This window comes from Bubalus kerabau, chromosome 1 (genome assembly GCF_029407905.1).
Source record: "Bubalus kerabau isolate K-KA32 ecotype Philippines breed swamp buffalo chromosome 1, PCC_UOA_SB_1v2, whole genome shotgun sequence".
Classification (NCBI taxonomy): Eukaryota; Metazoa; Chordata; class Mammalia; order Artiodactyla; family Bovidae; genus Bubalus; species Bubalus kerabau.
In genome coordinates, this window is record NC_073624.1 from 21,753,165 (window position 1) to 21,825,253 (window position 72,089).

The 72,089-nt window shown below is 37.4% G+C and overlaps 3 protein-coding genes across 4 annotated transcripts in view; 1 reads left to right on the plus strand and 2 right to left on the minus strand.

The window, feature by feature from the left end:
* Positions 1–13,514: 13,514 nt before the first annotated feature.
* Positions 13,515–27,227, minus strand: LOC129644726 (C-type lectin domain family 2 member D11-like). Of its 2 annotated transcripts, XM_055570218.1 has the most exons (5): positions 26,169–27,227; positions 21,494–21,655; positions 18,615–18,790; positions 17,937–18,043; positions 13,515–16,468 (listed from the first exon to the last, which is right to left on the minus strand). In XM_055570218.1, exons 1-5 carry the CDS (start codon positions 26,218–26,220, stop codon positions 16,348–16,350), a joined length of 618 nt encoding a protein of 205 aa, XP_055426193.1. In that variant the 5' UTR covers positions 26,221–27,227; the 3' UTR covers positions 13,515–16,347. The 2 variants fall into 2 exon arrangements, with proteins under 2 accessions (XP_055426193.1, XP_055426200.1); XM_055570225.1 differs by lacking the exon at positions 21,494–21,655.
* Positions 27,228–35,384: 8,157 nt separating this feature from the next.
* LOC129627708 (C-type lectin domain family 2 member B-like) lies at positions 35,385–45,304 on the minus strand. Its single transcript, XM_055547453.1, has 5 exons — positions 45,286–45,304; positions 44,490–44,653; positions 40,211–40,314; positions 38,162–38,303; positions 35,385–37,006 (listed from the first exon to the last, which is right to left on the minus strand). Exons 1-4 carry the CDS (start codon positions 45,302–45,304, stop codon positions 38,195–38,197), a joined length of 396 nt encoding a protein of 131 aa, XP_055403428.1. The 3' UTR covers positions 35,385–37,006; positions 38,162–38,194.
* An 18,522-nt stretch (positions 45,305–63,826) lies between these two features.
* KLRF2 (killer cell lectin like receptor F2) overlaps positions 63,827–72,089 on the plus strand; it is a 15,906-nt gene continuing 7,643 nt past the window's right edge. The window contains exons 1-3 of the mRNA XM_055548412.1: positions 63,827–63,896; positions 67,364–67,462; positions 69,213–69,260. Of these exons, the coding sequence (XP_055404387.1) occupies positions 63,827–63,896; positions 67,364–67,462; positions 69,213–69,260 (217 nt within the window). The remainder of the gene's footprint in view (positions 63,897–67,363; positions 67,463–69,212; positions 69,261–72,089) is intronic.

Genomic DNA, 72,089 nt, shown 5'->3' on the forward strand with positions numbered 1-72,089 from the left:
TAAATATAATTGGGACTTCCTTGGTGGTTTAGTGATTAAGAATTCAGCTACCAGTGGAAGGAAAGCAGGTTCAGTCCCTGCTCAGGGCACTAAAATCCCACATGCTGTGGGGGCAACTAAACCCTCAGGCTGCAACTAAGAGAGTAGCCATGCCACAAAAAAAGACCCTGCATGCCACAACTAAGACCCACTTAGCAACAAAACTACCACCACCATAGAGCTTCTCCATCTTCGGCTGCAAATAATATAATTAATCTGATGGTGATATCCATCTATAGAGTTGGGCTGCCCAGGTGGCACTTTGTAAAGTGCCACCTGCCACTGCAGGAATTGTGGGTTCAATCTGTGAGTGGAGAAGATCTCCTGGAGAAGGTATCTCTTGACTTAGGCTAACACCTGTCTAGAGCTTAAACAAGGGGCTTCCTTGGTAGCTGAACTGGTGAAGACTTTGCATGCAATGCATGAGACCCTAGTTCGATTTCTGGGTCAGAAAGATCTCCTGGAGAAGGGATAGGGATAGGCTACCCACTCCATTATCCATGGGCTTCCTTGGCGGCTCAGACAGTAAAGAATCCTCTTTCAATGCAGGAGACCTGGGTTATATCCCTGGGTTCGGAAGATCCCTGAAGGAGGCCATGGCAACCCACTCCAGTGTTCTTGCCTGGAGAATCCTCATGGACAGAAGGGCCTGGCGGGCTGCGGTCCATAGCATCACAAAAGAGTCAGACATGACTGAAGGACTAAGCACAAAGTGTACACAAAGTTAGGGAAATATCAAGGCTGTCCAGGTCACCATACACACATACATCAATCTTGTTCAGAGGTACCCTGGCACAATAGGCAACACAGTAAATACTGTTTTCATCCACTCTAATTTAGACAAACTACCTACCCAGGAGCAGAGCTGTTGTTTGCACTACAATGGCCAGCCTTGAGCAAAATTTTTTATTTTAGCTTTTTTTTCCTCTGCAGAACTTGGTTTTGTAGGTATTACAGGAGCAAAATGTGGTGTGGTAGGTTGCAAAAGGAGCCTGGGTTTTGAGGTAGGAAACAAATGGTCAGTTTTGCTCCTTCAGTTCAGTTCAGTTCAGTCTCTCAGTTGTGTCCAACTCTTTGCAACCCCATGAATCGCAGCACGCCAGGCCTCCCTGTCCATCACCAACTCCTGGAGTTCACCCAGCCTCACGTCCATCGAGTCAGTGATGCCATCCAGCCATCTCATCCTCTCTCGTCCCCTTCTCCTCCTGCCCCAATCCCTCCCAGCATCAGGGTCTTTTCCAATGAGTCAACTCTTCACATGAGGTGGCTAAATACTGGAGTTTCAGCTTTAGCATCATTCCTTCCAAAGAAATTCCAGGGCTGATCTCCTTCAGAATGGACTGGTTGGATCTCCTTGCAGTCCAAGGGACTCTCAAGAGTCTTCTCCAACACCACAGTTCAAAAGCATCAATTCTTCGGCGCTCAGCCATTTTCACAGTCCAACTCTCACATCCATACATGGCCACAGGAAAAACCATAGCCTTGACTAGCCGGACCTTTGTTGGCAAAGTAATGTCTCTGCTTTTGAATATGCTATCTAGGTTGGTCATAACTTTCCTTGCAAGGAGTAAATGTCTTTTAATTTCATGGCTGCAGTCACCATCTGCAGTGATTTTGGAGCCCCCCAAAATAAAGCCTGACACTGTTTAAACTGTTTCCCCAACTATTTCCCATGAATTGATGGGACCAGATGCCATGATCCTCTTTTTCTGAATGTTGAGCTTTAAGCCAACTTTTTCATTCTCCACTTTCACTTTCATCAAGAGGCTTTTGAGTTCCTCTTCACTTTCTGCCATAAGGGTGGTGTCATCTGCATATCTGAGGTTATTGATATTTCTCCCAGCAATCTTGATTCCAGCTTGTGTTTCTTCCAGTCCAGCATTTCTCATGATGTACTCTGCATAGAAGTTAAATAAACAGGGTGACAATATATAGCCTTGACGTACTCCTTTTCCTATTTGGAACCAGTCTGTTGTTCCATGTCCAGTTCTAACTGTTGCTTCCTGACCTGCATACAAATTTCTCAAGAGGCAGATCAGGTGGTCTAGTATTCCCATCTCTTGCAGAATTTTCCACAGTTTATTGTGATCCACACAGTCAAAGGCTTTGGCGTAGTCAATAAAGCAGAAATAGATATTTTTCTGGAACTCTCTTGCTTTTTCCATGATCCAGCGGATGTTGGCAATTTGATCTCTGGTTCATCTGCCTTTTCTAAAGCCAGCTTGAACATCTTCACATATTGAACAGTTCACATATTGCTGAGGCCTGGCTTGGAGAATTTTGAGCATTACTTTTCTTGCTCCTTACTCATTCATAAATTCAAAAAAATCCAATGCCTGGATAAGGCAGATATTTATGTATCAAATGAAACAATGTGGATTGAAACATTTGCCAATAACTTGAGCTTACTGATTTCAGTATACAGAAGTTTTAAGGATATAAAAAAGAAAGATCAGAAGCGCCCCATTAGTAAATGAACTCAGATTCTTTTTTTTAAAAATTAAACAACAGAAAGTAACCCCAAAACAAAAACCAACCAGCCAACCAGACAAAAACAACAAAACCCCACAAAGCAAAAAATACTTGGGTTTTTGGAGCAGCTACGCAAGTTTCACTCTAGCAATCAATACTCCATTTCTTTATGTGTGTGCATGCATGGGTGCTCAGTTGTGTCCTACTTTTTGCCACCCCTTGCACTATAGCCCGCCCATCTCTGCTATCCATGGGGATTCTCCAGGGAACAAGAATGGAGCGGGTTGCCATGCTCTTCTCCAGGGCTTCTTTCCAAACCAAAGATCCGACTCACGTCTCTTATGTCTCCTAAATTGTCAGGCAGATTCTTTACCATTGGAACCACCTGGGAAGCCCTAGACATAGGGAGAAACTTATGTCCTTGAATTTCCATGTGGAAAAAAGCTGCATTCTAACCAGAAACTCTTATATTCCACAGCTACATAAGAGATAAGTAAATATATTCTGTTCTATCAATGAACTTTAGGAGGTTATTTATTGCAGCAGCTGTGTTACATACCTAGTTAGAGTGGCAACCACATGTTTTCATGGGTTTTTTGCATGCCTAATAATTTCTTATCCAATCACCAAACAGCTGCAGAATGTTCACTCCTGCTGTAGGTGCTGAGAAACAAAAGCTCTGCAAATTCTGATGAAGAGGGTGAAGCAGGCACCTGGGATGGCCCAGAAAGGTAGGTGTCTTCTCTGATGTCTAGTCAAGAGATGGATGTTTTAAAAGATCGTGGATTATAGTACCATGGAAACCCTGACAGAGTTAAGAGTAATGACAAATTGAAATTATAATGGAGTAATCACAGTTCAGCAAATAAAAATGGAGTTGGGAGGCCATTGAGGCCTCTGATTTCAGAACTCAAGAACCAGAACTTTCTTTGCATTGTACCACACCCAAGAACAGACACACATCTTCTTTTGTCAGCTCCTTTGGCCTTGTCGACTAAAAAGATGCACAATGGAAGAGTTATGAGTTAAGTTTTATTAGGGACAAAATGAGGACTGCAGCCCAGGAGACAGCACCTCAGATAGCTCCGAGAAGCTGCTCCAAAGCAGCAGTGAGGGGAGGTGAATATGTAAGATTTTGGTGAGTCCAACGCAATCAAGTGCTTACTTTATAAAAGATTTTCCACTAGTCCTGAGGAGCTGTCACCATGAAAGGATTTAGTGCTTTTGAGGATATTTGGAGATGCAAAGGTTGGGATCATGAAATCAGTTCCTGAAAATATCTAACTCTCTAAAGACTTGTTCCACCAGTTTCCGTGGAACCAGAGTACCTCACTTTCCACCGTCAATTTCCTTCAGGGGGTGTCGAAGTCAGCAGCTGCAGTAGCACTGCTGCTGCGAAGTCGCTTCACTCGTGTCCAGCTCTGTGCGACCCCATAGACGGCAGCCCACCAGGCTCCTCTGTCCCTGGGATTCTCCAGGCAAGAACACTGGAGTGGGTTGCCATTTCCTTCTCCAATGCATGAAAGGGAAAAGTGAAAGTGAAGTCGCTTAGTTGTGCCCAACTTAGCGACCCCGTGGACCGCAGCTTACCAGGCTCCTCCATCCATGAGATTTTCCAGACAAGAGTACTGGAGTGGGGTGTCATTGCCTTCTCCATAGCACAGGCAGATGGAAAATGCCCTTGTTGTTGTTGCTCAAGCGCTGGCAAATGCTCTTGGCAATTGCAGTTGACAGCCTAAAAGTACCCCTTCCCCCACTGCAATCTTTTGGTCTCAGGGTCCTGCCTCCTCCACCTTGTGGTTATACAACTAATTCTGCCTTAACAAGCACCCTCACTTCTCAACAGCTCCAATCACAATTTTGGACAAACGAAGTGAGTCCTAACCATGATTTCTTGCGCTTTTGTCTTTAATAAACTTCCCCATTTTTAGCCTGGCAGATCACAACTTGAGAAGTTCCTGAGTCTGTATCTGTAGGCTGAAACTCTAACAGTTCCCACAATAAATGCCTCTTTATCTCAGACACTAAGTCATGAAAATGGTGACACACTTAACCTGTATGACCTCAAGAAGGGAACTTCTTTTTAAAACATACTTATTCTGCCAGAGAAAGCTTGAGGACATTCTAATTAAGCTTAAAGACAAGTCTCCCCAAGAACATTGGGTGTTTGTGTTCTTGGAAAGGAGGGGGATTCAGGCCAGTCCCAGAGGGATCTCTAGTTTCCAATTAAGATGCCACTCCTGGGGGGCAGGGCAGACTGAGAAAAAAGTGGGGCAAGATCCTGAACCAGCTCACTAGGAACACCTGTCACCCTCTCCCAGCTTTTCCAAGCCCTTAATCCCCAGACTGATGCTGAAGCTGAAGCTCCAATACTTTGGCGACCTGATGCAAAGAACGGACTCACTGGAAAAGACCCTGATACTGAGAAAGATTGAAGGCAGGAGGAGAAGGGGATGACAGAGGATGAGATGGTTGGATGGCATAATCAACTCTATGAACATGAGTTTGAGCAAGCTCCAGGATTTGGTGATGGATAGATAGGGAAGCCTGAAGATCTCTTTTGTATAGTTCTTCTGTGTAATGTTGGTGATGGAGAGGGAGGCCTGGCGTGATTCATGGGGTTGCAAAGAGTCCGACATGACTGAGTGACTGAACTGAACTGAACTGAAAGGTGCTTGTTTAAAAAAGAATGGTTACCAGTTCAAAATGGTTATTAAGTTCCAGGTTGGGGAAGGGTGCACTTTGTAACAATGTCTGCAGTTGACAGTAGCTCGCAGATGTTGTTTAGGAAAAGGCTGGGGACTTCCCTGCCATTCTGGTTCAATGGTTAAGACTTGGAATTTCCAGGGCAGGGGCACAGGTTCTATCAGGATGCTTTGTGGCACATCCCCAAAAAAGACTGGAGGTGTTCTTGAGTTTGATGCAGTCCAGAAAGTTCAAGTTCACAGTGATGCAAGAATGCATCTGAAACCACATCCACGGATGGCTACCTGGCTCCATTTTGGATATATGAACCATAGCTACTCCATTTTGATTTTTAAATGATCTTAAATATATCATCACATGTCTCCATCACCCTTACTTGGGCTTTCATGAGGTGATCAGATTTCAAAGCCAAGGATCTGCCCCACAGTGATTGGTCCAGTTGGAACAGAGTTTATGAACATATTCTTAAAACAAAACAGTAACTGCAGAAATCAATCTTTGAGCAACAAATTGTTTTTTCTAGTGGATTCTTTTAATCCCTGAGATGATTTAGAAGTTTCACCAATTGTTGATAATGAAGAGGAGATGATTATTTAGAAGACAGTTTTTTGTTTTCTGTTTTTTTTTAAATAATATACTGATCAGATGATCCAAAAATCTCACTTTTGGCATTTACACAAATGAATTGAAAATGTATGCTTATGCGAAAGCTGAACAGGTGTGTTTATATCAGTTGCATTCATGACTGCCAAGACTTGGAAGTAACCGAGATTCCTGTCAATAAATAAATGGTGAAACACACTCTAGACTTTCCAGGCAGTGACATAATATTCTGGGGTTTTAAAAAGTTCTCAGGTCAAGAAAAGACATAAAATAACTTTTAATGTAGGTTACTAAGTGAAAGAAGGCAATCTGAAAAGGCAACATACTGTAAAATTCCAACAGCTTGACATTCAGGAAAAGGCAAAAGTATGCAGATGGTGAAAAGATCTGACTGAAGGACCAAGGTGGAGAAGTTGGAAGGGATGAACTGGTCGAGCCCAGAGGGTTATTAAAGCAGTAAAACTATGTGCTAAACTGCTTCAGTTGTGTCCTGACTCTTTGCAACCCTATGGACTGTAACCCTCCAGGCTCCTCTGTCCATGGAATTCTCCAGGCAGGAATACTGGGTTGTCATTTCCTTCTCCAGGGGATCTTCCTGACTAGGGATCTAACCCCTGTCTCTTAGGTCTCCTGCATTGGCAGGCAGGTTCTTAATCACTAGTGCCACCTGGGAAGCATAGTGAAACCATGCTATATGATAAATCCTTCAAGCTAGGCTTCAGCAGTACGTGAACTGAGAATTTCCAGATGTACAATCTGGGTTTAGAAAAGGCAGAGGAACCAGAGATCAAAGTGCCAACATAGAAAAAGCAAAGTTGGGTCATAGAAAAAGCAAAGGGGTTCAAAAGAAACATCTACTTCTCCTTCATTGACTATGCTAAAGCCTTTGACTGTGTGGATCACAACAAACTGTGGAAAATTCTTAAAGAGTTGGGAACACCAGATCACCTTACCTGCATCCTGAGAAGCCTGCATGCAGGACAAGAAGCAGCCATTAGAACCAGACATGGAACAATGGACTGGTTCAAGGTTGGGAAATGAGTATGTCAAGGCTGTATATTGTCACTATGCTTACTTAACTTATACTCAGAGTACATCATGTGACATCCTGGACTGTATAACTCACAAGCTGGAATCAAGATTGCTGGGAGAAATATCAACAACCTCAAATAGGCAGATGATACCACTTTAATGGCAGAAAGTGAAGAGGAACTAAAAGCTCTTGATGAAGGTGAAAGAGGAGAGTGAAAGCTGGCTTAAAACTCAACATTCAAAAAATGAAGATCATGGCATCCAGTCCCATCATGTCATGGTAAATAGATGGAGAAAAAGTGAAACAGTGACAGATTTTATTTTCTTGGGTTTCAAAATCAAGGCAGATGATGACTGCAGGCACAGAATTAAAAGACACTTGCTCCTTGGAAGAAAAGCTATGACAAACCTAGACTGCATGTTAAAAAGCAGACCTCACTTTGCCAACAAAGGTTAGCATAGTCTAAGCTATGGTTTTTCTAGTAGTCATGGACAAATGAGAATTGGACCGTAAAGAAGGCTGAACATCAAAGAACTGATGCTTTTGAACTGTGGTGTTGGAGAAAATTCTTGAGAGTCCCTTCAGCTGCAAGGAAATCAAACCAGTCAATCCTAAAGGAAATAAACCCTGAATATTCATTGGAAGGACTGTTGCTAAAGCTGAAGCTTCAATACTTTGGCCACCTGATGCGAAGAGCTGATTCATTGGAAAAGACCCTGATGCTGGGGAATATTGAAAGCAGAAGGAGACGGGGGTGACAGAAGATGAGATGGTTGGATGGCATCATTGACTCAATGGACCTGAGTTTGAGCACGTTCTGAGAGATAGTGAAGGGTAGGGAAGCCTGGCATGCTACAATCCATGGGGATTGAACGACTGAACAAGAACAACCAAAGGTCTCTGGAGTTCAGCTTTGTCTTCCAGAGACAAAGCCTTCTCAAGAGACATGCTAAGAGTTTTCAAAGAGCAATGAAACGTGACTAAAACGCAGAAAAATCTGTTCAAACAAACAAGCAAAACAGACTGCTTTGGTCATGATCCAGATGGTGAGAACTTGAATTCAAGATTTTCATTTAACTGATTAGAAAAGGAATTTTCTTCACAGTTATATTTTTATGGTGTTCCTTTCTGTGACCAAAAAAAAAAAAAAAAAAAAATCAAAGAATCCACTGTAAACTATATTGTAATATAATGAAGGCCTCAAGATAAATAGAAATAACTGTTTGTCTAGAATATGTAGAAATACTAGTAAACACCTCCAAACTAAGAGACACATAATGACAAGCTTTTTGTTAAATACATCTTCAGTATTTGCTTTTTCTCCCAGCTGTCATTCTCTGCTGTGTAACCTAATGTCCTCCTCTAGGTATATTTTCATTCCTTACTTTAAATCTTCTATTTATAGTCTGTGAACTATTCAAATAATCAAGCCCATCAGAACTGTGCATAATGTAACTACACAACTGATTTTGAACCAAGGTCAGAATGGGACATGCTTCTGCACAGTACTCATTAGCTTTATTCTGAGCATGATGTTTCATCAGCTCTTCATAAAATTAATAAGCTCTTTGTGAATTTATGTATTATTAAATATTTTATTTTAAACTCTGTTAATGAGCTTTTCCTCAGTTAAATTTAATTTGCACAATGCTTAATTTTTGAGTAGTACTCTGTCCCCATGATGAAATGCAGATTTCCTAATATATGAAAGCAGAGTGTCTTAAGAGACTTGCCCTGTGGAAGACTCAGCTAATGTGATTCTGTTATTTCCTTATTAAAGTAGTGCTGCAAAGTGTTACCACACAGGTGCTTGTTCTGAGAGTTTCTCTCTAGTAGAAAACTACAAGCTTATAGAAAATGGACATTCTTAAGGTTTAGTAGATATTGACAAATGTTTCTTAAAAAGAATTGTAACTATTTATATTTTCATTACCCAATAATGAGAGTTCTGGGAAATTATTTGTAATTGACTCCTCAAATATTGCCTCTCTCTTATCTTTTTATTTCATTTATTTCCACTGGAGTTCTTATTAAATATTTTCTGGCATCATTCTATTATCCAAGTTTTTAAAACTTCTCACAGCTTTTAATCTGTTTATTTTCCTCAGGTTTAAGTTACATACATCAGTTCAGTTCAGTTCAGTCACTCAGTCGTGTCTGACTCTTTGCGACCCCATGAATCGCAGCACGCCAGGCCTCCCTGTCCATCACCAACTCCCGGAGTTCACTCAAACTCATGTCCATTGAGTGGGTGATGCTATCCAGCCATCTCATCCTCTGTCGTCCCCTTCTCCTCTTGCCCCCAATCCCTCCCAGCATCAGGGTCTTTTCCAGTGAGTCAACTCTTCGCATGAGGTGGCCAAAGTATTGGAGTTTTGGCTTCAACATCAGTCCTTCCAATGAACACCCAGGATCCAGGACTGATCTCCTTTAGAATGGACTGGTTGGATCTCCTTGCAGTCCAAGGGACTCTCAAGAGTCCTCTCCAACACCACAGTTCAAAGCATCAATTCTTTGGTGCTCAGCTTTCTTCACAGTCCAACTCTCACATCCATACACGACCACTGGAAAAACCATAGCCTTGACTAGACGGACCTTTGTTGGCAAAGTAATGTCTCTGTTTTTTAATATGCTATCTAGGTTGGTCATAACTTTCCTTCCAAGGAGTAAGCATCTTTTAATTTCATGACTGCAATCACCATGTGCAATGATTTTGGAGCCCCCCCAAAATAAAGCCAGCCATAAATTACCCATTAATTTAATCAGCTATTTCTTTGATTCATTAAAAATTTAACAAATTGTTCAGTTCTAAAAGTTCTACATAATTATTTTAAAATGTGATGTTAAAAATCTCACAGCAAGATAGAGTCTAGTCCAGCAATAAATTCTAAGCATTCACCTTACTGGGGAAAAAAAAAAAAAGTTCTGCTTTTGTTTCCTTTATTTTCTAATACACTGTTTTGGATTATTATTTTTTGGGGGGTCATTAATTACATAACATTGGCTTCTTCTAATTCTAATCCTCCAATTTTTTCCTTCATTTGACACTCCCATTTTTTTAAATTGTGAAATCACCTTAAATGTGATTTTTTCCCCACATTGTAGTAGCGTTACTCCAGAGTATTTTTTTTCATATTAAAATAAAATACAATATATCCAGTACCTACAAACAAGTTCTATTCTGTGGGTGTGTTCATAAGGCCAATTTGTTTGTAAGCCCAACAAAGTTAGCCTAAGTACCCAACTAACACTATTGGCGATGTATTACTGTACTGGCAGCAATAGGTTTAAAATACATTTCAGACAAATAATATTCAAAAAAACAAACACAGTAAGTACAGAAAATAATTGTAACCTTATAGTACATTACCTTGTAAAGTTCAGATGTCCAGTACAACAGCTGGCATACAGGGCCTGGCATCTAGTGAACAGGCGAGAAGAGCTATTGACTGGAGGAGGGAGAGGAGGTGGGAGATGGTAGAGCTGAAGGATTGTCAGCAATAGGAGATGGAAGGCAAACTGCAGCTTCACTCACAACTGATGTTGATGGCTCAGGTTCTGGTTCCTTGCTGGATTCAATTCTACCTTCCCTCTTGAAAAAACAATCCAGTGACGTCTGGGTTCTGGCTCTTTTTTTCCTCATCATAGCTGATGAGGTAGCACTGGATTGAGTTCTGAATGGCTGTGCAACCTTTGTGTCCTGTTCTATGTTTTGGTCTTGTGCCTCAAAAACTAACAGTGCCTCCGGAAATAAAGAAAATCCCCATGCCGTTTTCTGTGTTGTGAATCTCTTTAGTTCTTTAGTTACTTCTTCTTAATGTCTCTTCATCCTTTCTCTGGGCCTCCAATTCCATCAGGCCTTCAACATGGGTTCACATCTTTGAAAGTTTGCAACTTCAAGGTTTGTGTGTAGGGGAGTTCCTGTCATGTAAACTTAGCTCTTTTAAAATGAATAATTCAGTGATATTAAGCACATTCATAATGTTGTGCAACCACCATCTCTAGTTGTTTCAAAACATTTTAATCACCCCAAGAAAAACCCCATACCCATTAAGAAGTTGCTTTGGGCTTCCCTGGTGGCTTAGATGGCATGATAAAGAATCTGCCTGCAGTGTGGGAGACCAGGATTTTACCACTGGGTTGGGAAGACCCCCTGGAGTAGGGAATAGTAACCTACTCCAGTATTCTTGCCTGGGAAATCCCTTGGACAGAGGAGCCTGGTGGGTTACAGACCATGGGATCAGAAAAAGCTGGACACATCTGAGCAACTAACACTTCATTTCATTTTTCCCATTACACACCAGCACACCCAATCACCATCAAAACCCCATCTGTGTCTATGTCTACAGGTTGGCCTATTCTGGATAGTTCATACACATAGAATCATTACTGTGAACTTTGATGACAGGTTTCTTTTGCTTAGCACAATATTTTCAAGGGTCATACATGTTGTAGCCTATCAGTACTTCATTCTTCGTTATGGCTAAGTAATATCCAAACTTCATAATAATTTTTCATTTGTCTGCTTGGCACCACAGGTTTATTGATGGTTTAGCACCATTTTTAATGTCAGTTTCATGCCATAGTGTAGCAAGAGCAAAAAGTGAAAGCTGAACAGAAATATCAGAATCAGGAAAAGAAGACCCTTCCTCCTCAATATCCCTCCAATGTCTCCTAGTCACAAGTTTACCACAAGCTCACTTCAGGGAAAATAGCTTAGAATCCAGCCCACTAATACAGACCAAGCAATGAAAGTAAAGATTGTAGATAAAACACAGTAATCTGATAGCTGGCACAAGCTGAAAATGACTGCCTTCCTTCAGAAAGAAGGCCTCTCTGAGGATAAATTTTAATTATGAGCTAAGAGATTAAGGATATTTAGACTTCCTTGTCACCTCAACTCAGTGGTGAGTTGCATGTTTTATGCATGCTCTTTTATTTCCTTAGAACAAGAAACAACATCCTTTTAAAAACTTTTTGGCAGTGGAGGAGTGGAGGTCCTTATTCTTTTGAATATGCATTATTTACATATTTTTATAAATTGTTCTGCTAATTCTATTTTCTTAGGTGAAAATTATTTTGTTGATGGATACTGTAGACTTTATTTTATGTTGTTGGTCTTCCTTATACATTTGGTGATTTTGGACTATGAACTCATTTCCTGGAATGTGATGGCTTCCTTGGAGAAGCAATTTCATGATGGCCTGAGTCTTTGCCATGGAACAGGCTCAGTTAGGGGCCAGCACACTTCCTGATGCTTAACTTTGGCTTCTAGGCTCCCATCTGTGGTGTGATTTCTTCGTAGATCTCTACCATTTAACTAAAACTGTGAATTGTAGACTAATGTAAACACTTATTTGGCTTCTTTAAGAACTGTAACTCCATCACATCTTAAAATCATTGGTGAAAATAGGTGTTTCCTGTAACCTGAGGCATCCTGGAGAGAACTGGAGGCAGCCACTCTCCATTCTGTTGAGTAGAGCATACACAAGTAGAAAGTGAAAACAATCTGTGTTCATCATGTATAACTGACTACCATATCAGAAACATTTCAAAATGTCTTCAGGAGGCCAGGATCTAATACCAAAAATGAACGTACTTCTTCTATTAGTTTTCTACAAATAGAATAGAGCTAAAATAGAGCTCTGTTAAAATAAGATAATGTTGACTCATGAGCATGAAATATCAGAGCTCAAGAAAAAAACATATTTTTACAAAGAGACTATGTTGTGGAACTCTGTTACACTGGGCCTATAGGAAAAGTAGATTGCTTTGACCATGTTTGATATAGGTGATCATTCTGGAAAAAAAAAAAAAAATTTAGGTAACCTGGTCACCTTATCTTGTGACCAGAAAGTTGATGCAAAACAAAACCAAAAAGAATGTGGTGAGAAAATGCAAATACCTGAGTAAATACCAAAACAAGCCTGTTTCAATGAGATTAAAATGTATTTAATGAATTGGTGTCTATCAATAATCACATATTTTTTGTTAAGAAACGTTCCACATTTCAGCAGCAAAAAAAAGTGTTAGTCTCTCAGTCATGTCCAGCTCTTTGTGACCCCATGGACTGCAGCCTGCCAATCTCCTCTGTCCATGGAATTCTCCAGGTGAGAATTCTGGAGTGGGTTCCATTCTCTTCTCCGGGGGATCTTTCAACACAAGGATTGAACCCCAGTCTCCTGCATTGCAGGCTGATTCTTTACCATAGCTCCCTCTGAACACAGAGAAGACCTGCTCTCCCACCAAATGTGGATGATGATACCTGGTGGAACTCTGGGCAGGACGACAGGTCTCAGCTTAGCAGGCCCTCTACCCTGCTAAAGCCACATTGGCAGTGGTAGCAAAACTCAGAGTCTTAACTTCTATCCTCCTGGGAAGAGCTCACAGATTCTCAGTTCCACTTGCTTCCCATAAGCCCAGCTGTGTCATCCCTACACATGTTGATTGAGTGTACGTGTGGGTTAAGTACTGGTCCAGAGAAGCCTTGACCAACAACAGAACTGGAGTCCCAGCCCACAGTCCCAAAATCCGACAGCAAGAACAACAAAAACCATATAATTTAATTAAAACATGAGGAGAGGAAATGAATATACATTTTTAAAATTTTTATTTTATTTTTAAACTTTACAATATTGTATTAGTTTTGCCAAATATCGAAATGAATCCACCACAGGTATACCTGTGTTCCCCATCCTGAACCCTCCTCCCTCCCCACACCCTCCTTCTGGGTCGTCCTAGTGCACCAGCTGCAAGCATCCAGTATCGTGCATCGAGACAGTTAGCAGGAACATGAAAAGATGTTTTACATCACTAATCATCAGAGACAAAAATCAAAGCTACAATGTTGGATTGGACATTATAAAAAAGACAAGAGACAAGTTTTGGCAAGAATGTGTATAAAAGGGGACCCTTGTGCACTGCTGGTAAAAATTTAAATTGGTAAGCCACGATGGAAAACATTATGGACTTTCCTGAAAAAATTTCAAATAGAACTATCATATGACCAAGCAAGTTCCTCAACATCTTATAGCTTCTTCCACACATTATTATAATTTTACTTTATTATTGTATACTATTTCACTTTATGGACATATCAATTTTGCTTAGCAGCACTTCTATTGATTTATATTATGTTTTTTGTAGTTATAAATTCTATAAATTTAAATCTTTAATGAATATGAATAAATCTTACAAATAAATGCATAAATATATAAATAAATACATTTTAAAAGGTTAAGGTGTTTAATGTTACATCTTTAGAAAAAGCTGAGCAGACTGTTCATTCTTTCTGATGCCTCCTGTGAACCTGTCAAGCATTTGTGCTTCCAAATTGTCCAGCCAAGGAAGCAAAGGAAATAGACAGAATGCATCTTGCATTCTTCCTGTCCCCTGTCCCCTTCAGTCAAAGTTTGCTTTGTAAGGAATTAATTTCTTATGACAGTCGGGGTTCTTCAGGAAAACAGAACTAACAGAATGTGTGGAAGATTTACTTTGAAGAATTGGTTCATTTGATTATGTTGTTGTTTAGCCACTATGTTGTGTCTGACTCTTTGAGACCTGTAGCCTGCCAGTCTCTTCCATCCATGGGATTTCACAGGCAAGAAGACCGGAAGGGGTAGCCATTTCCTTCCTCAGGGGATCGTCCCAACCCAGGGATGCAACTCAGGTCCCCTGCATTGCAGGCAGCTCTTTACCACTGAGCCATCAGGGAAGCCCCTAAACATATAATATTTATACATATATGGAAAATTAATATATACAAGATTGCATAAAATTACACTAAGAAACTAACAAGGAAGACAAATATCATATGATTTCACTTACATGTAGAATCTAAAAAAAAAAAAGGCTACAAATGAACTTATAAAACAGAAATAGTGTCACAGATATTGAAAACAAATTAAAACAAGGGGATAAGGAGTCAAAGAGAAATGGAGGTAGGTAGAGAGGATATGTTATAAGTTACTATTTTCTACTTTTGTATACTCATGAGTACAGTGTAGTTAATGCTGTAAAAATTTAAAACATTTTGTTTATCAAACTCAATCATATATTCTGAGATTGGGTATCACATGGCTAATGGGCAGAAGTAACTATTTGTGATTTAATTAGAGTGGAATAAAGGGTAAACAAAAGATTGATATATAAAATACCAAAACCAAAATATTGATTTATGGGGATAACATTAATTTAGCACACTGTAACTTATAACATAAACACCAAGAATTAAAGTGTACAAAGAATTTTTTCAGTGTTTCTAATGTTTTAAAATATAGAGTCTATAATAAATATTATGCTTAGTAAACTTTTTTGGCGGGGCTGCTTGGATCTTACTGGCAGCATGAGGAATCTTCTATATGGGTTGTGGTATGTGGAATCCTGTTTGTTTTTTTTTCCTTGCCAGCTTCTGTGATGCCTTTCTTTTTTTTTTCTTTTCCTGCTTTTTGTGGTAAGATTTTGTTCTTTTAATTGGAGTAAAATCTCACATGCATCAACCAAAGATTTCACATGCTGTACAGCTGATTCACTTTGTTATAGAGCATGTGGAATTTTTAGTTGCTGCAAGTGGGAACTTTTGGCTCAGACAAGCCTGGGGAATCTTATAGTTTAAGCATGCAGGAAGCTAGTTCCCTGATCAGGGATTGAACCCAGACCTCCTGCATTGGGAGCAGAGTCTTAACCACTGGACAACCAGGTAAGTCCCTAGTCTTGGGAGTTTTAAAAATTTCCCTATATATGTGTCTTTTTAAAACAAAACATTTAATGAATGAGTTAATCTTTGGCTGCACTGGGTCTTCTTTGTTTTGCACTTTCTCTAGTTGCAGAGAGTGGCGGCTACTCTTCACTGAGAAGCATGGGCTTCTCATCGTAGTACCTTCTCATGTTGCGGAGGACAGATTGTTGGGCACTTGGGCTACAATAGTTGCTGCTCATGGACTCTGTAATCCAGGCTCAGTATTGTGGCACATGGGCTTAGCTGTTCCGTGGCATGTGAAATAATCCTGGACCAGCGATCAAACCCATGTTCCTTGAATTCGCAGGCAGATGCTTATCCACCGTGCCACCAGGGAAGTCCAAAACAATTTTCCCCATACATTTGTAACTAATGGTAAGAGAATTTCAACTGTGTTAACCAATTAATAACATCAGTGATTAAACTCATTTTGCATGGCTTCAGTTATCATACTTATTTTTATAGTTCCATGTGTGCAAAGAAAGTGCTGTCTGTATATAGAAAGAGGCATTTATTCATATTGACTGGGTTCAAAACATAAATATCAACTCATATTATATAATACTTAATTTAGAATCATGCTCTTCCAAATCCCTGTATCATTCAAGTATGGCTTGTCTCCTTGCTGTTAACAACACTATAAACGAATATTGGTGATATTTTTGGAAGAGCAAGCAATAAAGCAGCAACTGTGCATAATTTATAATGCATCTCTTTGAGATGGTGTGTGAAATTCCCTAAAAAGGACTTGAAGAATTTAAGGACATGGAGACATTATTTGTTTGCTGCAAATCCATTTTCTATCTGTATAACGCCTGGCACTGCTAACTCCAAGGTCATTCAGATAGCCACATGTTGCATCTCCTGTGATGGCAAACCTAAAACCAAGCACAAAAATATTAAAAAAGCATAGGCTGGGCATCTACATTCATTCCTCCTCTGTATGCTTCAGCACCCCCACTGCAGTTACTGTTAATGTGAACAAAAGAAAAGTGAAAATCTGCTGTTCATAAGTCTTCTGAGTAAATATATATCATTTCTGTATTTAGTTCCTTTTATATTCTCAAAGTCTCTGCTGGAGTATCAGAAGATTATCACCATCCATCCCAAATCTAGTTATGTTGTTGACTAGGTATTTAACTAGTGCTTGCTGTGGTAGCCAAGTGAACTGTTGCCATGGGTGGTGATAAATGAAAATTTCACATATTGAGATATAGGGAAGTCATTCTGGTTTATACATGAATTAAGTTTTATGCTATTTAAAACAACCTATTTGTGGCCTATCAAGCATATGTTATACTTCTGCTTTAATTATTAAAGAAAAAGATACATTGACCAGAAGTAAAAATGTCCATGTTAGAAATAAAGATTAAATGTCCCTCTTCCTGAGACATCAATGCTGGTCTCCTTTGGTGATAAGACTCCCTTCCCAGGTGCTAGGGCCATACTGATCCGCTGTGTATGTGCTGGTCTATTCTTTTTTTTCTTCCTAGGGGAAACCTCAAAAAAATGTAACCCTGACTTGTTTAACGTTCTCTGTTCTGACAAGATGTAAAACTGGGCTAGAAACCCTGTTTCTCGGGAGCAGTTTCTCCGAGTAATCTAGGAAATGGTCTAGTTTAGTCCTCAACTTGGTTGAAGACTAAAAAACATTTTCTATTATTATTATTGATCATTTATTGATCTATTATTGATTATTTTCATTGCCAGTGGCCTTGAGTGAAGAATATTTTCAGTGCTCTCCTGACCTGTTTCATACATGTGTGAAAATAAAGTGTTTACTTACTAGTAAATTCTTAAAAGGGCTTAGTTTTGATTGAGGGAAGTGACTGCGCCCTTATATTCTATCTGCTCCAATGTAATGATTACATTCAAAACATCCCCACTGAAGCACTCACAATCCAAGAAATGTTACTAAGTTCCTCCCAGAGATAATTTATGGAGGATTCCCACTGGTTCCCTGACAACCTTCCTTTTAAGAATGAACGTAGCAAATGAAAGAGTGGACTGAGGGTCTGTGGATATCAATTCTTAGTGGCTTTCTAAGACTGTAGGACCCTCGTGTGCCTCAGCTGTTCTCTCTGCCTTTTAAGTAGGGAATTAGCACAGTTTAAGTCAGTGGGTGAAAGTGGAAGAACTATATCCAATGTTATCGTCATGAAAAAGTTTTCAGCTGAAATCATATTAAAGTTTTTCCAAAGGTGCAACTAATAAATGGAAGAGCATACAAAGGATTTCTATTTCTTAATTCATAACCTTTCCATGATATTAAATTTATTTTCTCATGAACACAATTCATACCCCAAACCACACGTGAATATAGTAGAAGAAAGTCTATAAACTTACGAGGCATTATATTTAGAGTTGTCTGTCCATTTCCAAACATGATGTGATGATTCTCTACTAAGGCCAATCCAATGGTCAGAATGGCCTTTGTATCTTATCAGGAAGTTCTATTATAAAACACAGAAAGCGAAAACACATGTCTCCTTCATTTAACCGTTGAGTCCTCTTCCCCTTAGACTTCTCTCTTTAAATGGCAGCCTAAATAATTGATAAGTTTAGAATCTGGTGGGAGACTAGTCCCCAGTTCTCAGCTTAAGTCACTCAAATATCTCTGATCCTAAATTACATTAAAGTGACCACACATCTCAGTTTGACTGAGAAAGTCCCAGGTTATAACTGTGGCACCAACGTATTATTAATATTGTCATTTTCACTCCCCAAAATGTCCTGATTTGGATGATAAATTACATAATTACCATATTTCTTTGTACAATGGGAGCAATACTTTTAACTAAAGGTTAACTATGAGGATACAAGAGAGAATGTGTCCAAATTGTCTCACAGGGTTCCAGGCAGAGAACATACCCAAGAAATATCAGGCACCAATATGCACTCCAAGTCCCCAAGTCTGCCTGGAATGGGATCCTTCCTCTTCTTTCAGCTGTCACCCTATGCAGCCTATAGCCTTCTCAGGGGCTAAATATTTAACAAAGAACATGATCCAAAAATATTTCTTACCAGCTCATCCTTAGTTTCAAACTGAGCAAGGACAGCTTCCAGTGAAGTACAGAATGTCTGACTGAATGTCCAGTTCCTTGTGTCTTCCGAAAAATAAAAACATTTACTTCCAAATCCTATCCATCCTTTTGAGCAGGGAACATATGGAACATGTGAGTCCAGCTCTCTCCTTCTCACTAGAAGTTGGACAAACACAGTGAATATAACAAATTTTCTCATCCCTTTCATCTATTTTTCCACTTACCATCCTGAGGTCAGTCTTTTTTTCTTTACGTATGTATGTATACACACATATATACACACATATGCATAAATGTTGCATAGTATATATATGTGAAAGTCACTCAGTCATGTCTGAATATGCAGTCCATGGAATTCTCCAGGCCAGTGGATCTACCCAACCCAGGGATTGAAGCCAGGTCTCCCGCACTGCAGGCAGATTCTTTACCGTCTGAGCCACCAGGGAAATTTCAAAATGAGGGGTTTGAAGAAAAACATGATCGAATATCAACTAGACTCTTGTACTTTTAGAACTTTTGGCATTTTGTTTTTCTTCACATCTGAGCAGGAGCTACTTTCAATTGGTAGACAGATTTTTAGAAATGCCTTCCATGCCCAAATGTGTTTGCTTTTCCCAATAAATAGCTTTCCGTTATATGTATTTTAGTACCATTCATTACATAATTTCCCTCATTATCATATTTTGCTTCCAGAAAGACATTCTCAAATGCCTGGCTATGTAATAAATACCCTCTATGGATGCTGCCCAATTCTCAGTTATGTGCAGAACTGCTGAGCTATAATGCATTGCCAACTAGTATTACTAATGCCTCTTAGGATGCTACTAGCCATAACGATTTATAAAGCACCAACTGCTAGTCAATATTTGGAAATTTGTTTGCATTTCACTGCTTCCCCAAACAACAGTGTTTTCTAAGATCATTTTCTTCTTTTGGTTTCTTGGAAAATGCAGTATTGAGATATGTGATCACTTGCTGAGTGCAAGCTAGTGGTAGTTGCTTTCCCTAAATGATTTTATTAGATCGAGAATTGCCTTGGAACAACATGTACTACAGAAACTAATATATGAATAAATGCATATATATTTTATATGGTGAACTTTTACCCAAGGTCAGTCTTGAAGTATGCGTTGTACATTCAATTGTCGCCTCCTGGAGTCATCACTAACAGTCTTATCTCAGGTGTAAAAGCCATCAGTCCACTGATCGTCAAGCAGAGAATCTGTGTACCTCACTTCCCAGGGGTCCATGGACACTAATTGTTATAAAGAAATCAGTTTCTGTAGCATTTAATTTCTGTAGTACTCTTTCCAAGCATCGTACAGATTTCCCTTTCCCCATAGCCTCTTTATATCTGTCCTTCTTCTCTTGACAAAAGAAAGGCAAATTCCTTACCTTTCCTAGATTTTACATCTCTTAAGGGTAAAAAAACTTCTAGTAGACAAAATATAGCATAGTTCAAATACTGATTTTAGTACCAAAAATACGATGTAGGGTTTCCAGAAGTTTTTTGTTTTATGTGAATTTCTGTCAAATATGTGTAAAAATATATGGGCCCTGATTAGATACTCTGTAACCAGCAATTTTCAGAGTATAGGCTATGGGAAGAATAGATGTTTTTGCTTCATAATCTCACCTTTCCTCCCTTAGCCAACCTGATAGGAAATACTGTTGACTCAACTTTCAGAATAGACAGATTCCGATACCCTGTCCCACCTCCACTGTTATCACCAGGGCCAAGCCACTGTCCTATCTGGTGTGGATTTCTACAACTTTGTCCTAGTAGCTGTTCCTATGTCTAACTTTTCTTCTAACAATCTGTTCTCAATGTAATAGTCAAAATGATTATTCTACAATGAAATTCAGATCATGACATTCCTCTCCTACAATTTTTCTCATCTAGTTCCTCCCCATTGCACTCAGAACAAAATCCAAAATCTTTAACTGACTTATAATGCTGTGACTCCCAGCCCATTACTCTTCCTCATTCTCACCTTGCTTCAGCTGAAGAAGCTTCCTTACTGTTCCTCAAACCTATCAGGAGATTCCTTCTTTCATTTTGCTTGTTCCCACCATCTGGAATGCTTTCCTCACATAGCCAATGGCTCCTTCATCTCCCTCAAAAGTTTGCTGAAAAGTCATCCTCTCAAGGAGGCTAGCCTATACACTTGTACTCCTTGAGTGAATGAGTGAAAGTCGCTCAGTCATGTCCGACTCTTTGCGACCCCAATAACTATACAGTCCATGGAATTCTCCAGGTCAGAATACTGGAGTGGGTAGCAGTTCCCTTCTCCAGGGGATCTTCCCAACCCAGGGATTGAACCCAGTCTCCCATATTGCAGGCAGATTCTTTACAAGCTGAGCGACAAGGAAGCCCAAGAATACTGGAATGGGTAGCCTATCCCTTTTCTAGCAGATCTTCCCGACACAGGAATTGAACTGGGGTCTCCTGCATTGCAGGTGAATTCTTCACCACCTCTATCAGGAAAGCCCCTTGTACTCCTTACCCTGTTACTTTTTATTATAGTATTTGTGTCTTCCTGATAGAATAGGGGTTCACTGGCATGGGGATGTGTGTGTGTGTGTGTGTGTGCATGCTTTGTTTATGGTATACCATACCTCAAGCACTTCACACAGTGCCTGGTTCATAATGGAGCTCAATAAACATTTATTGACTATGTAAAAGTGCAAAGAGAAGGAAATGGCAACCCACTCCAGTGTTCTTGCCTCAAGAATCCCAGGGACAGGGGAGCCTGGTGGGCTGTCGTCTATGGGGTTGCACAGAGTCGGACACGACTGAAGCGACTTAGCAGCAAAAGTGCAAAGAACATTGTAAAGTTTAGAGAACACCCAACTTACCTGGGAAAAGAGGATAAAATAGCATTAGATTTGCAGCTAGGGATGCAATGAAGATGAAACAATAAAACTTGGCAGAAGTTACAAAAGATATAATTGGTAGGCATATCCTTTGGAGTATTCGTCCCAATTGGCTTGGCAGATAAAGAATTCCAAGTAATTTACCTATAAATGCAAATGTCAGAATCTCAATCTCATGGACATATTAGGGAGAAAAACTTGACTTGATTTAACACAGAATAAACCTGTAAAGTCAGCTGTACCTCACCTCTCCTATTGTCAACCTTCTTCACAAGAGATCAAAGTCCACAAATGATGGCCATGACCCAAAGGGGACTAGAGTAAGAGAAATTGAGTTTTTTCCCCTAGAGAATCTTCCAGTAATTGGAAGAACAGCTAGGGAAATAGTAAGAAACAAAAAGAGTAAAAATCAGGATGAAAAAAAAAATCCAGATTTACCTCCTTAAATGAGAAAACTGGTTAGAAGTACTGAGAAGAGCATTAGAAAATTAATCAGTGCAATTCATCATATTAACAGAATAAGAGAAGAGAAAGGATATGATCATCTCAATAAGTATAGACAAAATATGTGAAAAACATAATATTCATCCAAGATAACAAATTCCAACAAATTAGGAATTGAAGGACATAAACCGATACTTGTCATTTGCAGAAATAGTACAGCTAACAAGATATTTAATGGTGAAAAAGTGAACCCCTTCCACCAAAGGCCAGGAACAAGGAAAGGATGTCTGCTCTCACCAATCCAATTTAACATTTTACTAGAGGGTCTATCAATGCCAATGAGGCAAGAAAAGTACATAAAAAGCATAAAGATTAGAAAGAAGTGAAAGTGTTTCTAGAAGTCACATCCACTCACCTCCCAGTAGAAATATCAATTTGAAAATTATCTGCACATGAAAATACCTTCCCCAGAGCCAAGGATTCCAGGCACACCTACTCCCTGCCTCATCCCAGCTCCTTGTACTCCACCAATTCCAGGCAGATAATACAGCCTTAAAGTGATTGCCTCCAATGTGGGAGACCTGGGTTTGATCCCTGGGTCAGGAAGATCCCCTGGAGAAGGAAATGGTAACCCACTCCAGTATTCTTGCCTGGAGAATCCCATGGACAGAGAAGCCTGGTAGTCTACAGTCCACGGCGTCGCAAAGAATCAGACATGACTTAGTGACTTCACTGAATGCAGCCTCAGAAAGCTTCCACCCAGGGCTTCCTGTGGGCTCCTAGGAGCCCAGGCTCCTGTCTCCCCTCTGCACCTGCCAACTCCAGCAGTTCCAGGTGGGGCTCATGTGACACTTGGCTCCTGATGAACTCTTCGGGATCAGCCTCCCAAAACCCTTCCCTCAGGACTAGGCAGTCCAGAAAAGAGAGAGACCCATTCCTCTTGGGAAAAGGGGAGTAAAACAGCACCTGACTTCGCTACACCTCCCAGATCTGCCTTCCCCAGCATCACATCAGGCTTGATTCTGCAGGCTTACGTGACTCCCTGCAGGCTCCCACAAACCCAGGACCCCTCACCCCAGTGCTTGCCAGCTCCAGTGACCCAAGAGACATCAGCCTCCTGGCAGGCTCCTGGGAACCCAGACCTCCTTTCACCTCAAGGACTTCTGGCAAAGATATGGGCCTGAATGTGGTGGGGAACAGTGGGCAGGCCCTGGAGATCAGACTCTCAGACTTAGCTTTGTATCTATCATTTCTGTGTGGCCCTGCAAATGTTTATTCACCCAACTTCCCCTTTTTTCACGTCCATGTCAATGACCTTCTGCCCCTTTGCAACCCAAGCCGCCACCCCCAACATCTTTTGTCTTTAGCTGGAGATGGTATTTCATGTGAAGTTTTTGGCCATTTTGACCAGTTACTCAGTTTTCCTGAATCTGTCCCATGTATATTTGTTAGCCAACTTTTCTTTGATTTTCTCTTGTTATCTATGTCAAATCAACTGAATTCTTAAACCAACCAGAAAAGCAAAGGAAAATTTCTCATCTCCTATGGTTTGTCTCTTCTTGTCTCCCTCTAAATTCGAATGCCTTATATTATACTCTGAACAAAATAACCAATTTTCTAATTTGAAAAATAGTGTTAGGGATTATCTCACAGAAGAACAGAGAAATGAACCATAATACTGGTCTATTGGTTTTAACTTTAGTTTTATGTTCTAGAAAACTTAGTTAACTTACAGAAACTGTTTAAATTAAAAAAAATAATAATAATAGCTTTCACACTTGCACTGCTCAAATAGTTTCAGCTACATAAGCCCTTGGTTTAGCTAGTAAACATTAAAGCTCTTTAAGAATTTTCTTTTTGATTAAGCGTGAACCCTGTGTTTCAGGAAATTCAATATCGTCTTGTCCTTGATAAAAAAGTAAAATTCAGAGAAAGGGAGAAGGAAAGAAAGATGGAAATGCATGTTTTTACCAGAAAATAGATGTTCAGTAAAAGGTATTCTTTCTGCTGGGCTGAAGTACAAACATGCATGAGATACACTCTTTCTCTTTCTCATCAAATTTCTTATAAACTAAAAATGTTAAAGCATTTTCTGGTGGATGGCTTTAGCATCCTATTCCCAAACCCACACATTTGTTTTCTAAATTATAAAGTAGGATCTGTATATCAATATTCCCAGTTTGGGGGCAACTTTTATTTTAGTCAATAATTATTCATGGTTTTAATAAACAAAAGTCTCTTTAGGGAACAGGAGAAGGAAATGGCAACCCACTCCAGTGTTCTTGCCTGGAGAATCCCAGGGATGGGGGAGCCTGGTGGGTTGCTGTCTATGGGGTCTCTCAGAGTCAGACACAACTGAAGCGACTTAGCAGCAGCAAGAAATTAATTCTCAGCTAATATCAACTGGGGAGAGTAGAAGGAGGTTATAATTATTTTTTGTAATGCAGGGATGTTGAAATAACAACATTAACTATATTAACTAATTTATTAACTATATTAATCTAGTATTAACTAGATACTATATTTCAACAAATACTTTTAATAATAAATCACTATGTTGAATTAATACTGATGCGCTCACTAAATCAAAACTGTTATACTTATGGCTGATTCATGTTGATTTTTGGCAGAAATCAACACAATATTATAAAGCAATTATCCTTCAGTTAAAAATAAATTAATTAAAAAAAACCGTTTAACTAAAATGGTTAGGTTTAAAAGATGCTCATATTTTTTATGTTCACTACTGAAAATCTCTGGTAAGACACATTATATAAACTACTTTGGTATTGTACTCTAAATAGGATGACATAAAGCTTGGCCATATAAGATCCACTATAATCAAATGAATAGAGAATGAAAGACAGAGAGAACACAAAAGTAAAGCAGACCCCATGAGACATAAAGAGGAAGACAGACAGAGAGGGAGAGACAAGAGAAAATTATCTGGACACAAAATAGGCCTCAATTGATTTTAGCTGAAACATTTAATGATCTCACTGAAAAATCACATTTACCCTTTACCCCAAAAGGAAACTTTGCAGGGCATTTTTGTGACCAAGGGAAGGAAAGTATACTTTTGTATTTACTTAGAATTTTTTTGAAGAAAATTGACTTTTATTCCTATTTCTTTCAGAAAAAGTGACAGTATCATTCAAGGCCCAGGTGAAAAGTAACTTCACAATTATGCCATCACCAACTCCCTAAGTTTCATTAAATATCTTCTCACTCTAATCACATCAAGTTATAGTAACTCATTTGTCTGTCCCTGAGATGATGAAGCCCTGAAATCAGGGTCTAAATGTAATTTGTCTTTGTAGCTCTATGTCTAACAAATAGCAGGCTCCAAACATGTGATTAAGGCAATGGCACCCTCCTCCAGTGCTCTTGCCTGGAAAATCCCATGGATGGAGGAGCCTGGAAGGCTTCAGTCCATGGGGTCATTGAGGGTCGGACACGACTGAGCAACTTCACTTTCACTTTTCACTTTCATGCAGTGGAGAAGGAAACGGCAACCCGCTCCAGTGTGATTGCCTTGAGAATCCCAGGGACGGGGGGAGCCTGGTGGGCTGCCATCTATGGGGTCGCACAGAGTCAGACACGACTGAAGCGACTTAGCAGCAGCAGCAGCAGCAAACATGCGATTACTAGATTCAATCACACTACAGCAAAGGTGCCATAGTTAGTTTTTTAAAGCATATATATGTATTTATTCTTTTAAAAATTCTTTTCTCATTTAGGTTGTTACATAATATTGAACACACCTCCCTGTGCTATACAGTAGGTTTGGGCAACTTTTACTAGTATATGTATTACCAAATGTTGGTGTCTGCTTATCATTACTCTGAGATATAATCGTCTGTTATTTAATATCATAATGTGACTTGCCAGAGTGCAAATTGCCAGCAACCTGGAGAAAATATAAAGACTAATAAAATAAACCCAAAGAGCATTTTTCTATTAACCTCCCGTAATGTAATTCGTGTGAAATATTTAAGTAACATAAACAGTAGCGTAATAACTAATATAACACTAACCTGTCCTCTCAGCCACCTCTAGACTTTCAAACCATCTCTCCTTCTGGAGAGGTGAACTGTGAGGTACTGATATTCCTCAAGTGCAATTTCTATCCTGTCGGTAGTCAGTGGAATAAGAATTATTCCCCTCCCCAGCTCCCATTTTACTTTGTCAAAGTTTATCAATTTTCACTTACCAGATCGCCCCTCTTCCATGTTTTCTTTGGAGATAGAGTCTCTCTGAAACATTTTCAAAGTCTCCGTCACAGTAATGTCTCTATTTAATTAAAAGCATATGGCACTGTTTCATAAGTAGTTGCAAAAACAGGAAGTGAGAAGTGAAAGCAGTAAACTCACATCCAGTACGTGAGCTGCAACAAGATAAGTCAAGTTCACAAGAGTTTTAGATGTATAAAATGCAAAGTGCTTTTAACTTAGACAATCTACTCCACAATCTTCTTTCCCTGTCAAAATGTCAAAATAACATGGACCAGATTTATTTTCTTGCCTGAATCAAAAAGGTTAAATAAAACGTGCAGAAAAAAATTCCTTTCCATCACTGGGCACCAATCAATGAAGGGCAGTGATCCTTTGGTGAGACCTGGAATTGCTTCGGTTTACTTCACAGACATAGATTTGTTAGTCAGTCAGTCAGTTCAGTTGCTCAGTCGTGTTGACTCTTTGCGACCCCATGAACTGCAGCACACCAGGCCTCCCTGTCCATCACTAACTCCCAGAGTTTACCCAAACTCATGTCCATTGAGCAGGTGATGCCATCTAACCATCTCATCCTCTGTCTTCCCCTTCTTCTCCTGCCTTAAATCTTTCCCAACATCAGGGTCTTTTCAGAAGAGTCAGCTCTTCACATCAGGTGGCCAAAATATTGGAGTTTCAGCTTCAACATCAGTCCTTCCAATGAACACCCAGGACTGATCTCCTTTAGGATGGACTGGTTGGATCTCCTTGCAGTCCAAGGGACTCTCAAGAGCCTTCTCCAACACCACAGTTCAAAAGCATCAATTCTTCTGCACTCAGTTTTCTTTATAAGTCCAACTCTCACATTCATACATGACTACTGGAAAAACCATTGCCTTGACTAGACAGACGTTTGTTGACAAAGTAATGTCTCTGCTTTTGAATATGCTGTCTAGGTTGGTCATAACTTTCCTTCCAAGGAGTAAGCGTCTTTTAATTTCATGGCTGCAATCCCCATCTGCAGTGATTTTGGAGCCCCGAAAAATAAAGTCAGCTACTGTTTCCACTATTTGCCATGAAGTGATGAGACCGGATGCCATGATCTGAATGTTGAGCTTAAAAAAGGTTACCATATCTGGAAAAAAAAAAAAAGTTACCATATCTGGTTGAATTCACAGAATCACTGAATAAAATAGCTGAGATTTGTACACAAATTTGTTTCTCTGCTAAAGTCCTATTTAATCTAATGTTATACTGCCTCTCAGTGGTATAAATGTATATTCACAGGCACCTGTAAATCAATAGTTAGGTATTTCCATTCTTAGGTCTTTGGAAATACTGAAGATCTATTTACTTGTTTACTAGCAATTTTCCTGCATCCAAGGATGCTGTTTTTTTTTTTATTATTTACATCTCTTTGAATCTGTATAATTTTATGCTTAAGACACACAACAAGCAGTTAATTATATGAAATTTAACATATATAGTGATTATATTGTCTAAGTCATTGTATCCTAAAAGTTATTAAACTATTATTATTATTCATTTTACTTTACTAGTAAAATGAATGACTCTCACAGAGTCTATATTACTTGGCAGCTTCACACAGCTACCATTGGCCAACCAATACTCACATTCTCTTGTTCATTCTCAAAGCCGATCTTTGTAACTATGAATTACGCTTCTACCATAGTTTTCCCCAATTAGAATTTTTGTCAAGGCTTTAATCTTGCACTGCATGTTTACAGCTTTTCCAACATAATATCTTCTGCATGACCACAAGCATCAGATCATTTGAAATCAATCCTTGAGTAATACCCTGTTCAGGTACTCATTTGTGTAAACACAACAAATAAATATCTGATCATTGTCTACCATCTATAACTGTACACTTTTTCACAAGACATAAACAAAAATTTGTGTTCAAATATGCGTTGATTTTGCTACTCCTCTCCTGACATTGGTGGTAAAAAACGGTGGTGAAAAAATTCTTCTCTAGGTGCTTTAAGGTCTAAATCCAAACCACACCTTTAGAAGTGAAGTAAAGTGAAAGTCACTCTATCGTGTCTGACTCTTCGCAGCCCCATGGACTATATAGTGCGTGGAATTCTCTAGGCCAGAATACTGTAGTGGGTTGGCTTTCCCTTCTCCAGGGGTCTTCCCAACCCAGGGATTGAATCCAGGTCTCCTACATTGCAGGCGGATTCTTTACCAGCTGAGCCACAAGGAAGTCTTAAACTGCTATGCAATAGAATAGTCATTAATCACATTTGAGTATTAAAATTTAAATCAATTATAATTAAATAAAAATTTAAAATCTAGCCACATTTCAAGTGCTCACAGCTCCATGTGGCTAGTGGCTACAATTGTGGTCGCACTGATGTGGAATATTTCCACCACTGTAGAAAGTTGATTCAAAAGTGCTGATCTAGAATAAAAATCATAGTTTTCTTCCAGATGTTGAACAAAAGGAACTCCAGCTAACTTGCTTTTAAACACTGAACCATATGTAGCTCAATACATTTTATAGTAATTAGAAACATTAGCCTTCTTCAGTATGTGTGCTTGTAAAATGTATAGATGTTAAGATCCAAGTGAAGAAAGACTGTACAATGAATCTGTGGGATTAATATTTTTCATAGTTTTCTTTCACCATCTTTTTGATGTCCAAAGACTCTGTAGTATTGTGTGTGTGTGTGTTAGTCGCTCAGTCCTGTCCAACTCTGCAATCCCATGGACTGTTAAGATCCAAGTGAAGCAAGACTGTACAATGAATTTGTAGGATTAGGAATTTTCAGAATTTTCTTTCACTATCTTTTTGATATCCAAAGATTCTGTAGTATTTCCCCTTTTTTATTTCTCATATTACTGATTTGTATCTTCTCTCCGTTTTCCTCAGTTCGCTTGAGGTTTATCAATTGTATTTATTTCTGCTGAAGAACCAGCTTTGTTTTATAGAGGCTTATCAACTTTATTGATCTTTTTCAAGGTGCCAGCTTTCGATTGCATTGTCTCTATTAATTTCTACTGTTCAATTTCATTTCTTTTCACTTTGCATTTTCCCTTCTTTTTCTAGTATACTATGGTTAAAGCTTAGATATTTGTTTTTAGATATTTATTCTTTTTGAATATGTGCATTCAACGTAGTAAACTTTCCTCTAAACACTTATTTTACTCTATGTCACAAATTCTTAAGTTACATTTTCATTTAGTTAAAAATATTTTAAAATTTTTCTTGAAATGTCCTCTTTGACTCATGTATTGTTTAGAAATATGTTGTTAAATCTCCTGTATTTAGGATTTTCTAGTTCTATTTCTATGTAGCCTTCTGATTCTAGTTTAATTCCACTATGGCCTGAGCGCATACATTATATGATTTCTATTCTTTTAATTTTTTAAGCTATAATTTTTCAGAATGTGGTCTAGTATGGCAAATATTCAAAATAACCTCAAGACAAATGTATATTCTGCTGTCATTAAATAAAGTAGCTTATAAATGTCAATTATTTTGTATACAGTTGATTGATGGTGCTGTTAGTACAACTGTGTAGTGATTTTCTGCCAGATGGGTCTGCCCATTTCTGATTTGTATCTTCAGAGGGTTACAGAAGTCTTCAGCCATAATAGCGAATTCACCTGTCTCTCCTAGCAGTTCTATCAGGTTCTACCTTACATCTTGACACTGTTGTTAGGTTCACATACAAAACAATTGTCTTCTTGAAGAATTAATTGTTTTATGATTATGTAATGTCCTTCTTTCTCCCTGATAAGTTTGATTGTTTAGAAGTTGCTCTGCATGAAATTATTTCCAAGTGCTTCATAGGGTTTTGGTTTAATATTAATACCCCCAAACTACTATCAACTCAATGTTACAATAAAACATTAAAAAAAATGAAATTAATATAGTGTAGCTACTCCAGCTTTCTTTTGATTAGTATTCACAAGGAATATCTTTCTCCATTGGTTTCCTTTTTCCTTTTTTGACTACATATATCTTCATCTTTAAAATGGATTTTTTATAGAAAATACAAAATTGGATCTTGTTTTTGTTTCACTCTGACAATTTGTTTTAGCTGGTATATTTAAACTATTGACATGAAGATGATTATTTAAACAGAGAATTAATATCTGCCATGTTTGTTAATGTTTTCCATTTGTTGCTATTGTTCTTTGTTTCCATTTTATCTTATACTTTTTAAGCCTTAGGTAGTTTTAGTTGGGCAGCTTAGATTATTGCATTTTCTCTCCTATCTTGTATCCATTGCACTTCTTTCTTTTTAAAAAAATATTTTTAGTGATTGCCCTGAAGCTTGTAATACAAAATTACAACTAGCTCAAATATGCTTTCAATTAATACTGTAAACCTCAAAAGAATAGTGCAATATCTTATAATAACAAAATAATCCTAATTATACTCTTGTCCCTTACATTGTTACTGTCATTCATTCCACTTATGCATAAACTACAAGAATCTAATACAGTCATTATTTTGAAACTAGCTGTTACCAGTGAGATCAATTAAGAATAGGAAAAATACATTTAAAATTTTCTCATTTATTCCTCAAAGTAGATTCTAGTTTCAGACCTGTATCTCTTTCCTTACCTCTTTCTGCAGCTGCTGCTGCTGCTAAGTCGCTTCAGTTTGTGCAACCCCATAGACAGCAGCCCACCAGGCTCCCCCATCCCTGGGATTCTCCAGGCAAGAACACTGGGAGTGTGTTGCCATTTCCTTCTCCAATGCATGAAAGTGAAAAGTGAAAGTGAAGTTGCTCAGTCATCTCCGACTCCTAGCGACCCCACGGACTGCAGGCTACAGGCTCTTCCATCCATGGGATTTTCCAGGCAAGAGTACTGGAGTTGGGTGCCATTGCCTTCTCCTATCCTACCTCTTTCTAGTCCTTCCTTATTTTAACATACTTATAAGGAAGGTCTCCTGGCTACAAATTCCCTGAAGGTTTCTTTTTCTGGAAAAAATCTTTATTTTGCCCTTCACTTTGAAGGTGATTTCATAGAATATAGAATTCTAGGTTGGTAATTTTTTTTCTCTCAACAATTTGAACATTTCACTCCACTCTGCTTATATACCCGGCTTCTTAGATAACAAAAGGTGGCAAAGTAATTTTTTTTCTTCTTGCTTCTTTTCAAATTTTTTCTCAATTTTTGTTTGATTTTCTGCAGTTTGACTATGATATACCCAGATGTATTTGATGGAGGTGTGTGTGCGTGTGCGGATTTACACTGCTTGGTTTTCTCCGAGCTTCCTAGATCTGTACTTTATTGTTTGATATTAATTTGGGGTAAATTCTCAGTCCGTTTCTTAAAATATTGCTTCTACTTCTTTCCTCTCCTTTTGGTGTCCCCATTACATGTTACACTTTTAGTAGTTATTCCACAGTTCTTGGATATTGTTTTGGGTTTTCTTTTCTTTTTTTTTTTTTCAATTGTTTTGTTTTAACTTTTCAGTTTTGGATGTTTCTGTTGCTATGACCTAAACTCAGAGATTCTCTCCTCAGCCATGTCTAATCTATTAATGAGATCATCAGACACTGTATTTTTGTAAGTGTTTTTGATTCTCTGACATTTCTTTTTTTCCTTTCTTATAATTTCTATGTTCTCCTTACACTACCTATTTATTCTTCATGGTGTCTATATTTTGCATTGGAGTCATTAGCATGTCAGTCAGAGTTTTTAAAAAGTTTCCAGTGTGATAATTCTAATATTTCTGCCATATCTAAGTTCTGATACTTTTCAAACTGTGCTTAACTTTTTGCTTTTGTTTTCTGTGCTTAATCATGTATGACCCTCTGCAGTGCCATGGGCTATAGCCTACCAGGCTCCTCTACCCATGGAATTTTTCAGGCAAGAATACTGGGGCAGGGTGCCATTGCCTACCTCAGGGGATCTTCCCCACCCAGGGATTGAACCTGCATCTCTTGCATCTCCTGCATTGGCAGGGGGCTTCTTTACCACTAGCACCACCTGAGTGAATGAAAACTGTGTTGTAATAGATATATTTGATCTTTACCTCTGATTCCTGGCAAGGAGCTTCAAAAATCATTATAATTTTGTCCATTTCTTGAGTCATAGAAGAAGTAACTTTGTTATGCTGGTGATCACTCATTGTGAAGGTTCTGTATAGTTTCAAGGGAGTGTCTGGTCACCAGAAAAAACCATCACCATGTGATTCATTTCAGTTCAGTCGCTCAGTTGTGTCCTACTCTGCGACCCCATGAATCACAGCAAGCCATGTGATTAGAGGGTAGCAAATTCCTGCACTCCCCTTGTCCACAGACACACCAGCTGTGCATGCCTACACCCGACTCTAATGTACCAAAGACACTGAGACCTAAATTTATAGCGGAACATTGCCCACATTCCAGATTGGCGATTAGTTGATGCACTTCCAAGAAATATCCAAATAACACTACAAGGGTTCTGAAAACTGAACTGGAACCAGAGCCCACAGAAGGCCTGAACCTATCCAGAGTGATTGCTCAAACCAAATATTTGGATATGCTCCACACGTTTAAACAAAGAGTCTCCTAACAAAATGTTTATTAAAAATGTCCAGAAGACAATTCAAAATTATTCAGCATACGAATAGCCATGAGAATTTGGACTTGCATGGAGAAAGACAATCAACAGAAGCTGTGCTGATGTGACACAGATGTTGGAATTAATCTAGCAAATATTTTAAGCAGATTTATAAAGATACTCAAAATACCAAAGGAATGAAGAAATAAATGCAGTCATTTAACAAGAATTAGAAATCATCTTTTTCCTCCTCTGAATTGCCTTCTATATAAATTGATTGCTACTTTTATCAAGGATAAAGAAAATTTTCCATCCTAAATTATGATACCTCAATTTTCTCCAACAGGTAGAAGTCACTTTTTTCACTTAGTAAATCATCAAACAAAATCTTAATACATGACTTTTAATTTCAATCTCATATATATGTGTGTGTATATATATATACACACACACATTTCTCTTTCTATATGGCATCTAATGTAAGATATTTTATTTGAATTTTCTCCTATATTTTTATCTGGAATTGTTCACTTTTTTAAATTAGTAAATATCTTTTACTTGCCTTTTAATGTTTTCTCTCCTGTGAGCTTCCATGATAAGTTTTATACTTTATTTCACAATAATAATATGCTGCATCTGTGTAACACTTTACAGTATGTATTTTTCCCACTGAAATTAATCATTCCATTGTCAGTCATAAATTTTACCTGTTTCCATTCTCTTACCTCTTTCTCTTAATAGTTCCCCTTCATTACCTGTGAGAACAAGAATTTCCATATCTGCTTATTCTTAAACAAATTATAAACACATTTACAATTTATAAATTATAGCACTCTTTCAAGTTCTCTCATCCTTGAAAACTCTGTAGCTGTGAACCACTTTCCCTGTGTAGACACTAGAGTCTTATCAGTAGCATTATTTTATCACCTCAATTCTCACCCTCATTCCTTACAGCCCAAATTCTTACCTCGTTTTGCAATTCACACAGTTGGAAAACATCTTTCTCTACCATATTTATATCAGGCATTTTACCTCCAGCTTTTATTAGAGAACTAAGACTACAGTCAACCGTTGGAGGCCAGAACTTCCTGAGTAACTGAAAATGTCAAGCTAAACTAATTTGGATAGTGAAAGATTCACACAGTGAACCACACATTTTTAGTCAGAAGGCCACTTTCCACAAACACACACAGAAGATTGGGCTTTGTATGAATGTTTAAAAAGACAATGAAGCTATTTCATGAATAATACTTTAATTGCAAGACAATGGATTTCAAACTAATCACCATGATAAGTCCAGTTACGACATGTCAGCTTGCAAATATATTACACAGTTATTGACTATATTCCCTGCACTGCACGTTTGATACTTATAACTCATTTATTTTGTAACTGGAGGTTTTGGTTCTCACTCTTCCTCACCTATTTCTTTCCCTCTGCTCCCCCCACTCCTTCCTGGCAAACACGTATTTGTTCTTTGCATCTATAACTATATATACACAGTATAAAATTTTTGAACTGCTATATTGTACATTCGAAGTTAATTTTGTAAATCTACTATTCTTTAGTAAGGAAGAAAAGGAAATGGTGCTCAAGAGGACATGGGAGTTATTTACTGAAGCAAGGTCACTGGGTACAGCAATAAAGATAGGAGTGATGTGGTGAGGGCTGCTTTTATTCACTTTTGTCGAGTGATAGACAAAGCTAGATTTGACTGCACTTAAATGCTGAGAGAATGTATTTTCTTTAAAATACATTTCCTGAAAGAAGCAGTGGACATTCTAGGTTATGCTTGTATCTGAAAAAGATGAAACATAGAAATGAAAAGAAGTTGATATTGATAATGTTACCGAAACTCTGCCTGTGTTCTCTGTTGCTGAATAGAAACACAGAGTCAGGTTTTGCCTGAAGTAGAAAAGAGTAATTTTTATTGTGCTGCCAGGCAAAGGGGACCACAGAGGGCTAATGCACTCAAGACTGTGTGACCCACCCGGGAGTGGGATAGTGAGGAGTTTTATAGTGTTCAAGGAGCAATGTGTCACCAACTCATGGACATTTTTGGATTGGTTGGCATCAAGGTGACCTTTCAAGCATCATTAATTTTCCGGTTTCAACCAGTCTAGAGTCTATGTTCTCATGGTCAGCAGTTTTCATTTGGAGCTGGTCTGCTTCTTGTAAAAATAACTTAGCAACGTGTGTCATGCCTTCATGTATTTCAGAGAAATAGGAGTTTAGTGATTCTGCTATGTGGTTGAATTATAATCTAAGTTGTTACCAGTTCCCCAGCCCAATAGCTAGTCTTTGTTTCTACATCTTCACGTTTTTCTCTTCAGCGAGGGGTGCTGGGAAAACTGGTCAACTCCATGTAAAAGAGTGAAACTAGAACACTTCCTAACACCACACACAAAAATAAACTCAAAATGGATGAAAGACCTAAATGTAAGACAAAAAACTATAAAACTCTTAGAGGAAAACATGGATAGAACATTCTTCAACATAAATCACAGCAAGATCCTCTATGACCCACCTCCCAGAGTAATGGAAATAAAAACAAAAACTAAACAAATGGGACCTAATTAAACTTAAAAGCTTTGGCACAACAAAGGAAAGTATAAGCAAGGTGGAAAGACAGCCCTCATGAAACAACTGACAAAAAATGAATTAATCATGGATTCTTGAGTCAGTCTTTTATTTTAAAAACAAGGATGCAGGGGTTTGTACACTTCAGAAATACAATGTGTTAATGCTACTGCTTCCATAACAAAGTGCCATGCACTGCATGATTTAAAACACCAGGAACTGATTGTCTCACAGTACTATAGCCTGGAAGGCCCAACATCAATATGTCCTCTGGGTCATGCTCTCTCAGACTGCTCTAGGAGACAGTCCTTTCTTTCCTCTTCCTGCTTCTGGTAATGGCTGGCCATGCCTAGCGCTCTTTGACTTATAGGTATATCACTTCAGTCCCAGGGCTGTCTTTTCCCTTTGTCTTCACATTGTCTTCACTTTGTTAAGAGTTTTGTCTGACTCCAAATTTCCTCTTCTTATAACACCACTGGTGCTAAAGAGCTTGAGGCCTATAGTAATGATGTCTTCACTATTACATTCAGCCCAGCCCTAATTTCCAAACAAGGTCACAGTCTGAGGTCCTGAGCATTAGAATGTCAACACAACATTTTAGGCTCATAGCTCAGCCTCATAAGATATAGGAAGAGGAAATTTCTCGAGTCTACACACAATATATATAACTCCAATGGTAAAGCGTCTGCCTACAATGTGGGAGACCCTGGTTCGATCCCTGGGTTGGGAAGATCCCCTGGAAAAGGAAATGGCAACCCATTCCAGTATTCTTGCCTTGAAAATCCCATGGACCGAGGAGCCTGGTAGGCTATAGTCCAAGGGGTCACAAAGAGTCAGACACAACTGAAGGACTTCACTTTCACTTTTCAGAAGTTTACAAAAATAATTCTATCCCATGGGATAGATTGTGCAGCTTTTCATATTAAATATTCATAGATATTACATAAATTAAGTTACCCTCAACTGCAAAGATCCTGTGTAATTATTGATTACTAGATATTTGGTCTTTTAAAGGTTCCCCCTGGGTCTGAGATCCAGGGCAAACATGTATGGTAGGGTCTTTCTTTAAACAAACACTTTGCATAAAGTTCTGTGCATCACAGAACTCATAAGCCCATGAAGAGCATTATTATTTAGCAAAAAACCTTCAGAATAGTGGGAAAAGGGAATTGGTTATATATTGGCTTATCCAGTGGGGGTGCATTCAGGTTGTTTATGGTGTTCAGATGTTATTTCTTCCTGTTCAGGGCATGTGTGCTCAGTTGCTCAGTTGTGTCTGACTCTTTGCAACCCTGTGGACTGGAGCACACCAAGTTCCTCTGTCCATGGGATTCTCCAGTCAAGAATACAGGAGTGAGTTGCTATTTCCTTCTCCAGAAGATCTTCCCTACCTAGGGTTTGAACCCGTGTCTCCTGCAACTCTTGGATTGGCAGGTGGATTCTTTTTCCACTGAGCCACCTGGGAAGCCCCTTTCCTGTTTAGAGCCAGGGATAATATCAGACTTCGTTACTGTCAAATGTGTCTTTTCTAATTTTATTTCTCCTATCAGGAGAAAATGAGATTTTTTTTCCATTGAAACAATATAAATCTTCTAGAGGCTGCAGCTCTCTAGTACCGGCATTCAACGTTGGTGACATCACTATGTCATGATGTCCATAAGTACTCTTTTCTAGCAGCTCTCTCAAAGGCTGCTACTGCTCTTCATTGAAAATCACAAGTGCATATCTAAAAAAAAATATGCATAAAATGCGATCAGGAATGAATTTTCAAGACATATGAAATTTATCATTCATAATTTTATAGCATAATTGTAAAGTGGCACATTTTTTCAATCATGTCATCACTGAATTATTCAAACTATAATCTCTGCTTTCCTAAGGAAAATTTTAGGTAATCACACTCTAGAGTGTTAAAAAATAAATATCAAAATGAATATACCTAAAATAAATAGGATATCACGTCATGACCAAATTGAATTTTATCTAGGAATGTAAAGCAGCCTCTTAACATTAGAAAATTTAAAATGTCATTCACTGCATTAAAAGATTAAGGAATAGAAACCATGACAACATTGAAACAAATGCAGCAAACAAAAGCATACAAGAAAATGAAGTCTCTTCCTACAAAAAAAAAAAACTCTTAGCAAATAGAAATAGAAAAGAACCAACCTAACTTTTAAGAAAAAGATATAAAAAACTAGATACAACACAACTAATATTAGCATATCAGAAGCATTTTCTTTAAAATGTGGAACAATTTTTTACCATCAATATTGTCCTGGAAATTCCACCTATTTTAATGATACAAAAAATAACTAATTTTTACAATATAGGAAAAATAAAATTGTTACTACTAGATGCTGTGTTTTCTAGCATTTAAATGAACCCACAAATTATTAGAAAATTATGACGTCAGAAAGCATGTTGAACAGAACAAGAATACCTAAAAGAGTTACCTTGCTAATAAAAACAACTATTTTAAAAGATAATAAAAGTATATAATTGCAAAAGCAATAGATACATATAATAGAGACACATAATAAATACTATGCAGTAACTGTTTTGAAAAATTATGCTATGTAAGACAAAAATCAATACAAGAAATATGTTTTAAATGAATAAGAAAATAATATATAAATACAACACTTCCAAAATTAACCTAAAGATTCTGTGAAATTGCATGATTCTTTTAAATTGATACAGATAAGATAAAATTGATACAGATAAAAGATCCAGACCATTTAAAAAGTAGAAAACTAATACGAAAATTGCTTTCACAATCATCCAGCTGTATCATCAGGCTATAATATTAAGGCAATGAAATGTTGAATTTTCAACAAAAGGAAAGGGAAAGAGTTGATAAATATTAAAACCATCTTACTCTTGGATGTTAAGTCCACTGTCGGAAACTGATTCAGTGCACTTTTTTCCTGCAAATCCATTTCCTCTCTGTGTAGCATCTAGCTGTTCCAACACCATCTTCATTAAGGTAAAAACATATTTCATTCCCTTTCATATTAGTCCTACAATAAAGGAATCAAACACTATGCATTAGGGAGTCCTATGACTTCTCTCTTGGTCAATGACACCTTTTTAAAAAATATTATATGTCTAGAGCTGTGAAAAAGTATGCTTCTACACAGTCCTTTCTTGCTAGGGTTAAGATGTCTGTACCAAATTGGACCAAAGGAGTCTCCCTTGCAAGAATCTGTACTTGTTAAACTAAGTTACATGTTATAGGTAGAGTTGTCAATTTGTAGAAACCAATGGTTCTTAACCCTGGGGTGAGTTTGCCTTCCACCAGCCCTTGCAAGGGACACTTGGAAATATCCGAAGACGTTTTTGGTTGTCTCAAGAGGAGTGGGGCAGGGGGAATTGCTACTGTCTCATGAGTAGAGGCCAGAGATGTTGCCAACATCCTATTGTGCATAAGAAAGTGCTCCCTCCACACAGGAAAGAACGATGTGGTCCAAAATGTCCACTTTTTTCTGCTATTGAGAAATTCTAGCATAGACTAATGGAGAAGGAAATGGCAACCCACTCCCAGGGACAGAGGAGCCTAGTGGGCTGCCATCTATGGGGTTGCACAGAGTCGGACACGACTGAAGCGACTTAGCAGCAGCAGCAGCAGAATAGACTAAATGCCTAAGTGGCTGGCAGTCACAATTTGGGGTGTTTATACTGGGTCATATATGCAGTGAACTCAATTTTTTAGGTCCAATTCTCCATGTTGTAAAATAGAAGGTATAAAGCCCATGTTAAATTGCAACTATCAGTGCAAATAAAAGCACTTAAAATAAACAAATTTACCTTGAACTGTGAAACTTGGCAGCAAACAGATAGCATGAAGCTTGTGAAAGAGATATAAGATTAGAGAAAATAGGGTAAAATCATGAAAAAGTCTACTTTTACTGTGTATGTGAATCTCAGGTCTTTATTTTCAAAGTAACCACCTAAGAAGTCTTTTCCCTTTTATCTTTTTTTTTTTCATTTTTAAATTGAAATATAATTGTTTTGCAATGCTGTGTTATTTTTTGCTTTACAGCATCATGAATCAACTATATGTATACATATATTCCCTCCCTCTTTAGCCACCCTCCCACCTTCTATTCTATCCATCGAGGTCATCACAGAGGACTGAGCTAAGCTTTCTATGTTATACAGCAGCTTCCCACTAGCTATCTATTTTACACATGGTAGTGTATATATAGGCCCACTGTGGCTCAGAGGGTAAAGCGTAATGCTTCTCTCCCAATTTGTCCCACCCTTTTCTTCCACTGCTACGTTCACAAGTCCATTGTCTATGTCTGTGTCCCTATTCCTGCCCTGCAGATAGATTCATCAGGACCATTTGTCTAGATTTCAAATATATGTGTTAACATACAATATTTGTTTTTCTCTTATATCTTGATTTCCAACCTCTCTGGTTGACTCTTGAAACCAGTCTTAATACATGATACACTAATCCTTAGTCCACTTTTCCAACATGAAGACAAATCAAGGACTGTACAGAAATATACTAATGTACAGATTCTAGAAGGCTGCACTGTGTGTGTGCACTTAGCCACTCAGCTGCGTCCGACTCTGCAACCCCATGGACTGTAGCCCACTAGGCTCCTCCATCCATGGGAATTCTCTAGGCAAGAATACTGGATTGGGTTGCCATTCCCTCTTCCAGGGAATCTTCCCAACCCAGGGATCAAACCCAGGTCTCCTGCATTGCAGGCAAATTCTTTACCAACCGAGCTACCAGGGAAGCCCAAGAACACTGGAATGGGTAGCTTATCTCTTCTCCAGGGGAACTTTCCAACCCAGGAATTGAACCTGGGTCACCTGCATTGCAGGTGAATTCTTTACCAGCTGAGCTACCAGAGAAGCCCAGAAAGCTGCGCTCTCTAAACTTAAATAATCCCAGAAAAAAGACACTCACCCTTTGTTATGTATGTTTCCATCCACCCATTGTCCTGTTAGATTTTCTGTCATGTCTCGCCAAATCCAGTGATCAGAAGTGCACTTGAATCGCTTAAGAAAATGCTTTAGAGGCAAAATAAAATTTGTAATTTTACTTGACAGTTTTCACTACAACTTACTGTGTCCCTCTTGCTTTGCAGGTTGTGAGGAAAAAGGTGACAAAGCTTCAAATCCTAGTTTCGCTGGAAAATAGCTATGTGATTGTGAAAAAGTATTTTACCTTCTGACTCTCAATTTTCTCATTTATGAACCAAAGAGAGAAATTTGTCAGAGAAATTTTCTTTAAGACACTTTCGATTCCAAATTGATAAACATTCAATATAAATATATTGAAACTCTATTCCTCCAAGATTTTTAGTCTGTGAACTCCTAGAAAGCTAGACTTTTCAACGGAGTTCTTACATAGACTTCCTAATCATCAGATATGTATTATAATGTTTTTTTCACTTCCCAGTAAATACTAGTATATTGAATTTAATGTAATATTTTATTTCAACATTTCTTTCAACTATCATGTTTGCACACCCATACACACACCTTTCATGTATCCAGTTCCTTTAGAATCTAATTCCCAAATTTCAATTTTTTTTTTTTTACCAAATATTTACATTTCTAAAAACATCATTTGGGGGGAAATTTTTACTTTTTTCTGATATTTCTCCTTATTCATTTGATGTTGAAAATTTTTCCTACCTTAGAGCCTTTCATGCCATAAAATTATGTTCTACACAGAAAGTCATTGCATCTACCTGCCCCCAAAATAGTTGCAAAACCATAAACTTGACTTTGTATCACTCTACGTTTCAGTTTTATATAAATGCAAAGGAATTATGACAGATCACAACACTGTGGTCCATTCCTACCTGGTAACAGTGATGCCAATAACCTTGGCATTTTAATATACCATCTTCTATAGCATTTCATGAATTTATTTGAAAAAAAAAATCCAATTCGCTGAACCAAGCTATGGGTTTACAAAGGAATCTATTAAGAAAACAGTGTCCCTGGATTCACAGAGTTTCCTGTAGAGTGAGCAAATCCATGCAAACTTAGAAAACATTCTACTAAATGGGAAGATTATGAATATAATAAATACAGAGTGAAATTTTAGTTTATAGAATAAGTGTCCCAGTCTTTACAGGAGACCATCACATAGGATGCACTGTAAGAGGGATATCTGGAAAGAGTAAAAGATTCCAGGACAAATACAGAATCCAGGGAGAAAAGGACAATTCATGTTATAGGCTTAGGAAAGAGCTTTTTTTAAGGCAGAAAAAACAAGCAAGACAGGATGTATGTACTGGAAAACAACAGGATATATTGCACTGAATAGCTGGAAAAATTGGATGAAGATGTGGAGCTGAGCTTTTGATGATAGGGAACTGGGAAGTGACAAGGTACAGGGAAATGTCCTATGAAAAATATTGAACATTATTTGCTTAATAAAGAGTAGCTCATGGAGCTGCTTGTTAAAAATACAAGGTAATTCTAAATAGGTGCAAATAAATAGGGGAAATTTTTCATGAAGCAAGCTTCATCTCATTTTAACTAAGAAAATACTTTGCAATTTAAATAAACATTTGTAATATTTAAATTAAACTATTTAAAAATGGCCTTTTAAAATTCTTTTATACATTACTTCTTCACAGATACCATATGCAATAACCACCTCATTCTGTTTGTCACTTGTTATTTTTTTTTTTTTTCATCTTGCTGCTAAGTTAGCCTTTTTTCCACAAAAGGAACTGTAAGGACTGTTTAAGGATTTCTCAGAATGTTCATATCAAGAGTCTTGTTAAATTCAGCAGTGAAACCATTTGTTACAGAAGTTCTTTGTATTAAATTAAGCCTGCATCTTACTTTTTGACTTGGTATATCTACTCTTAACATATCTAGTTTTTCACATTTTATTCAGGTTTCTCTGTCTTTTCTTGCTTCCAAAATGGTTTAGTTTCCTTACACTGATCTATAAATTGCCCCAGCCTAGTTTGTATCTCGGAGAAGGCAATGGCACCCAACTCCAGTACTCTTGCCTGGAAAATCCCATGGACGGAGGAGCCTGGTAGGCTGCAGTCCATGAGGTCACTATGAGTCGGACACGATTGAAGCGACTTAGCCGCAGCAGCAGCAGCAGTTTGTATCTATTTACATTTGAACCAATCAGATAGATTGCATAACTACACATTGTTTACCCTGAAAGTAATACACAGTTCTTTTAACAATGTTGACCACTGTGCTGCTGTACATTTAAACAATCTTGTTATCACTGCTTTAATCGCTCAATCCTGTTCTACTCTTTGCAGCACCATGGACTGCAGCCCGCCAGGCTCCTCCATCCGTGGAATTTCCCAGGCAAGAATACTTAAGTGGGTTGCCATTTCCTTCTCCAGGGGATTGTTCTGACTCAGGGATGGAACCCGCCTCTGCTTCATCTCCCACATTGGCAGGCGGATTCTTTACCACTGAGTCATCTGGGAAAAACACACACAAATTTTAATGAAGTTAATTACCTTTTAAATTGACCCTTTACTTTAAAAGAAATGAAATAAAAGTAAAAAATATACTTGCCACGTAAGTCACCCAGGGAAAGAACAGATTTCATAAGTGCAGAGGTACAAGGTCTCATGCTTGTTAAAGCTCTTGGAGATTCTCTTTATTTATTGCATGTTTCCATCAATGTTTTTTGAACAAAGATTCATTAACCTTTTAATTTGTACCTGCCTATGAGAAACCTGTATTCAGGTCAGGAAGCAACAGTTAGAACTGGACATGGAACAACAGACTGGTTCCAAATAGGAAAAGGAGTACGTCAAGGCTATATATTGTCACCCTGCTTATTTAACTCATATGCAGAGTACATCATGAGAAACGCTGGACTGGAAGAAACACAAGCTGGAATCAAGATTGCCGGGAGAAATATCAATAACCTCAGATATGCAGATGACACCACCCTTATGGCAGAAAGTGAAGAGGAACTACAAAGCCTCTTGATGAAAATGAAAGTGGAGAGTGAAAAAGTTGGCTTAAAGCTCAACATTCAGAAAACGAAGATCATGGCATCCAGTCCCATCACTTCATGGGAAATAGATGGGGAAACAGTGGAAACAGTGTCAGACTTTATTTTTCTGGGCTCCAAAATCACTGGAGATGGTGACTGCAGCCATGAAATTAAAAGACACTTACTCCTTGGAAGGAAAGTTATGACCAACCTAGATAGCATAGTCAAAAGCAGAGACATTACTTTGCCAACAAAGGTTCATCTAGTCAAGGCTATGGTTTTTCCTGTGGTCATGTATGGATGTGAGAGTTGGACTGTGAAGAAAGCTGAGCACCAAAGAATTGATGCTTTTGAACTGTGGTGTTGGAGAAGACTCTTGAGAGTCCCTTGGACTGCAAGGAGATCCAACCAGTCCATTGTGAAGGAGATCAGCCCTGGGATTTCTTTGGAAGGAATGATGCTAAAGCTGAAACTCCAGTACTTTGGCCACCTCATGTGAAGAGTTGACTCATTGGAAAAGACTCTGATGCTGGGAGGGATTGGGGGCAGGAGGAGAAGGGGACGACAGAGGATGAGATGGCTGGATGGCATCACTGACTCGATGGACGTGAGTCTGGGTGAACTCCAGGAGTTGGTGATGGACCGGGAGGCCTGGCGTGCTTCGATTCATGGGGTCGGAAAGAGTCGGACATGACTGAGCGACTTAACTGACTGAACTGATATGCTACAGCAATGGATATAATTTCAGATAAAATATGGTGGCGATCTGGCCACTGGAAACTCATGACTTCAGCCTACAGGGAAACTTTCAATTACACCTGTTGCAATGTTGATAGTGAGCACTCTGACAGAAGGCTTCCATGATATCTCAGAGAAAGACAGAGAAGCAAGATTGAGTAGCTAGAGGAAATTTCCACCAAGGAAGTGAAATGGAGAATTCCATCCTTCCTCTTCGAGGGTTTTAAAAGTTTTCCAAATAGTGTTAAGCTCTTCTATTCATATTCCTTAAAATGGAAAAGCTAGCTACCAAGTCTAGAACTTGATCAGAGTCTTAAACTATCCAAACAAAATATCACCAGCTTTTTCAATTGTATCTTCTATGGCATGTTCTAAACTTCTGTGACATTTTGCACATATAAACAGGCATGTTTGAAATGCTTTGAAGACCATAATGGAGTTTGAATACTTCCAGTATCTCTAATTAATGCAATTGATAAGGAATGCATATTAAATTACTTACTTTTTCTTTTGTAGTGGCAATCATAACTAGGCTAGCATTTTGAGACAAACAGTCGTATCTGCTTGAATTCCAATCTTTTTCTTCTTCAGAAAAATAATAGCATTTATCTTGGAAGCCAATCCAATTATCTAGGCAGAAATATTGAGCACCCCTATCTTCTTTAGCTAGAGCGGAGATAAATATGTTTTTAAGAATCAGATGAAATAATATGTCACTGTGTTTTGGGATCATTGAAGAAGGACGGGATTGTGACAAAAAAGATGATGCTCATGGCCAGAATTGCATGTCTATCCCATAACAAGTTGAAAACAGACTTCATGTTAGGTTAAACGAGAACTGTCCAGAATGTGACAGGACACTCACGTTGGTTTCAACTCCAAATTCAGTGATTCATAGGCCTTCCTAGAGCAGTCAATGTGATTTCACACATGTTAAGTCCCTTTTGTCATTTCCAGGTAAATAAAATATAACGAAATCAGGTGGTACTAAAAATACTGATTTATTTTAGACTGTTATACATCTAGGACAGATTTTAATCTCTAAGAAAGCAATGAAAATAATAAAACACTATATAACTAACAAGACATGTACTCGGTTTCCAGTTGTAACTAGACACCACCATCATTGTGGGGTTCCAGGTTAATCAACAGAAAGAACTCATGTGAAATTTAGAAGATGAAAATAAAGCAGAATTCATTATTGTTGGAGGCATTGTGCACATGTTGGAAGTTCACAAGCCTTTTCATGAGTTTCCTTCTGCAGTGGCTGCAGTTAGATGTTTCTAGACTTTCCTCACCTGGGGGTTCTCCAAACATACTAGTGCTTTAAGCCAAAATCATTAGTGACTATTTCCTCTTTAGCCTTCCACATCATCTCTTCACAGTTCCTTCCAGTTGTGTCATGTATAGTTCTTATACTAAAATCTTTTCTATGGTAACTAGTTTTATTGTGGTGATCATTTTGAAATATATAGAAATGGTAGAAATAAAATAAAATAAAGTTGTATTCTTGTAGTATTTGTGCCATCAACTTTTCTGAACACTCCCAGACTGAATCAGTTTCTGGTATCAAAAGTGGTTCTAAGGGAACAGAACCTTAAGGATGAGCTATGCTATTGGTTTTCCAATGTGATCTGCGTTAAAGGCATTTACCCAGTCACCAGTTGTAAATAGGATGCTGGTGATCTATGGTGCATAGAGGTAAAACTATTAGTTAATTATCACTCCTAAACACCTCATACCAGGTACCTGTAGATGGTAAACATTTTAGCACCCTTCTCTTAAATGCTGATAAAACAACAGTCCAAACGTCTACGTGAAAGTGAAAGTCGCTCAGTTGTGTCGGACTCTATACGACCCCGTGGTCTATACAGGCCATGGATTTCTCTAGGCCAGAATACTGGAGTGGGTAGCCATTCCCTTCTCCAGGGAAATCTTCCCAGTCCAAGGATCGAACCCAGGTCTCCCGCATTGTGGGCGGATTTTTAACCAGCTGAGCCATAAGGGAAGATCAAGAATTTTGCAGTGGTTAGCCTATCCCTTCCCCAGCGGATCTTCCTGATCCAGGAATTGAACCGGGGCCTCTTGGATTGCAGGCGGATTCTTAACCAACTGAGCTATCAAGGAAGCCCATGTCTAAATGTCTAAGAATAATAACATTTGAACACCATAAGTAACAAAATTGAGTTGACATATAGGAGAGCTAAAAGCAGTAACTACAGAATATGCATTCCCAAAAAAGCATGTAAAACATTTACTAAAATGTGGGACAATAAAGTTTTAACAACAGATTTTAAAAGGTTGAAAACATTAACAGTGTGCCACCTGACTGTAGTGGAATTGAGCCATATACCAATAAAAATTTTTTTTAAATAAATCACCAAAGGCTGTAAATTAAGAAACTCAATGCTAAATAGTTCACGAATCAAAGGGGGAAAAAAAGAAATCTTGGGAAATAAAATGTGTTTTAAATGAAAGGTAATTACATATCTTTTTATATATGTGATATATATATCATATTAAAAATTATGGATATAACTAAGCTTGTGGGTCTTTCTCTTTTATATTTGGCCATGCCATTTGGCTTGTAGGAGCTTAGTTCCCTGACAAGGGATAGAACCCAGATTCTCAGCAATGAAAGCAAGGCATCCTAACCACTGAACCACACAGTACATTTCCTTTAATCTTAGAGGAAAATTTATTGGTTTAAATTTATGTTTTTTTTAATTAGCTATCTCAAACAATTAGAGTGATAAATTAAAAGTAAAAAGTAGAAAGACTCCATTAAAAAAATAAGACCAGAAAACAATTAAATAGAAACTAATATAAAGCAAAAAAGTCAAGAAACTCATTGTTGGCTTTTTGAATAATCTAGAATAGATAGAACATTAGCTGAAAAAAGAAAAACACCTTTTTAAAGGGAAGTAGACAAATTAGCAATACTAGGAATAAAAGAGAAATTTCTGAACAACACAGCAAAACTGACAAAGGAAAGGTAAATGTGAATAAATACTCTGTGTAGTGAAGAAATTAAACTTTTAATGAAAAAAATTCCACACAAAGAAATCTCCCAGTCCAAGTGGCTTCAGATGTGAACACATCTAATCATTTAGGTAAGACGTAGCAATGTTACCCAATCTTTTTCAGAAAACAGAGCAGGAAGGAATCTTTAACAGCTCAGTTTTAGAGGCTAGCATAATCTTGGTGGCTCAGATGGTAAAGAAACTGCCTGCAGTGTGGGAGACCTGGGTTTGATCCCCGTGTTGGGAAGATCCCCTGGAGAAGGGAATGGCAACCCACTCCACTATTCTGGCTGGGAGAAGCCCAAGGACAGAATAGCCTGGTGGGCTATAGTCCATGAGGTTGGAAAGAATCTGACATGATTGAGCACTTAACACTTTCACATAATTTCAATATTGCTGACAACACTATTATCAAATGGGAAATTATAGTTCAGCCTTGCATGAGCATATGCACATATTATTATAAACAAAATATTAGCCAGGTTAACTCAAGAATGTTACAAAGGTTAATATTTTATGATCAAATTGAGTTTACTCCAGATAGGAAGGTTTACTTTAACATTTTGTAAAACTCTGTGTAACTCAACACATTAACAGAAAGAAGAGACAAACTAAGCATTTCTCAATAGTACTTGATAATATTCTATGTCCTTTTAGAATAAAACTCTTTGGCTATCTAGGAATTATTTAATTAAGAATAATCAAATAATCTTTATTTGATTAAGAATATCCATAAATAATCATTCTTAGTAGAGAAATTATTTAAAACTTTCTTATGTATATTAAGAATGAGATAAAGATGCAAGTTCTCACTAGTTATCAACCTTTTATTGGAAGTATTAGCCAGTGAAATGAGGCAATATAAATATATAAAAAGATATAAATATTTCAATACAATAAATAAAATCACTATTATTTGCAGATAATCTGAATGCTTACATAAACATACAAATGAAAATTAAGATAAAATATTAAAATTAAGAGTTAACATAACTATTAACACTAACAAAATCTAAATAAAAATTAATTATGTTTTCTGATCACAGTGAAATTAAAATAGAAATAAAGAACAGAGAGATAATTGGAAATCCCTAAAATATGTAGAGATAAAAGAATATACTATTAAATAACACATGGGTCAAAAAGGAAATACAGAGAATTTTAAAAGCAATTTGAATTAAACAAACAAGAAAACACAACTCATCAAAATTGATGGGAAGAAGCAAAAGCAGTCCTTAGAAAAAAATAAATAGCACTGAATTCATACGTTAGAAAACAAGAAAGTTTTAAAATCATCAATCTACATTCCTTTCTTAGGAAACTAGGAAAAGAAGTGAAAATTAAACTCAAGAAAAAAAGAGCAGAAATAATAAGAATCACAGAGCAAAAAAACAATTAAACTGAAAACAGGGAATTAATAGAGAAAGTCAACAAAAGCAAAAAGCCCTTTCTTTGCAAAGAACAATAAAATCAGTAAGCCTCTAGCCAAGTTAACTTAGAAAATAAAGGAGAGATAAATTAATCATATCAGAAATAGAAGAGACAACATCACTACACATGCCACAAAAGATAATAAAGAAATACTATGAACAAGTTAATGCCCACAAGCTTAATGACTTATGTAAAATGGACTGATTCCTTGAAAGATGCAATCTTCCAAAACTCACAAAAGAAGAAATAAACAATGTAAATAGGCTCATATCTATTTAAGAAACTGAATTAATAATCAGTAATGTCCTAAAACACAGAAAGCAACAGGCTCAGATGTGTCCACTACTGAACAACTGAGGAAGAAAACAGCAATTGTCAACAACCTCTTTTAAAGTATAAAATCAGAGGGAATGCATCTTAACTCATTACATGAGGCCAGCATTATCTTAACCACAAAACCAAAGATGTTCAAAAAAAAGAGAAAACTACAGACCAATAACTTTCATGGGCATAGGTCCAAAAATTCTTATCAAAATAGTGGTAAGACAAATCTAACAGTGTACAAAGAGAATTATACACTATGAAAAAGTAGGATTTATCCCAGGTCTGCAAAGATGATTCAACATTTGAAAATCCATTAATATAATCCATCTTATCAACAGGCTAAAAAAGAAAAATCACATGATCATATCAATATGAACATCTGAAAAATTTGACACTCATTCACAGCAAAAATTCTCAGTAAACTAGGAATAGAGGGGAGCTATGCCTCTTGAGAAATTTGTATGCAGGTCAGGAAGCAACAGTTAGAACTGAGCATGGAACAACAGACTGGTTCCAAATAGGAAAAGGAGTATGTCAAGTCTGTATATTGCCACCCTGTTTATTTAACTTATATGCAGAGTACATCATGAGAAACGCTAGCCTGGAAGAAACACAAGCTGGAATCAAGATTGCAGGGAGAAATATCAATAAGCTCAGATATTCAGATGACACCACCCTTATGGCAGAAAGTGAAGAGGAACTAAAAAGCCTTTTGATGAAGGTGAAAGTGGAGCGTGAAAAAGTTGGCTTAAAGCCAACAAAGGTTCGTCTAGTCAAGGCTATGGTTTTTCCTGTGGTCATGTATGGATGTGAGAGTTGGACTGTGAAGAAGGCTGAGCACCAAAGAATTGATGCTTATGAACTGTGGTGTTGGAGAAGACTCTTGAGAGTCCCTTGGACTGCAAGGAGATCCAACCAGTCCATTCTGAAGGAGATCAGCCCTGGGTGTTCATTGGAAGGACTGATGCTGAAGCTGAAACTCCAGTACTTTGGCAACCTCATGTGAAGAGTTGACTCATTGGAAAAGATTCTGATGCTGGGAGGGATTGGGGGCAAGAGGAGAAGGAGACGACAGAGGATGAGATGGCTGGATGGCATCATTGACTCGATGGACGTGAGTCTGAGTGAACTCCGGGAGTTGGTGATGGACAGGGAGGCCTGGCGTGCTGCGATTCATGGGGTTGCAAAGAGTCGGACACGACTGAGCAACTGATCTGATCTGATGCCAATCTATTAGACAATTTACCAAACAAACAAACAAAAATACCCTACAGCTAATTTCTTCTTTAATAGTGAAAAATTGGAGGTTTTCCCTCAAGAATCAGGGTATGAATACCCGTCCACAAAATATTGCAGTTAAATAAGCAGTAAATGTGAAAAGCAGTAACTGTGAAAAGAATTTCCTAAAGGAAAACAATCCTGAATATTCACTGGAGGGACTGATGCTGTGGCTAAAGCGCCAATACTTTGGCCACCTGATGCAAAGAACTGACTCATGGAAATGACCCTGATGCAGGGAAAGGTTGAAGGCAGGAGGAGATGGGGACAACAGAGGATGAAATTGGTTGGATGGCATCACCGACTCAATGGACATGAGTTTGAATAAGCTCTGGGAGATGATAAAGGACAGGGAAGCCTGGCATGCTGTAGTCCATAGGGTCGCAAAGAGTTGGACACAACCGAGTGACTGAGCACCAAAATGTGAAAAGGAGCTTAACAGTATTGGTCATCAAGAGAATGTTGAATAAGTTGCAATAGGTACCAACAAACATACCAACACACACTCATCGGAATGGCTAAAATGGGACTTCCCTGCTGATCCAATGGTTAAGAATCCACCTGCCAATGCAGGGAATACAGGTTTGATCCCTGACCCAGGAAAATTCCACATGCCTCGAGGCAAGTAAGCCTGTGTACCACAACTACTGAGCCCGTAGTTTGCCACAAGAGAAGCCACCACAATGAGAAGCTCCCACATGCAACTAGAGAGTAGCTGCTGCTCACTGCAACTAGAGAAAACCAACATGCAACAACGAAGACCCCGCACAGCCAACAAATAAATGAATAAAATTAAAAAAAAAAAAAGAAAGAATGACTAAACTGGGTAAAGCTGACAACAAATCATTGACAAAATTCTTGAGCAACAGACATTTGCATACTCTTTCTGTTGGCCTATCTACTATCTGTGGTATTATCTACAAAAACTGACCTATGCATCAGTTCAGTTCAGTCGCTCAGACTATCAGGGTGAAAGATTTTATCGTAATCATCTTTACATCTCCCTGTGCCTTAATGTAGATTGCATAATTCATAAACATTCATTCATTGATACCCACTATATATATCATGGATAATGGGAAGGGAGTGAGAATAATGAGAAAAGATTATGACTGAAGCAGAAAGGAAAAGTATCATACAGTAGGAAGCTCTGAAAACAAAAAATAAAATTGAAGAAATAAAAGGATGTAATTTACTCACCTGAAAAATATATACTTGTTAAAAAAACATTAATAACTACAGATATTGCTAATGTAGAAATAAGTCCCCTTTTACAGTACTTGCACTGTGTGTCTTTAACATCTGAAACAAAACAAAACACCACTTAGATTAAGAAACAGGTAAAAGAAAGACCTAATTTGCATTCAAAACCATACCTGACAAACTTCTTTACGCCAATATTTCACAAGGAGATGACACAAAATGTACTTTCTCTGTTTGTCATATGGGAAAAAAAAGAAACATGATTTTTCCTTTTGGCTGAAATTTCTCAGGAGAACCTTTTATCAAATCCAGATGTTACTATGAACTTTACTGCCACAGCCCAAGGGATAAAATATATGACTTTTCTAGTAGGATTTCCTCAAGTCTGAAGCCACCTCCAGACCTTCAACAACCTTCTATGGTGAAATATTAGCACATCCTAAAAATTCTTGAATATTTCTAAGAAAATCTACTTTATAACTAATAAAAAGTTTAATTTTAAAGGATAGACAGTATAGTATATTTGAAAGACCATGGAATAATCAATCAAAAATTTTAGAATTGAGATTTTCACCACTAACAAAGGAACTTGGATGAGTCACTTTGTTTTCTAGTTCTGTGTGTCCTGATCTACAAATTCAGTAGAACAGAACAAATCTTTGTGAGGAATTGTTTTTCTTTTGTTAGTGATCATTTAGGAAAAAAATAAAATTGGTATGCAAGTTTCTTGAAATGAAACTTTTTATTATTTCATGTGATTATAAAATATTTATCCTTAGTGTAAAATTTCATGAAATGTAAAAAATTATAGCAGATACTTTAAGATGGACAATAAAATTATTGACAAAATTGATTCTCCTTGTCTTTTTTTACTTAGTGAAGAACTAGTTGCTTTTTTTGTTGGATAAATTTTTTCCTTAGTGGATATATAAAAGAAATAATTATTTTCAATCATGAATTTTTTTTTTTTTTTTGGGCTGTACCATGTGGCACATGGGATCTTAGTTCCTTGGCCAGGGATTGAATCCGAACCCCCTGCTTTGGGAGCCTGGAGTCTAAACCACTCAACTGCCAGGGAAGTCCTCCTAAGAAATTAAATTTAAAATAAATCTAAATTTATCCTCTTTAGAAATAGCCAGTGTTATCATTTGTGTTAAGATCCCTCCACACATAGATCTTTTAAATCCATTTTTTCATATATAACCTCCCTCCCAAATACTGGTAATTTTAAACGAGTATGATCATCATTTGCCCACTGTATTATATTCTAATATTTTCAGTTAACATTTTGTTGTTCTGCCTATCTGTAACAAATTGTTAAAATGGCCCCCAAAGAATCATGCCTTTCTATGTCCACCACCCCTTTGGTACACAGTCATGCTATTTCTCCTACCACGAGGTATATACTGTATTTCCCAACACTTGAATATGAATTGGTCTTGTGTCTCCCTTTGACCAATAGAATGTGGTACAAGTGACACTCTGGGACTTCAGAACATAGACTTTAAGAGACTTCGACCATTAACATCTCTCTTTTTTAAAGTTAAAGGATAAATTATGTACTATGTTTTCAGGTCTGGCTTATAACAGGAATTAAATAAAAGAAAGTGAAAGTCGTTCAGTCGTGTCCGACTATTTGCGACCCCATGTACTGTATAGTCCATGGAATTCTCCAGGTCAGAATACTGGAGTGGGTAGCCTTACCCTTCTCCAGGGGATCTTCCCAACCTGGGTATCAAACCCAGGTCTCCCGCATTGCAGGCAGATTCTTTACCAGCTGAGCCACAAGAGAAGCCCAAGAATACTGGAGTGGGTATTTGACTATCCCCTCTCCAGCAGGTGGGGAATATCCACTGGAGAAGGGATAGTCAAAACTTTTATTAACTTTCCTGTGTTAGCTCTCCCATATTTCCATATTTTAATTACCATATGAGTAGGAGTTGAAGGTTAATTATTGCTCTATTAAGCAGAATTATTTTATTTTATTTTATTTATTTATTTTTTTTTATATGACACAAAATGGCACACCTTAAACACATTACAATTGCAATTCTTTTTTTTGTTGTTGTTGTTGTTGTTTTTTTTTTTTTTTTTTATTTTATTTTTTTTTAAATTTTATTTTATTTTTAAACTTAACATAACTGTATTAGATTTGCCAAATATCAAAATGAATCCAGAATTATTTTAAAATCATTTTTCTATTCATTGTTTCAAGGAGGTCTTCAGCTATTTTGCCATCCTTTTCTCCAGAATGATTATTGAAATTAGTGACTCCTTCATGTAAAAAAAAAGAAAAGAAAATTCTAGTTTATTAAAGGGAATATTTTGAGAATCATAAAGGGCTTTAAAAAGAGGAAGTACTTATAAGCCACAAGAAGATGGTGCAGACCCTGCTAATATGAGAAATGCTCCAGGTACAAGTGATATAAGTCATTTATAACTCAAAGTTGGCAAAATACTAGATCATTCAACTTTGTGGAGCATATGGAGATATCCTACCTGCAGAAAAACCAGTCTCAACAAAGATGCATGTCATAAGTGTGGCAAACAGAGTGGCTTTTGTTATATTAGCACAGAAATAGCAGAACTAGAACCAAAGGGGTTATGAATGTTGATATAAATACCCCCCTGATGGCTCAGTGGTAAAGAATCTGCCTGCCAATGCAGGAGACTCATGTTTGATCCCTGGATGGGGAAGATTCCCTGGAGAAGGAAATATTAAATAGCAACCCACTCCAGTATTCTTATCTGGAAAATCCCCCAAGAGTCAGACACCACTTCTTGACTAAAGAACAGCAATAACAAATACCTTCTTCTAGGTAATCAGTGAAAAGAGATAAGTAAAAACCCTCAACCTCAAATTCAATGTCTTACAAAATTTGGGAAAGTTCATATAACCCTGTAGGAAAATCACCAAGATTAAATATACTGTCAGCTCAGTGATGTAGGAACTTGGAGTGATGTTTAGTTTGATTTAAAGCTCTAAAGAATTGGAAACTTATTTCACTTCTGAATATGCAGGTACATACTTTAATCTGCTACACAATTAATCTGCCTACTCCCTAAGTCTTAAAATCTAGTTTTGCACACTCAGTATAGTTAGTTTTCATCTTTAAAATTCCTTGTTTCTACTATTTTACTCAATCCTCAATACCTGTAACTTGCACAAATGTCCAAAAAACAAAAGCAACAGAAAATGTTGGTCTCTCAGTATGAAGTTGGTATTGAAAGATGAATTTCAAAGAAGTTGCTCATAGTGTGTACAATGAATGTATGTTCAGTCACTTTAGTCGTGTCTGGCTCTTTGCAATCCCACGGACTGTAGCCCGAAGGCTCCTCTGTTCATGGGGATTCTCCAGATAAGCATATTGGAGTGGGTTGCCATGCCCTCCTCCAGGGGAATCTTTCTGACCCAGTGTCGGACCCACATCTCCTGAGTCTCCTGCATTGCAGGCAGATTGTTTATCGCTGAGTCACTGGGGAATCCCCGTGTGTACAATGAAGGAATTAAAAAAAAAAAATTCCAGGGCAGCTTAATAAAAATGTATTTAATTAACAATGTAACTAAAATAGTTCTACATTCATCCCTGTTATAATATAAATAGCTAAATGTTCCAATTATTTTTCCCATAGAGAAGCTTCACTGACAACTAATTTCTCTGTTTCTGACTCTGATCTTCTCCAAGGAGATATGAGAAAAGATCCAGGGTGACCAATGAATTTAAAACAGATAAAATCCCCTTTTTCCGAGTTCACAGCTATAGAAAAAAATCACAAAATACCAATATGCAAGAATAAGAGAAAATAAAATGTTTAAAAATATTAAGTGTTTAGAAATGAATTACATGACACTAAGTTATTACTATTTCAATGGTGTTTAAAATGTCAAAATACATATACATGATATAGATATTATATATACCACATAAAATTTAATTTATATATTTATGTGATACATATAAATTTATAGATAAAATATATAAATTTATACTGTTTATTGATATATAAGGCAAAAACTAACACTGGTCTTATGAGTGGGTAGAAAACACTCTTAAAACTTTATTTTAGATATTTTCATGTTATCTAATATTTGATACCATTGTCCCTAACCTTCTTTGATCTAATCTTAGAATTATTCAATTGTGAAAAAAATGAGGAATAAAGCATTTATACATGCTAATATGAACTGCAACAATATTTTTGACTGTTGCATAATGCTGGTGTATATGTTTTTGTGTTCAGTTGTGTCTGACTCTTTGTGAGCTCCTCGACTGTAGCCCTCCAGGCTTGTGGAATTTTCCAGGCAAAAATATTGGCGTGGGTTGCCATTTCCTCCTCCACGGGATCTGGCTGACCCAGAAATTGAACCCAAGTCTCGTGCATCTCCTGCACTGGCAGGCAGATTCTTTACCACTGCATCCTCTGGGAAGCCCGTAACACTGGTAGACTAAAACAAAATTAAATGGCAAATTTTAAAACTCACCACCATCACTAAGTCACAGATTGCTTTCTTTAATGCACGTTAGCTTCATTTCCTCAACTCTGTTTCTACCTATTTAAGGACTCCTGTTCAAAAAACTTTGAAAGATTGTCCTGTTACTAATAGATTTAGAATTTGGATCTTACCTACTCTGAACTTTCTATTTAAAACATCCAATGTTACCAAATTGTTTTCTAAGGTTTGTGGTGGTGGTGTTGTTTTAGTACATTTTCTTTCCTTCTCCATTTAAAAATTGCCAGAGACATCTCAAAATATTAGAGTACCAGCAATTGCTTAGATAAGAATAGAAGAGGGAGATAATCACTCTGCTATTAAGTACCTCTAAAGAGTAGTTTATCTTGACTCTACTCATGGCCCATAAACAATCTTTTAAAATATTACAAATATTTGCCAATTATTTCTTTTTTTTTCTTTTCATTAGGTCTTTTTTTTAAATTTTATTTTATTTTTTAATTTTACAATATTGTATTAGTTTTGCCAAATATCAAAATGAATTCACCACAGGTATATCACATATGTATTCTAGACATTGAATGGCTATGGTTCATATTTAACCTCTCTTGAAGTACAGATTTGATTGAATATTTAGTAAAAGTGAAACCTAATCTTGAACAATTTTACAGTATGGATAATCTTCCCCTATGATCAATTAAGATAAACTGAATCTGAATTACAAGGACAAAATAATCAATTACCAATTTTAATTTAACAGAAAAAAGGGATTTTTTTTCCTTTTTTTTTTTTTTTTTGCCTTGATGGAAAAAACTACAAAACCCTATTCAGGCCTTTCAAAACTTTTGTTATGAAGTTATGATTCATAATTTCAATAAATAGCTTTCATTTTGAACAACTGAAAATGTTCTTACCTCGCTTCTTTTCATCAGCTTCTTGTTTGCTCACATCTTTGTAAGCTGACCGCATACTTGATGACTCCTTTCTTCAAAGTTTTAATTTTAATGTAAAAAAAAAAACCCAAAACAACGTTTTTACAACACAACTCCAAACTAGAGTTAAGCTACTCTGAAGTAAAACACAGCTTATTTAAGTAGATCTCTCAAAAGGAAAGAAATCATGTGATGAAGATTGAGTCATACTATTATCTATATAGTTTGCTCTCTGGGAAACAAACACAAAACAATTATTGGAAAGGAAGGAAGTTATGCTAAATAGTGAAGAGAAACGCATATATTCTTCTTTACACAACAAAGAATCATCATCTGACTTACAAAGAAAAAACCTTCCAACGGCACTTAAATTCTCAAGAAAGTGACACGTAACTAGTGACGCAGGACTGCCTTTGCTTCATTAAAAGGCATGCTTTAGGACGTTATGGTTTCATTATCAAGTGTTAAGGCCATCTCAAAGGTGATGAAATTAAAGAGGAGAGAGCTATGCTTTAAAGTGGCTACTGAAACTGAAATAAAGAGCATTTTCTGTTTCAAACAGAAACATCCTGAGCTGAAGTGTGCACAAGCATGTGTGTGCATATTCGCATGTGTGCACACACACACACGGAAAAAGAGAAAAAGAAAGTTTAAAAAGTACTCAGAATGTTACATGAATATTCAAGATGATAATGTTATTATGCTAGTGTTATTGATGCCAAAAATCTTGACTCTCTGTATACTGATGTCCAAAAAATTACAGAGACAGAGTTTTGGAGAAACAGAAAAGAGCTTTATTCTTTGGCAGGCAAAACACAAAACTCAGGAGGCTAGCGCCTCAAAAACTGTGCTCTGCCTCTGGGAAATAGGGAGAGGTTTTGTATCCTAAGGAACGTCTTCCTTTTTTTCCTTTTGCAAAATTTCAAAACAGCCACAGCTGGCATCAGGCAACTGGACATCTGGGGCTGGTCTTTTCCGAAGTTATCGCCTATGGCCTTCTTTCTGAAATGAAAAATGTTACAAGAGGAAAAGAATGCTGGATACAGAGTATAATTCATACAGAGTCAGAGAGTAATTGACTTTGTTTACATTTGGGAAGAGCAAGTACAGCTACAAGTGTTTGTTAGTAGTAACAGCTAAAGAGTAATCAAGATTGCTTTAACTCTCTCAGGCCTGTTTCTGTCATTTCCCCACCTGTTCATTGTTTCCTTATTTTTCTTATCAGAAAAGTCTTATTTTTGTTTAAGAAAAGGCTCACTTCTATTTTTGCTGCAATATTATCAGGACTCTTGTTTCCTTTTCACATCTTTCCCCATCAGAATTTTGGCGTGATTTCCTGTTTCCCCTCAATATATCTAAATATAGTCGACTCTTGGTATTTGTGGGGAATTTGGTCCAGATCCTCCTCTCCCTGCTATGGATGCCACAGATACCAGAATCTGAGCACACTCAGGTTCCTTACAGTCTGCTCTCCCACGTGCCCTGGGTACCCTGAGTTCCCCATCCATGATTGACTCCCCAGTGTAAAAGCTGCTAATATGAAGGGTCAAATGTATTTACATTAAGAAGAAAACTAGGGCTTCCCTGGTGGCTTACTGGTAAAGAATCTGCCTGCCAATCCTGGTGGCTCAGTGGTAAAGAATCGGCCTGAAAGAGACCTGGGTTTGATCCCTGGGTTGGGAAGATCTCCTGGAGGAAGGCATGACAACCCACTCAAGTATTCTTGCCTGGAGAATCCCTGGACAGAGGAGCCTGGCAGACTGTAGTCCATAGGGTCGCACAGAGTTGGACATGACCCAAGCGACTAAGCAGCAGCAGCCAATGCGGAAGACATAGTTTGATCCCGGATCTGGGAAGATCCCACACACAGGGGAGCAACTAAACCTGAGCACCACAATTACTGAGCCTGTGCTCTAGAGCCCGGGATCCATAACTAATGAAGCCTGAGTGCCCTAGAACCCATACCCTACAACAAGAGAAGCCACCACAATGAAAAGCCTGCACACGGAAACTAGAGAGAGGTCCCCACTCGCTGTAACTAGAGAAAAGCCAGCGCAGCAACAAAGACACAGCACAACCAAAATAAATAAATAAAATGTATTAAAAAATTAAAGAGGAGGCAGAAGACTAAAGAAAAGCAGCTGGTGTCCCAGTGACTGCTTTGCGATCAACACATTTGTCTGACAGGGACACCGAGGCAGGGGAAGGAAATTAGAACAGAGAGGAAAGTAGAGTAAGAAAGCATGATGAAAATAAGAAGTAAAGGCTTAAACTCTTCCAGGTGGTCTCAAAGATATTCTGCTGGTCAGTTCTGTCACCATCTGAAGTGAAATTATGCAAGGTAAAATGCAGAAGGAAGGACAGATAAAACTGTTTATGCTGTGGTCTTTGCATGGGTTGGAAAAAAATTTCCAGACATGAGACAGAATGAGAGGAGAATAGAGTTTATTAGGATGGTAGACACTCTTGGAACAGCGGCCAGCTCAAGGGAGAGCTGAGACTTTCCTGGGCTAGCAGCCAATTTTTACAGCCTCAAGACAAAGAAAATTCCTGTGGAAGGAAGTTATTAGGTGACTGGTTAGTCATACCTAATATGATATCAGGGAGCTGGCCAGTTTAGATTAGGGGGGTTCATGGCAACAGTTGCTATGGAGCTCAGTAAGTTCTGGAGATGACCTTGGTGCGGGCTCCTTGTCCGTGGCCTTCATACAAGGCCTCTCACATGTGACCTTGGTATAGGATTCCACAGTTTCCATTTGGGGACAGAAAGAAGACAGAAAGTTTGAGGGAAGGTGAACATATTCTACTTATGCCATCATCAAAGCATTCTATCCATAGGACTATTAGGAACACATACAGGAAAATACAGACACACTTTGTATTTTTGTGCTTTTTGAATACTGCATTTTTTACAGGTTGAAGGTTTGTACCAACCCAGTGTGTCAGAGATGGTGAGCTATTTTCAGCAATAAAATATTTAAAAATTAAGCTATGTGCATTTTTTAGACATAACTATTTCACACTTTTCACTTTCATGCATTGGGGAAGGAAATGGCAACCCACTCCAGTGTTCTTGCCTGGAGAATCCCAGGGACGGAGGAGAATCGTGGGCTGCCGTCTATGGGGTCGCACAGAGTCAGACATGACTGAAGTGACTTAGCAGCAGCAGTAGCAGGCTATAATATCATATAAATATAAAGTTTATATGCACTGGAAAACCAAAACATTTGTGCGACTTGCTTTATGGCAATTTTAACTTTATTGTGGTGGTCTGAAACCAAAACCACAATATCATGGTTGAGTGAAATCTACTTTTGTTCCAAAGGAGGGTCAAGATATAAAATTTGACTCGAAATATAAAACATTTTCATTTCTTCAAAATGTTCCCTGATGTATCATTGCAATTCATTTCCCTACCCTGTGGAAGTAGAGAGCCACTAACCTCTTATTAATGGAGATACATTTTGCTGGTTTTAGAATTTTGTATAAATGGAAACACACAGTATGCATTTTTTGTAAGTCTAGTGTCTTTTGCTCAGCATAAGGCTTTTGAGTTTCATCCATATGGTTGCATAGACAAATGGTTCATTCTTTATTATTGCTACATGGTATTTCATTGTGTGGATTTATAAAGTTTTGCTTATCATTAGCCCATTGAGTTGTTTCTGACTTTTTGCTACTATATATAAAACTGGCATCAATATTTCTATTAAAGTCTTTCTGTGGACATTTATTTTATTATCTTTTGAGGAAATACCTGGGAGTAGAATTGCTAGGTCAGATACCAAATATGTATTTTTGTCTTTTCCCTCTCTTTTGTGATAAGAACCCTCCAGTTGTGATATGGAAGGTGATGGGTATGTCTACCATCTTACTTGTGCTGAAGTTATCATTGGCTTATGTCCACACTCTTCAGATTGCATGCATTAAATACAAACCTTTTGGTTATAAATTTTACCTCAAGTTGTTTTCTTATTAGATAAAAATATGTTTAAAACAGCTTATAAAAATATAACATTTTCAAAGAAATTGTACTATGCCCATCATTAATGTAGAATGGTTCCAGTGATTTCACATCAATGGCAACTTTTGATATGGTCAGTCTTTTTATTGCAATAATTCAGTGGTTTCTATGATGCAATTATGCCCAGTGTGGCTGATTGCAGGCTACCTTTGTGATATTACTGAATACCAGAATTTAATAGAGATGTGCAGTAGCATATCTGTGTATAAATACACAGTATTTCTATTATATAGATATAATAGATATAAATAGCTTCATACCTCTACTACTAATAAAAAAAAACTGGTGGTGACTTCTGTGTTTTTATTCAGTTCAGTTCAGTCGCTCAGTCATGTCTGACTGTTTGCGACCCCATGGACTATAGCACTCCAGGCTTCCTGTCCATCACCAACTCCTGGAGCTTGCTCAAACTCATGTCCTTTGAATCAATGATGCCATCCAACCATCTCATCCTCTGCCTTCCCCTTCTCCTCCTGCCTTCAATCTTTCCCAGCATCAGGATCTTTTCCAATGAGTCAGTTCTTTGCATCAGGTGGCCAAAGTTTGGAGCTTCAGCTTCAACATCAGTCCTTCCAAAGAATCTTCAGGACTGATTTCCTATATGATTGACAGGTTTGATCTCCTTGCAGTCCAAGGGACTCTCAAGAGTCTTCTCCAACACCACAGTTCTAAAGCGTCAATTCTTTGGTGCTCAGCTTTCTTCATGGTCCAACTCTCACATCCATATATGACTGCTAGAGAAACCACAGCTTTGAATTTTTGTGTGTTTTTAATCACCTTTGTTTTTTTAAAAAAAGTTTACTGGATCATAGTGTTTCCAACTATGCTAATTCCTGTTGTAAACCAAAGTGAGTCAGCTATACATATACAGATAACCCCTCTTTCATGGATTTCCTTTCCATTTAGGTCACCACAGAACATCGAGTAGGGTTCCCTGGGCTATACAGTGGGTTCTCAGTAGTTATTTATTTTATACATAGTAGTGTAGATACTTTGCATTTAATATGAGTTATTTAAGTTTAGATAATGTAATTTTCAATAATGATTCTATTTAATGATTGTACTTCAATTATTGAAAGAGAAAGCAGGTCCTCAGAAGGAAGATCTCTTCAATACCACGACCAGTATAAATCCTAATAAATGCCGAGTCCACTCTCAAAGTGACTTTTGTTATGGCAACTTCTCAGGCCACTGTAAAAAAAATAATGCGTGGTGGTTTAAACAATAGAAATTTATTTTCTCACAGTTCTGGAGACTGAAAATCCAAGATCAAGGTGCCAGAGGGCAGATGGCTGCTGAGATCCTTCTTCCTGGTTTACAGATGGCTGTCTTTTCACTGTGTCCTCATGTTACCTTTTTTTTTTTCCCTGTGTGCAAGAAGAGAGAGCACTCTCTGGAGTCTCATCCCTTTTAACAGGGGCACCAATCTTATCAGATTAGGGCTCCACCCAGTGTCTTCATTCAACTTTAATTATCTCGATCAAGGCCCTGTTTCCAAATACAGTCACATTTGAAGTTAGGGCGTCAATGTCTGAACTTTGAGGGACAAAACTTAGCCTGTAATTTTCCATCTTCTGGCTCCCAAAAGTCATGTCTTTCTCACATGTTAAATACATTCAACCCAACAGTCTCAAGAGTCTCAACCCATCCATCAATTCCAAGTGTACAGTCTCATCTAAATCAGAGATGGTGAGACTCCAGGTGTGATTCATCCCAAGGCAAAATGCCTCTGTAGCTGTGAAACCATCCAAGTTATGTGCTTCTATAATACAGGATCAGGCAGGCTCAAGGCAGACACTCCCTCTCCAAAAGGGAGAAATCAGAAAGAATAAAGTAGTCATGGTGTCATGCCAGTCCAAATCCTGGAGAGGCAAATTCCACTGGCCCTGAAAGCTCAAGAATTATCCTCTTTGACTGGAGGTTCTGCTTTCTGGGTCTACTGGAGAAGCAGTGTCATCTCCAAGGTCTTAGGTGGAGGCCCCACCTCCTCTGATCTGAGTGATGGCCTTGTCCCTGAGGTTCTGAATGGGAGCGGCCTTGTCTGCTGAAGCTGACGAGGTGGCCCCGCATTCAGAAATCCAGGAGGAAATAGTCTTGTCACCATTCCTCACCCCTGCTTGTTTCTGCATGCTCTAGGCTTATGGTGGGAGTAGTAACCCTGATGATCCCCAAATGGTCTTCAGGACCATCTTTCTTGAAGGATAAATCATGTTCACAGCTGGATAGCTCCAGAAGTCTGAAAACCATCCTTTATATTAGTTTACCTCTGCCCCATTTATTTCAAACTTGCAATGTCTCTGTTGGTGTATTTCTACCTTTATTCATGGCTTCTGATGATGGTGATGATGTGTTTGTGTGTGTGCGCTCAGTCATTCAGTTGTGTTCGACTCTTTTCGATCTCATGGACTCTAGCCCACAAGTCTCCTCTGTCCATGGAATTTCCCAGGCAAGAATGCAGGTGCAGGTTGACGTATCCTACTCCAGGGGATCTACCCACCCAGGCTTGAACCCACATCTGTTGCATTGGCAGGCAGATTCTCTACCGCTGCAACCCCTAGTGGGCTGATGATATGGCTAATTAAAATTATGCATAGTCTCTTTATGGAATGATTGTCTGGCCATACTTTTGGTCTTTTCTGCAGAGCATGCCTTTTTTACTTCCTTTATATGGGTAGGCTGAGAATTTTCCAAATCTTCAATTTCTGGTTTCTTTTTTGCTTAATGATTCTTTAATTTATCTCTCTTCTCTCACATATTACTATAAATAGTAAGGACACCCTGGCAGAACCTTCAACACTTTGCTTATACATCTCCTTAGCAAAATATTCAATTTCACTTCTCACAATTTCTACCTTCCATAACACCAGAACCTAACTCAGCCAAGTTATTTGTCTATTTATAATAGGGTATTCAAAAAGAGTCAAATAAAATAGCCACTCTTACTTTGCAACACACAGAATTTTATCTAGAAATCAACATGTCTTTTCATTTTCATTCACCAACATATCCTGTGTGGTTTTAGATAGCCCTGCCAGAGTGAATTTTGATTATTTTTGGACTTCCTTTTAGCTTTTGGTATATCGTGCTTGGGAGAAATATTCAAGGCTGAGGCTATTCTCTATTTTATTTTTCCTATTTTCTGGGTAATATTATATGGAAACGTTTAAGAAAATGGAGACTGAAGATGGCTATATGACGCTGAAAATCAAGAATCGCTTTGAATCGAGAAAAAAATCTAAAGGTAAGAATAGTATTCCCCTTTATTTAGACTCCAGTTTAAAATTGCATTATTCTCTTAGGAGCAAAATTATCCCTAATGTTTTAAAATTAACCATATTCTGGGATTTTAAAAGATGATCATGAATCGTCTAAGATAAATTGTTCAGACTTCTATAAGCATCAACCATAAAAAGATGATTTTTGCAGCCATGGCTACAGAGAAATGCTAATAGGATAATGTATAATCCCTTCAAAGTAGCAATATGAGAATAAGAATGCAACTTTCAACTAAAAGGTCAAAAACAGTATTTTGCATAAATTATTTTTTTTACAAAACATAAGAGACGATTTGGGTGTGTTATGTACATGAAGACATCTATTATACTTCAAAAGTAAAGAGCTAGTACTGACGGTGGGAGTAGCAGTGGTATATAGTGTTTTACAGCCTTAAAGTCATTTTTATACATACCTATTTTCAATGTCCACAAAAGATTTTTGGAATTGGCAGAATAATCCATTGGGAATGAGAGTCAAATTGACTGAATTTGACCCTAAGCCCCACAAAGTGACTGATCTTTGACAATTTCTTTTTTATTTTAAATCTCAATCCTTTTATTTATAATAAAGCAAATATATATATATTGTGATTTTTTTTCTCTCTTTTCTTAATGTTTAAATATCTTAATATCTTAATTTAAATATCTTAAATATCTACTTTCATTTTATGCTCCCTTATTTTTTATGGACATTTCTTCCTGTTATTTTATTTTATTTTTAATTTATTTTTTAGGCTGTGCCATCTTCACTTTCACTTTTCACTTTCGTGCATTGGAGGAGGAAATGGCAACCCACTTCAGTATTCTTGCCTGGAGAATCCCAGGGACAGAGGAGCCTGGTGGGCTACCGTCTATGGGGTCACATAGAGTCGGACATGAATGAGGTGACTTAGCAGCAGCAGCATGCGGCATGCAGGATTTTAGTTCCCCGACCAGGAATCAAACCTGTGCCCCCTGAATTGGGAGTGTGAAGTCTTAACCTCTAAACTGCCAGGGATGTCCCTATATTGTGATTTTTTTAATGTAGACATTACAGTAAATGAAACTAAATTATTAGCTATTTCTTCTTTAATGTATAAACCATCTTGTAGTAGACAAGGGAGTAGAGACATATGAAATCTTAGTATAGATACATAGAATATAAGATAATATCCATTTAAATTATGAGTGAAAGATGAAAAGGACTGGCAACATATATTACGCTTGTGCTGCTGCTGCGTCGCTTCAGTCATGTCCGACTCTGTGTGACCCCATGGACTGCAGCCTACCAGGCTCCTCCATTCATAGGATTTTCCAGGCAACAGTACTGGAGTGGGGTGCCATTGCCTTCTCCCATATTAAGTTTGTAATTCAGCAGAAATTACATATTAAACATGGTTGTGTTTGATAAATTGGATTCTAAGCTTGCTTATTATTGATGAGTGAAAAGAAAACCTGCCCAGTTATTTGACTCATACTGTAAAATAAAGTTACACTTATTGCATAAGTAAGTAAGTAAGCTAGTAAGTGTTAACCGCTCAGTTGTGACCGACTCTTTGCGACCCCATGGACTGTAGTCCACCAGGCAAGGAAAATTTCCCGACATAAAGCAGATATGAATAACACAACTAATAATCTTGCAGGAGTGATAATAATGGAATTCAAAGAGCAGTTTCTTAATATTGAACCATTTAGGCTAATGGCAAACAGTTAAGTGGGTATAGAATGGACCAGTACAATGCACTTCAGGTACCTGGCTTGATACAGTATGTAAGTTGTGGCTTATGTAAAAGAACATTGGCTTTTAATTTATACCTATAATAGTATTTGGCATTAAGCTTGAAATTTTCCTCTCTGGCAAGTATGGAATCTATTAACTGCAGATCTATGTGGTCATAAACTTGAGAAAATGTATTATGAGGATTTTTGGTGAAGTAGAGAAAGAAATGACAACCCACTCCAGTGTTCTTGCCTGGAGAATCCCAGGGACGAGGGAGCCTAGTGGGCTGCCATCTATGGGGTCGCACAGAGTCAGACACAATTGAAGTCAGACACTACTGAAGTGACTTAGCAGCAGCAGAGATCTTTGGTGCTTCCCTGGTAGCTCAGCTGGTAAAGAATCTGCCTGTAATGCAGGAGACCCCTGTTCAACTCCCAGGTCAGGAAGATCCCCTGGAGAAGGGAGAGGCTACCCACTTCAGTATTCTTGGGCTTTTCTGGTGGGTCAGCTGATAAAGAATCCACCTGCAATGCAGGAGACCTGGTTTCAATCCCCGGGTTGGGAAGATCCCCTGGAGAAGGGAAAGACTATCCACCCACTCCTGTACTCTGGCCTGGAAAATTCCATGGACTGTATAGTCCATGGGGTTGCAAAGAGTCGGATACAACTTCACTTTCACTTTTTCAGAGGTTTTTCTACTTTTGTATGTGACCAAAAATAGATTAAAATTAAAAGAAGATCTTAACATAGTATCCCTATTTAAGGTATTTGGAAGTTCCCTGTTTTCTCCTCTGTAAAGGGACCATTCCTGCCAAATCTGAGCCAGAGGAGTACTATGGCATAAATTCTAGACAAGCTTCACTAATCAGAGATCTATGCTGTTTAGTCTGATGATTTCTGTCCAAAATATCAAAGCCAGGAAAATACAGTATAGCATATGTAAAAGTGGAATAACATGGAAATATTTCCAGCACAGTGGCTGGTACATTAATAGAACTTCAATAAATGTTCTTTTATTTGTTATACTGAGTCATTAAAATAAATAATATACATGACAATAGCTGATATATATATTATTCTACATATAGAATATAAATTATATATTTTGTTTTTTATATACTAATGCTTCATGTCTTTAATATATTACTTTTGCATCTCCTCTTATTTTATATTTTTAAATTTTTTTAATTTTTTAAACTTTTTATTTTGTATTGGGGTATAGCTTATTAATAATGCTGTGATAGTTTCAGGTGAACAGCAAAGGGACTCAGCCGTACATAAATCTGAATCCATTCTCCCTCAAACTCCTTAATATGTTACTGCACATTATATACATGATATATTATTATTCATATATATATACATTATATTTATTCATGCAGAGATAATTTAATGTCATTGTAAGTCATCAAAAGTCACCAAACAATCAAAGCAAGACAATTTCAGCATAATCCAACACATTCAATAACCATAGCATCTCTTTGTTTTTGTATTGTATTTAAAATTTCAATTAATCATACTTTTTGTCATAATTTGGGTATAAATTAAAATTATAAACTAAAGATTAAATAAAAATAAATTAAAGTGAAAAGCTTATACATAAATTAATCATAGATTCTAATGCTGTATCTAAAATGAACAGATTTTCTCTGTAATAAAAACAAAACAGAAAAATGTATACAAAGTAAATAGTCACAGACTGCTAAACCTTTTTTTTAAATTTCAATATTTCAGATTTCACCCTGAATCTACAGTGTTACTGTCTCATGCTAGTACTTGGATGCATTGGCATCCTTATTTTCATGATGGCAGTAATTGGCCTGAACTTTTGGAGTGAGTATGGAATTTTAATTTATTTTTTCACTTTCAAAAATAATAGTTGATCTTTAATTCCTTTTACTATCAAGATAAGCTCCACACTGTAGCTCAATATTGGTAAGCTGACCAGTTATATATTTCATATAACAAAATTATTTTTAAATTAAGAAAAATTAGGAAACACTCAAGTATAAAATTAACACTTATTCCATATCTCTTCTTATGAAGAACCTCCAGTAAAAGATTGGCACCATTATATTAAAGAATTAGTACTGTATTTTTATTAAAAGTATGTGCTCATTGGTATCACCTTGAGAGACAGGACAGTGATTTAAAAGTATCTACACACTTTTTTTTCTGAAGTAGTAGTCAATGTGCGTATTCTGTAGTTGTTCTTTTTGAAGTAACAAGACTAACTCATGGTTTCTATAACTTTTTCTTGAAACTATAGTTCTTGAAAATATAGGGCTCAAGGAAATCAATAAAATTTAATACATTAATAAAAATGTTAGTGCAGATAATGTTCTTTACTATTTATATATATTTTTAATAAATTAGTGACAATTATAATATTGATATTTCTTTTAGATGTGTGCTTATACTTTGACCAGTTTAAAAATACTTTCCATGTTTCTAGTTCAAAACAAAGTGTTGATCATAAATATTTACTTACACTCTTTCCCAAGATTTTATATTAGAATAGTAAAAAAAAAAAAAAGTAGAATAACGAATAGAAACACAAAAGGGTAAATGAAGAAAATTGTAAAGAAAATGAAAAGTGGATGGGTTAATACTATTTGATAAATCAAGGGAGGGAACCACAGTTCAGAAAACAGTTAATAGATGGCTTCAGTCTAGATGAAGCGGTTCCTCACAGCAAAACCTGGAGAGGAGCCCAATTTCAGAGATAAGAGTGCAGAAGCAAAGTTATTAATGGGAAGACTTTACGGAATGCTCTTTAGACTGGTGTCTTGACAGCCTCTTACTCTGCTTATAGTGGCATTTCCCATCATATCATATCAAAAACAAATGAAAATGCTCCTAAAGCAATTAGATAGACAGACAGAATAGATTCATTTGTATTTCAGAACACCATAGACAAAGACACAACCCTAAATGTTTACATGAAGAATTCATTTCCTCTCAAAGGCAAATTGGCCTCGCATTTTCAAATGTACATAAAATTTTACCACTGTAGCAATGTTCTAAAAATTATGAACAACTTGATTTTAATGTAAGTTTTTAATGCATTCTTTTGGAACAAATAAGGGGGTGAGGCTAATTTTAGATAGAGTGAAACTAGCCTGGGAATGTAATCAAAAGACCTTTCAGATTATCAGCTGTTCTGTGTTCTGGAAAGCAATTAATTCACTCTGTGTTAAAAAATCTATAGATAATGCAAATAAGAAGCTGAAGGAACTTAATAAGATGAAAGGAGATTCTTGAGTGTATGCCTGCAACAAGATGAAATAATATCAATTAAAAAGTTCAGTGAAAAACATAATATACAAAAAAGTAAAAGGTATGAATTTTAAGAATGCACAGAATATTTGGAATTTTGATTAGTACTTAAAGCAGTAAAAGTAGATATGGTAAAAAGTAGTTAACTCTCAGGACAGAGAGGAATAGAGGCATAGCAGAAAATAGAGATTTTGAATTTTTATTTGTATGTTTTTATTTTGTGCTAGCATGCTCATTTTCATATACCTAGGCTTCTATCCATTTTAAGTTTCTCTTTATATCTTCCCCTTTGCATTGAATGCAGATAGAGAAATGGATTTCCTTCAGAAAGCTAATATCACCAGCCTAGCAGGTAATCATCTGTCTGTAATGTGCTGTTCTGTTTGAATCAACGATTTCAATCAACTGGTCACATGAATTTAGGAAAATTAAACATTAGTTTTGAAAACTTGCAAAGGAAGAATGTAGTAACTAACATCATAGAACTTTTAGTGTAGATTGAACCAATTATAACTGTTCAAATTATATGTGTGGACTTGATTAGGTAGTGCACAATACCCAGATATTTGATCAAACACTTGTTTAAATGTTGCTGTGAAAGTACTTTTTAGGTTATGTTAATATGTAAGTCAATAGATTTTGAGTAAAGCAAATCACCTTCCAGACTGTGGGTGGGCTTCACCCAATCAGTTGAGAGCCCTAAGAGACAAACACTGAAGTTTTCAAGGGAAGAGGAAATTGAGACTCTAGAATGCCTTCAGATTTGGGCTGCAACACCAACTTTTCCCTGGGTCTCCAACCTGCTAGCCTGAACATTTTGGGCTTGCTAGCCTTAATGATCACATGAGCCAGTTCCTTAAAATCTCTCTCCTTTCATTCTGATTCTTTCTTTCTCTCTCTTTAAACATGCACACACAGACACAAAATTCTGTTAGTTCTATTTCGCTGAAGAACTCTAACATACCAATTAGCATAGGGCAGGATGGCATGATTCAGTGATTAGTAACATGGGTTATGGAACCAAAGTAACTGGGTTGAAACTTCAGCTTTAATATTTATCTGCTGTATGACTTTGGGAAAGTGATAATGTCTGTGTGACTCACTTTCTCATCTATAAATTGAGCATAATAATATCTACTTCATAAGGTTTTGTTTTATTATATTCTTGTATTTCTATTACGTTTCTCTGGTGGTTCAGTGGTAAGAAACCACCTGCCAATGCTGGAGACATGGGTTCAATTCCTGGGTGGGGAAGATCCCCTGGAGGAGGAAATGGCAACCCACTCCAGTATTCTTGCCTGGGAAATCCCATGGACAGAGGAGCCTGGTGGGCTACAGTCCAAGGAGTCACAAATGAATTGGACACAACTTGGCACTAAACAACAGATTTGTATTATGCAAAATATAACTAAAAGTGGAAAGGATTATATAATAAATCTCCATGTGCCTTTCAATTGGTATCAACAGTTATTAATATGTAATGAAGATTATCTCATCTATATCTCCGCCTCCATCACACTCTCATACTAGGTTTTATTAAAGCAATTACCAGCTATCATGCCATTTAATATTTAAATATTTTAGTATGTGATTCTGACAGTTAAGGATTTAACACAATCACAATGTCACTATAAGTCCTGTGTTTGTTTACAGTGTACAATGGGCTGATTTAATATACATATATTGCAAGATGATTTCTATCTCCATCACATCACATAGTTACCATTTCTTTCTTGACGTGAGTGTGGGTGTGTTTTCATTTCATATATGGTAATGCCTAGGAGTAGAATTATTGAGTTACATAGCAATTCTTTGCTTGAATATTTGGAGGAAGTGCCACTGTTTTCCAAAGCAACTGCACGATTTGATGTCTCCTTGGGCCCATTTTAGAATTCTTCCACAATTCCTAAAACCAAGTTGACAATAACCTCCTAATATCATCTACTATTCCGTCAGCATTAGATTTTTGTTTCCATTTTATTTGTTAGAATCAGAGCAAAGACCAGTTACATCAGCTAAAATGTCTCTTGAGTCTCTAAATCTGTACATTCTCCTTACTTCCTTTTGTTTCCTTCTTAGACATTTATTTAATGTTGAAAAAAATGGATTATGGTTGTGTCTAATTTCTCATGTTCTGGATTTTACTGTATCTATCTCTATTGCTTCATTGAATGTATCTGTCTATTTTATAAAGTTGTTTTTAAAAATAAATATATTTTAAGTGCTTAGAAACCTGCTTGGCCCACAGTAATGACATTTTGTGTTAGTTATTATTATGCAAACCATCTGAGATAGGAATTGATACAAAGCGTTGCTCAATAAGTATTTTTCTCCATCCTCATCCTCGTGATATTTCTCCTAATTGTAGAACGTGGTACTTGAAACTGAATTAACTCTTATAACTCTTCTGGACAATAAGTGTCCACATTTTGCATTTTTTTGTGGTTTTAACATATTACATTGATCATTTGGAGTATTTTCAGTGTGTTTTGCAGCTGTAGACCTGTACTTTACTGACCAGTCTATCAGAATCCATGTAATAGAATTAGTTTGTCCAAATGACTCCTTTTCACTAGTGAATAAATAGCATCTCTCCAACCATAAATTGAGAAGTGTATTTAAGGTCATTTTAGCACATGACTATGTACTTGTACAGGTTTCCCAGGTGGCCTCAGTGGTAAAGAACCCGCCTGCCAATGCAGGAGACATAAGAGACGTGAGTTCAATCCCTGGGTCAGGAAAGTCCCCTGGAGAAGGGAATGGCAACCCACTCCAGTATTCTTGCCTGGAGAATCCCATGGGCAGAGGAACCAGGCAGGCTAGAGTCCATGGGGTCGCACAGACTCAGACACAACTGAAGTGACCTCACACACAGGCATGCATGTACTTGTATAGCTGAGATTAGAATCCAATTATCCTGAGTCATCACATACTTTTTTGTTGTTGTTGTTTTCGTTTTTGCTTTTTTTAAAATTTTTTTAAAATATAAATTTATTTATTTTGATTGGAGGTTAATTACTTTACAATATTGTATTGGTTTTGCCATACATCACATACTTTTGGAAGATTAAAATTATTCAGAATTGTCAACTCTTGCCCTAGTAGAAAGTAAAGATATATTTGATGTTTTATATATTGAAAATTAGTCCATGATAGTCTTCTTCAAGTCATGTCTGCTGAT

Bases quoted from the DNA above. Each gene is read 5' to 3' on its own strand.
- LOC129644726 (XM_055570218.1), bottom strand. From the start codon at position 26,220: ATGTTTCAGAGAGACTCTATCTCCAAAGAAAACATGGAAGAGGGGCGA. The intron at 18,791-21,493 runs GTAAGTTGGGTG...TCCAACTTCTAG, and splicing joins ATTTTATCCTCTTTTCCCAG to TGAGAAGGAGAGAGCTGGAC. The intron at 18,044-18,614 runs GTAAGAAATATT...GTTTTATAATAG, and splicing joins TTGAAACTAAGGATGAGCTG to AACTTCCTGATAAGATACAA.
- LOC129627708 (XM_055547453.1), bottom strand. The intron at 40,315-44,489 runs GTAAGTAATTTA...TTGCCTCTAAAG, and splicing joins TTGCCACTACAAAAGAAAAA to CATTTTCTTAAGCGATTCAA. The intron at 38,304-40,210 runs GTGAGTGTCTTT...CCTTTATTGTAG, and splicing joins GGAAACATACATAACAAAGG to GACTAATATGAAAGGGAATG.